The 72,089-nt window shown below is 42.2% G+C and overlaps 2 protein-coding genes and 1 long non-coding RNA gene across 6 annotated transcripts; 2 read left to right on the top strand and 1 right to left on the bottom strand.

Moving 5' to 3' along the window:
• The first annotated feature begins 22,175 nt into the window (after positions 1-22,175).
• Positions 22,176-70,186, top strand: LOC127527751 (gastrula zinc finger protein XlCGF9.1-like). The gene is made up of 2 exons (XM_051927561.1): positions 22,176-22,347; positions 69,503-70,186. The coding sequence occupies exon 2, from the start codon at positions 69,592-69,594 to the stop codon at positions 70,168-70,170; it is 579 nt and encodes a 192-aa protein (XP_051783521.1). The 5' UTR covers positions 22,176-22,347; positions 69,503-69,591; the 3' UTR covers positions 70,171-70,186.
• LOC114669322 (uncharacterized) lies at positions 49,463-52,103 on the top strand. 4 transcript variants are annotated; one of them, XR_007935047.1, is made up of 4 exons: positions 49,463-49,693; positions 50,443-50,591; positions 51,319-51,482; positions 51,682-51,855. It is a non-coding gene; the product is annotated as an uncharacterized LOC114669322 (long non-coding RNA). The 4 variants fall into 4 exon arrangements; XR_003719020.2 differs by lacking the exon at positions 51,682-51,855 and adding an exon at positions 51,928-52,103 and having other exon boundaries at positions 49,464-49,693; positions 51,313-51,471; XR_007935045.1 differs by lacking the exon at positions 51,682-51,855 and adding an exon at positions 51,928-52,103 and having other exon boundaries at positions 49,464-49,693; positions 51,313-51,482.
• LOC127527354 (gastrula zinc finger protein XlCGF57.1-like) lies at positions 55,082-62,520 on the bottom strand. The gene is made up of 3 exons (XM_051925911.1): positions 62,180-62,520; positions 58,286-58,815; positions 55,082-56,784 (listed from the first exon to the last, which is right to left on the bottom strand). Exons 2-3 carry the CDS (start codon positions 58,779-58,781, stop codon positions 55,634-55,636), a joined length of 1,647 nt encoding a protein of 548 aa, XP_051781871.1. The 5' UTR covers positions 58,782-58,815; positions 62,180-62,520; the 3' UTR covers positions 55,082-55,633.
• Positions 70,187-72,089: the final 1,903 nt, after the last annotated feature.

The following is a 72,089-nucleotide window of genomic DNA, read 5'->3' as shown; positions in this document are numbered from 1 at the left end:
TGTACTTCAAACGGGAGCTTGATGAATAATGATTCGAAGCATTAAGCAGACATGCACACTGGAATCATCAAGCTTGTGTAGAAGCACTGAGCAGACATGCGTACTGAGATTGCAGCATGACGGGGCTTCAATGCCTCGAACATGCGCACTGGGTTAACAGAGGCTTCGAAGCCTCGAGCAGATTCAAAGCCTCGGACATGCGTGGTACTGAGATTGCATCATGATGGGCTTCGAAGCCTCAGACATGCATAGTCCTGAGCTCATGACGGGGCTCCGAAGCCTCAGACATGCGTAGTCCTGAGTTCATGACAGGGCTCCGAAGCCTCAGACATGCGTAGTACTGAGATTGGATCATGATAAGGCTTCGAAGCCTCGACCAGACATGGTCACTGGTTACTGAATCTTTGTGAAGCCTCAGCACACTCAAAGGCATTGACCTCTATATTTTGAGAGTCTATCTGACACTTAACTCTCTAGTTATATTTTGTAATTCGTATTGACATTACACACTTCACTTAATATAGTTAAACTACAATTCAGGTAGTTCCTGAGAAGTAATTATTGTTCTTGTGGATTGCTGTGATTTCCTTTGTCTGATACATAGTGTGAAAGATATATTGTCATATATCAACTTTATGTATATATATAAAAATATTACCCCTCCTTTAACCGCCACCTTATCGTGGTGTAGGGGTTTGCGTGTCCCAATGATCCTAGGAGCTCTGTTGTCCGGGGCTTTATGCCCCTGGTAGGGCCACCCAAGGCAAACTGGTCCTAGGTGAGGGATGAGACAAAGAGCGGTTAAACAAACCTCCTATGAAGAAAAACAATTTTGGACGGCATTTTCCCTTGCCCGGACGCGGGTCACTGGGGCCCCACTCTGGAGCCAGGCCTGGAGGTGGGGCTCGATGGCGAGCGCCTGGTGGCCGGGCCTGCACCCATGGGGCTCAGCCGGGCACAGCCCGAAGAGGCAACGTGGGTCCCCCTTCCCATGGGCTCACCACCTATGGGAGGGGCCAAGGAGGTCGGGTGCAGTGTGAGTTGGGTGGTGGCCGAAGGCGGGGACCTTGGCGGTCCGATCCTCGGCTACAGAAACTGGCTCTTGGGACGTGGAATGTCACCTCTCTGAAGGGGAAGGAGCCTGAGCTAGTGCGCGAAGTTGAGAGGTTCCGGCTAGATATAGTCGGACTCACCTCGACGCACAGCTTGGACTCTGGAACCAATCTCCTTGAGAGGGGCTGGACTCTCTACCACTCTGGAGTTGCCCCCGGTGAGAGGTGCCGAGCAGGTGTGGGTATACTTATTGCCCCTCAACTTGGAGCCTGTACATTGGGGTTTACCCCGGTGGACGAAAGGGTAGCCTCCCTTCGCCTTCGGGTGGGGGGACGGGTCCTAACTATTGTTTGTGCGTATGCACCGAACAGCAGTTCGGAGTACCCACCCTTTTTGGAGTCCCTGGAGGGGGTGCTAGAGGGCATACCTTCTGGGGACTCCCTCGTTCTGCTGGGAGACTTCAATGCTCACGTGGGCAATGACAGTGAGACCTGGAAGGGCGTGATTGGGAGGAATGGCCCCCCTGATCTGAACCCGAGCGGTGTTTTGTTATTGGACTTCTGTGCTCATCACTGATTGTCCATAACGAACACCATGTTCAAGCATAGGGGTGTTGATATGTGCACTTGGCACAAGGACACCCTAGGCCTCAGTTCGATGATCGATTTTGTGGTCGTGTCATCGGACTTGCGGCCACATGTCTTGGACACTCGGGTGAAGAGAGGGGCGGAGCTGTCAACTGATCACCACCTGGTGGTGAGTTGGCTTCGATGGTGGGGGGAGGATGCCGGTCAGGCGTGGTAGGCCCAAACGTGTTGTGAGGGTCTGCTGGGAACGTCTGGCAGAGCCCCCTGTCAGAAGTAGCTTCAACTCCCACCTCCGGCAGAACTTCGACCACATCCCGAGGGAGGTGGGGGACATTGAGTCCGAATGGGCCATGTTCCGTGCCTCTATTGTTGAGGCAGCTGACCGGAGCTGTGGCCGTAAGGTAGTCGGTGCCTGTCGTGGCGGCAATCCCCGAACCCGCTGGTGGACACCGGCGGTGAAGGATGTCGTCAAGCTGAAGAAGGAGTCCTACAGGACCCTTTTGTCCTGTGGGACCCGGGAGGCAGCTGATAGGTACCGGCAGGCCAAGCGGAATGCGGCTTTGGTGGTTGCTGAGGCAAAAACTCGGGCGTGGGAGGAGTTTGGGGAGGCCATGGAGAATGATTTTCGGACGGCTTCGAGGAGATTCTGGTCCACCATCCGGCGTCTCAGGAAGGGGAAGCAGTGCAGTGTCAACACTGTATATGGTGGGGATGGTGCGCTGCTGACCTCGACTCGGGACGTTGTGGGTCGGTGGGAGGAATACTTCAAAGATCTCCTCAATCCCATTAACATGCCTTCCAATGAGGAAGCAGAGCCTGGGGACTCAGAGGTGGGCTCCCCCATCTCTGGGACTGAGGTCACCGAGGTGGTCAAAAAAACTCCTTGGTGGCAGGGCCCCGGGGGTGGATGAGATACGCCCGGAGTTCCTCAAGACTCTGGATGTTGTAGGACTGTCTTGGCTGACACGCCTCTGCAACATCGCATGGACATCAGGGACAGTGCCTCTGGATTGGCAGACCGGGGTGGTGGTCCCCCTCTTTAAGAAGGGGGATCGGAGGGTGTGTTCCAACTACAGAGGGATCACACTCCTCAGCCTCCCTGGAAAAGTCTATTCAGGGGTCCTGGAGAGGAGGGTCCGTCGGATAGTCGAGCCTCGGATTCAGGAGGAACAGTGTGGTTTTCGTCATGGTCGCGGAACAGTGGACCAGCTCTATACCCTTAGCAGGGTCCTGAAGGGTGCATGGGAGTTTGCCCAACCAGTCTACATGTGTTTTGTGGACTTAGAAAAGGCATTCGACCGTGTCCCTCGGGGAATCCTGTGGGGGGTACTCCGAGAGTATGGGGTACCGGCCCCCCTGATAAGGGCTGTTCAGTCCCTGTACGATCAGTGCCAGAGCTTGGTCCGCATTGCCGGCAGTAAGTCGAACCCGTTTCCAGTGAGAGTTGGACTCCGCCAGGGCTGCCCTTTGTCACCGATTCTGTTCATAACTTTTATGGACAGAATTTCTAGGCGCAGCCAGGGTGTTGAGGGGGTCCGGCTTGGTGGGCTCAGGATTGGGTCACTGCTTTTTGCAGATGATGTTGTCCTGTTTGCTTCATCAGGCCGTGATCTTCAGCTCTCTCTGGATCGGTTCGCAGCCGAGTGTGAAGCGGCTGGGATGAGAATCAGCACCTCCAAATCCGAGACCATGGTCCTCAGCCGGAAAAGGGTGGAGTGCCCTCTCAGGGTTGGTAGCGAGATCCTGCCCCAAGTGGATGAGTTCAAGTATCTCGGGGTCTTGTTCACGAGTGAGGGAAGAATGGAGTGTGAGATCGACAGGCGGATCGGTGTGGCATCCGCAGTAATGCGGGCGTTGCATCGGTCTGTCGTGGTGAAAAAGGAGCTGAGCCGCAAGGCGAAGCTCTCAATTTACCAGTCGGTCTATGTTCCTACCCTCACCTATGGTCATGAGCTATGGGTAGTGACCGAAAGAACGAGATCGCGAATACAAGCGGCTGAAATGAGTTTCCTCCGCAGGGTGTCTGGGCTTTCCCTTAAAGATAGGGTGAGAAGCTCAGTCATCCGGGAGGGGCTCAGAGTAGAGCCACTGCTCCTCCGCATCGAGAGGAGTCAGATGAGGTGGCTCGGGCATCTGATCAGGATGCCTCCTGGACGCCTCCCTGGTGAGGTGTTCCGGGCACGTCCAACCGGGAGGAGGCCCCGGGGAAGACCCAGGACACGCTGGAGGGACTATGTCTCTCGACTGGCCTGGGAACGCCTTGGGATTCTCCCGGAAGAGCTAGAAGAAGTGGCCGGGGAGAGGGAAGTCTGGGCATCTCTGCTCAAGCTGCTGCCCCCGCGACCCGACCTCGGATAAGCGGGAGACAATGGATGGATGGATGGATAAAAATATTAGGTAAATCGTGCAACCTTTTTATGAAACACTTAATTTTGTTCAAAACCGCACGTCATATAGTATACATCTATAAATATAATTTTTTCGTCTTCATTAGGAGAATACAACAATGATACTCTCGTGTCAATTAAACCAACTTAACGTGCATATGTCAAACAACATATTTCTACATCCGCCGGAGTAAGAACAGTAGTAGTAGTTCAGTTGTGCGGAGTTCGTTAATTATCCTGATTAGGTGGCTCAATGGTATTGCAACTGTCTCAGTAAAAACACCAGGGGTTCGCGTCGTCGATCCTCCTCTTGTGAAAGGTTTTTTTTTTTCAATTCCTCCATTTAACAATATTTTCAGCTTGGACGGATAGCAAGCGAATCGAGCTGTCGAGGGAAGGTTGGGCCGCTGTAGTTAATTGAACTAACTATAGCAGACTTGTCATCTTCTTAAATGACTTTATTGATTTGATATTGACAATTAATCATAAGGTCAAAAATGAAGGAGGATATGAGTTTGCATGGACTGTGCTGTTTCTTTTTCTTTGTGACATCGTGTCAGTATAGAGTGCGTGACGTTAACAATGCATTCTGTCCTAAATGACAGCGCACACGCTTTTTGATATTTCCTAAGGCCAATGTGTCTCAATTTGCTCATTAATATACTGTATTTTGACTGTGTATTTTAGTGAGAATGATTATAAACATATTACCCATGTTCATTTCCCATGTAGATATGTAACGTTTGGTGAGAATAAATAAAAAGTAACAACACATATAATTGTTATGTTGTATTGTTTATGATTAACAAAATTCATAGTTTATCTGAAATGTTCTACTTATAAAGTCGATTTATTCCACTTCTGAAGGTGTACATTGTCGGTATTCTCCTTTGCATTTGCCCCCGAGTGTAACGTGTGCCAGTGCAACTGAAGGGTGGCAGACGAGCTCACGTAATGGGTGACAAGGCACATTCTCACCCTGATGCCGAGGCTCTTGTCATGAATATTCCCATCTTGTGCTTTTTCTCGTTCCTGCCAGTTTACTATTATTATTGGACACGTATGTAGAGGGAATGTGTGTCTTTTTTTATGTCTATGAAAGGAAGGACGGTAAAGCCTTGAATGAAACTGAGTGTTGATGCTTTGGGTGACACAACAGATGAGGAGCAGAGAACGTTAAACGTGACAGTGACTGCGGGGGATTGTGGGACTGGAAGATGGTTTAAGAATACAGAAATGACAAAAGCTTAGTCTTTCAATAATTCTATTTACATCAATGATTTACTCTGTTGTGTTGCAGTTCGGAAGATTACTTATTTACCCCCCGGCGCAGTCTTTGATAAGATGCATTGAGAAGGAAAGGATGTTGCTGACAAAGTCAGGTGCTTTTTTGAAAGTTTGGCTCCAGATGTGCTTATCCAGCTGCTCCTTCTTGTCAGTACTTGAGTGATCTTTTTGTTCACCTCTGGATGAATTCGCAAAGTTTCTTTACAACTTTTTGTCTCAATAACGCAGAAATGCCGAGACTTTCCTAAAATTGCAGAAGACACGGGTTGATGGCGCTGATTCTGTTTTAAAGACAGTTGTGATTAGTTATGCAGCACACGCTTTTACTCACATTGCTTTTTGGAAATCAATAACACAAATCAGCCACAGATCTGGGAATCACTGAATAGTAAAAACGTTTAATGAGAGTGTCTTGCACATATACTGGTGTAATGACCACGTCGGCTTTAGTGAAGCGTTTCTTAGCCTCTCTGATATGATCGACATGGCGTAGAGTAGATTCTGGATTGTTGTAATGCGAGCTACCTTACACAAAATATGCTCATTAATTTGTTACAGATTCTAGGTGAACATGATTCCACACCAAGGAAAAAGGTGCCCCATGTAAATCATTCGTAATGTTTCCAAAATATATTTGTTAACTTTCAGACAAGTACTACTTAACTGTTTTATACAAAATCCTTATTTTAAAATATGCGAGCCCCAATTAGGATTTGAACTCGGGTTAGCGCACCTTATCGTTGTAGCAGGAACAGCTGCTTTTACGCTTTGAGCCAAAGCACTTTAGCAGACTAGTGAGTGACCAAATCAACTGCTGACTGCGCAGATATCAGTGACGTCAATATGCTAGCGTGACTCAACATCACGTGATCACGGCACATTTGAAACAAGCCTCGAAGCAGCACTTCGATCTCCAGTGCTTCGAAAGCTCGACACAGTGTCAAAACCTGAGGAGCGAGTGGCCCATCACTATTATTTTCCCACACGTGCACTCATCGTTGATCTGTGTGTTCATTTCGTTGTGAAGATTGCTGTGTCTTTGTAAGCTTGTAATATTTTTAGAGGCTATAGAAAACACTCACACACACGCACTAAGTCTTTATTTTGTCTCATCGTCCATTATGTTGTAGCCACTTTGCTACATTATGTAGTCCAGAAGACAAAGACCATGTCCGTCCTCTTCGTTTTCATGTACATTAAATGAGATGTCTGGCAAGAGTGGGGTTGACCTCGGTGTGATAAACCTCGAGTGAGGGGAATGAACAGGCGTTATCGGTTTTGCAGTCATCACAATGGGTCTGATCGTCGCAGGTGGGCTTTTTCTTAGTGCGTTAGCCTGGATATGTGATCATCTGGCGATCGGAGGAAGAGAAAACATCATATGGGGCCACATGGAAGTAGTGATGTAGTGCTGGTCTTTTGTGGGAAATCAAGATTTGAAACCGAAGACAAGTGTGTACTTGTTGCTTTGGTTTCAGCAAAAAGTGCCTGCCGCTGTATAAGGTCATTCACGTGAAGATTCGGAATGGGAGACTCTGTTTCCTGTTTGTCTGATGGCCCGTGAAGGCAGACGCATTAACGACTGATTGTTTCCGATCTCATCTCTTTCATGTACGCGCTGTTTCTCGTTTTAGCTTTGCATAAAGTTGTCTTGCTCGTCGATAATGTACATGCAGAGACGTTTACTTCCACATGTGCACTAATCATTTATCGGTGTTTTCATTTTGCTGTGAAGGTTGCTGTGTCTTCCGCTCTCTTGTGGGCCCACCACCTGCAAGAGAGGCCATAGGGGTCGGGTGCAATGTGATATGGGTGGTAGCCGAAAGCGGGAACTCTGGCGTTCCGACCCTCGTTTGCCGAAACTGGCTTTTGGGACATGGAATGTTACCTCTCTGGCGGGGAAGGAGCCTGAACTGGTGCGAGAGGTTGATAGGTACCGGCTAGATATAGTTGGGCTCACCTCTACACATGGTCTGGGCTCTGGAACCATTCCTCTTGAGAGATGCTGGACTTTGTTCCACTCTGGAGTTGCTGTGGGTGAGAGGCGTTGGGCAGGGGTGGGCTTGCTTATGGCCCCCCGGCTCGAGATCTGTACGTTGGGGTTCTCCCCATTGGATAAGAGGGTTGTTTCCCTACGCCTTCGAGTTGGGGGAAGGACTCTGACTGTTGGTTGCGCTTATGCGCTGAACAGCAGTTCAGAGTACCCAGCCTTCTTGGAGTCCCTGGAAGAGGCTCTGCGAGGTGCAGCTCCTGGGGACTCTATCGTCCTGCTGGGAGACTTAAACGCTCACGTCGGCAATGACAATGAAACCTGGAAAGGTGTGATTGGGAGGAACGGCCTCCCTGATCTAAACTCGAGTGGTGTTCAGTTGTTGGACTTCTGTGCTGGTCATGGCTTGTCCATAACGAACATCATGTTCGAGCATTGTTGTCCATAAGTGCACTTGGCGCCAGGATGCCCAAGGTCGCAGCTCGATGATCGACTTTATAATCGTGTCATCAGATCTGCGACCTTATGTCTTGGACACTTGGGTGAAGAGAGGGGCTGAGCTGTCAACTGATCACCACCTGGTGGTAAGTTGGATCTGATTGCGGGAGAGGCTGCCGGACAGACCAGGCAGACCCAAACGAATAATGAGGGTCTGCTGGGAACGTCTGGCGGAGGAACCGGTCAGAAAGATCTTTAACTGCCACCTCCGGCAGAACTTCAACCTCATTCCGAGGGAGGCGAAGAACATTGAGTCTGAATGGGCCATGTTCCAAGCCTCCATTGTCGAAGCAGCAGAACAGAGCTGTGGCCGCAAGGTTGTCAGTGCCTCTCGTGATGGCAATCCACGTACCCGGTGGTGGACACCTAAGGTTCAAGAGGATGTCAAGCTGAAGAAAGAGTCTTATCGGGTCTGGTTGATCAGTGGGACTCCAGAGGCAACTGAGGGGTACCGGCGGGCCAAGCGTATGGCGGCATCGGCTGTTGCAGAGGCAAAACTCGGGCATGGGAGGAGCTTGGGGAAGCCATGGAAAATGACTTTCGGTCAGCACCGAGAAGGTTCTGGCAAACCGTCAGGCGCCACAGAAGGGGAAAGCGGTGCTCCACCAAAACTGTGTACAGTGGATATGGGGCCCTGCTGACTTCAACTGTAGATGTTATTGACCGGTGGAAGGAATACTTTGAGGATCTTCTCAAACCCACCAGCATGTCTTCCTTGGAGGAAGCAGAGCTGGAGGACTCTGGGGGGGGGCCCCATCCATAACAGGGTCTGAGGTCGCCGAGGTAGTTAAAAAGCTCCGAGGTGGCAGGGTTCCTGGAGTGGATGAGATTCACCCTGGGTTTCTCAAGGCTCTGGATGTTGTGGGGCTGCCCTGGTTGACACGTGTCTGCAACATCGCATGGACATCGGGGGCAGTGCCTCTGGATTGGCAAACCGGGGTGGTGGTTCCCCGTTTTAAGAAGGGTGACCGGAGGATGTGCTTCAACTATAGGGGGATCACACTCCTCAGCCTCCCCGGTAAGGTCTATTCAGGGTTGCTGGAGAAGAGAGTTCGGTCGATGGTCGAATCTCGGATTCAAGAGGAACAATGCGGATTCCGTCTCGGCCGTGGAACACTGGACCAGCTCTACACCCTGGCCAGGATCCTGGAGGGGGCATGGGAGTTTGCCCAACCAGTCTACATGTGTTTTATGGATTTGGAGAAGGCATTCGACCGTGTCCCTCGAAGCATCCTGTGGGGTGTGCTCCAAGAGTACGGGGTACAAGGCTTGTTGTTACGAGCCATTCAGTCCCTGTACAGGAGGAGCAGGAGCTTGGTCCGCATTGCCGGTAATAAGTCAGACTCGTTTCCTGTTGAGGTTGGACTCCGCCAGGGCTGCCCTTTGTCACCAATTCTGTTCATAAGTTATATGGACAGAATTTCTAGGCACAGCCAAGGAGGGGAGGGGGTCTTGTTCGGTGACCTCAGAATCTCGTCTCTACTATTTGCGGATGACGTGGTTCGGTTGGCTTCATCGGACAGTGACCTCCAGCTCTCACTGGAGCAGTTCGTAGCTGAGTGTGAAGCAGCGGGGATGAGAGTTAGCACCTCTAAATCCGAGGCCATGGTTCTCAGCCGGAAAAGGGTGGAATGCTCTCTCTGGGTTGGGAGCACAGTACTGTCTCAAGTGGAGGAGTTCAAGTATCTCGGGTCTTGTTCATGAGTGAGGGAAGAATGGAGCGGGAGGTTGACAGACGGATCGGTGCGGCATCCGCAGTAATGCGAGCTCTGCAACGGTCTGTCGTGGTGAAGAGAGAGCTGAGCCAAAAGGTGAGGCTGTCGATTTACCAGTTGATCTATGTTCCTACCCTCACCTATGGCCACGAACTTTGGGTAGTGACCAAAAGAGCAAGATTGCGGATACAAGCAGCCAAAATTAGTTTCCTTCACAGGGTGGCTGGACTTTCCCTTAGAGAGAGGGTGAGGAATTCAGTTATCCGGGAGAGACTCGGAGTAGAGTCGCTGCTCCTCCGCATTGAGAGGAGTCAGTTGAGGTGGTTCGGGCTTCTGGTTAGGATGCCTCCTGTCTCTCTAGACGTGGTCCTTTTGTTCATTGACACTTACAGAGCAGGGCGTGTTATTCTGCTATAAACCTCAAACAATACCTTAATTGGATCTTTATTGTCACGTGCACAGTGAAAGTCGCATGCTAATCGACAAGGAATTTGTCAGCACTCTCCACCGCCATGAGCACTGATAGATAGGAAAGACGCTATAACAGGTTTATAGGGTTGCAGTGAAAGACACTTTTATATAATGTCTTTCACAAAACGGCTATATCAACTAGAAACCGAAGTTTGTGCTTTGCTGCACAGTGAACAGACCTTTTGAACTGTTTTTCTTAAAAAATCAATAAATGGATGGATCTGGACAATCTGGCCCAAAATATTTTTATACAAAAAGAATGAGATTTGAAGGGCGTTAGAGATCATCTTGAAGATACAGAGGAAGTTCTGAATCTGTGTCATCACTGCTGAACTGCTTTAATATCATTTTTAATTGCCTATATTTTACATATAATCTTTGTAATTTTGTATTTTATTTTTGTGATTTTACAAATACGCCAAACGTTTCTATTAAAACTGTGGTCTCAAAAGTTTGGGGCTCTATCACCTTAGGGGTTTCATTAAAGGTCTATGCTGGGTGAGGCATTTTAAATCCTAGTCTGACAATGGCCTGCGATGAGTAACGAAACCTGTTAGTCTCAACATCTGCTGCATAGAAAAAAAATCTGAAACTGCAAGGTAAACCTTTAGGGTCCTAAGGTCACCGCTACCTCCACATCTCTCGCCCCTTAGCCTGTGAAAGCCAAGTGGATGGCCTGGGTGCCCCTCCAGGCCTGACTCTACAGCACATTGGCTTCTTATTTCTTGTGTACAGCGTCCAGTGAAGTTCTTACTTGCATGTCCTAATCTCCACTCTCGAGGGCCATGTTTAATGAATCCAACTCCTGGACCTCAAAACTTCTCTCTGCTTTAACTGATAAACCTCAGAACTTAGTGTGACAAGTATGTTAATGAGGGCCATAAAGGGCACACTTATCATCAGATGGATAGGAAGGCGCTATATAATGGAGTTTGGTGAATGCAAGGTGTATAACCACTTAAAGTTGTTACTCCAGTGCAGTCCAGGCTAGGCTCGTGTCCGAGTAAAGCAGTTGTTTGACTTTATTTTTCTGGACCCTGACGCGCTTTGGGGTTCGTTTATGTATTCTTGTTCACGAATTGTAGAAAAGTGTGTTTTATCGAGGATTTTCGAGTTCAAGATAAGATTGTGCTTGGACTGCCACTAGAGGGCAGCAGAGCTTCCACATACAGTATCATTTATACTGAATTAGTACATTGCACTCCTCCGCAGACATTTAACATGGTGATGTAATTCTGGGTTGTGAATTGCAACAATTTTTAATTAACTTTATTTTTGTCATATGTAGCAAAAGACTGTGAACTATTATAAGTGACCTTTTTCATTGTTTATTGTCTAGTGACCTACAGAACAGTGACAGCAGTTCACATCCAGACGTCAACTTTCAAAAATGTTAATAATGGGGCTAGGAGACAACTCTTCAGGTGAAAAGTATGTCCTGGAGGATAGAGCTGCCCTACTGTGATCGGAGCGAGCAGCGAGGTGAAGAACACAGTCAGTATGCTCTTAAATATTGTTGAATTTAACAAAACTGTTTTCCGTTCTAGAATGAAATGAATATATACAGCAAGCTAAGCTCAGTTCTTATAGTGTGTGTGTGTGTGTGTGTGTATTAGTGGCAGACCGTGCATTTCACACCTAGGCCTTCGGTAGTGCTCCGTCTGAATCAAACAGCCCCTCAAAAACTAATTTATGGCTATAAAAACCATCTTAATATGCAGAAATACAGTATAAAGAACCATTGCATTGCAGATAGATAACTCCTGTAGCCACAATAAATGACTTTATTGAATAGACAAACCAGGGGTGAACAAGTTCCTTTCTACTGCAGCTACAGCCGCGACACACATAAAAAACATCAATAATAACTCAAACTTGCAATATTATTTAGGAAAATCGCAACATTTTACTCACCAAAAATTCGGATTATTTGTAAACAAAATCCATCCTCCTCTCTTTCCTCAAAAACAGTTCAATTACTAGCAGATTATCCGTGCGCTTCAGTTCCATTACGAAGTCCCTTTCTATCACCATCGAAGCTAATGCTGAAAGTCGAACCTGCCCTGTCGTATTTCTGGCATAAGTTTTAATTCGCTTTAGGGCTGAAAATGTCCGCTCGACAGAAGCAGTGGACATGGGAATGGTCACCGCCAAACATACCAATGTGTACAGCTGTCCCATGCTCTCATTCAGATTTTTCTGATGAAGGAAGTCAAGGAGATCAGTGGGAGATTTTCCTGCAGAATCATCCATGGCATACATTACAGTCAGTTCTGTTTTTAGCTGAGACAGTGTTGTGTTAAACTGGAGAAGGCTGCATGTGGGAAATTTTTCTTGTATACCCGAAACATCTCGGGGTCGAGGAGCGTGACAAACATCAGCTTTTCGTGGTCTTGAAATCTGGTCTGTGTCTGGCAAATAATATTGTCCAGAATCCTGCCATGGAGTTGGCGGTAGTGCGCGTGAGGATCTTGCGCTTAACCTCTTTGTGCGCTCGGAGTGCCTGTGGTGCGTTCAGTGGCCTCGTAGAGTTCCTCATATCGGCTTCTATCTCACTCAACGGTGTCACAGAACTCCTTTACCCTAGCCAGACAAAACTGCACATCCAGTTTTTTGTCTTGTAGTATTGAAGAGAGCACGCCTGAATACTCAAAAATGCCATTGAATGTGTGATGCAAAAAACAAAACTCAAAATCATCCAGACATGCTTTAAATCCATCAGCACAGCGCAGTGTGTCCTCATCATACTCGTCATGATGAAACAGTTCCTTTACAGCATCTCTCTTCTCAAAGACCGTATTGACCACTCTGGATGTGTACTGCCACCGTGTTGGTGCCACACGAGGGAGACGCCGCTGGCAGATTTCGTCTATTAGTTGCGTGCACCGAGGCGATCTAGAAAAAAATGCTGCAAGGCCATTGAGGTGGCCGAAAAAGATCTTGCATTCTTTAAGCTTTGAGGCCCCTTGAGTCAGTACTAAATTGAGCCAAAGTGCATAGCAGTGTATGAATAAAGCCAAAGGTGCTCTCTCTTTAACTTTAGCCTGCACCTCATTTAATCCAGAAGACATGACCGCTGCGCCGTCAAAACACTGTGCCACAACTTTACCCAAACATTCATTTTCCAACAAAAATGATAAGACCTGCAATGTCATCGGCTCGCTACCCACTAGTAACATCTTCAGATCTGACAAATCGCTCCTTGACACCTGTGCCCGTTACGTAACGCACGACCAGTGCTAGCTGCGCTGCGTTACTCGCATCTGTCGTCTCATCCACCATAATAGAGACGAACGGTGCTTTTTTAACGTCACTTCTTATCTCTTCTCCCATCACTTCAGCAATAGCAGTGATCAGGTCGTTCTGTATTTTACCCAACGTCCCACTAAACACTTTATTGGTGGACAGGTGGTAATGTAAATCCGTGTTGCTCTCGGCAATGAGAGAAAGAAGCTCCACATAGTTCCCTCTGTTATTGGATCCTGTTCCTGTTTGCCCAAAAAAATGACACAGTCTATCAGTCTTTTTAAGATTTCTCTGTTTTTCTTCACCTTTTTGTTGTGGAGCTCCGTTTCCCTGCACACTTGCTCATTCAGCTGTAGATCCACTCTGGTTTCCCCAAAAGTTTTGGAAAGCACCATTGCTTGTAAGTGTCTGGCAGTGCTTTGATGTCTCGTTGCTGCCTTGGATAGGCAAGTCAAATTTACAAACCCAGTGTGGCTCCAAACACCATGTCGACCAGTGGCAAATAACAAGCACTCCCAGCAATACAATTTGCAGTGTTCCTCAGACCCTGTGAGCCAGGGGTACCGCTCGTAGTTGGCAACCTGAAAGTGACGGACAAATCCTCCTCCTGGTTGTGACAGGCTAGCTAGCTTCGGAGTTGTCCGACCTTTCTTAACAATGTCCAGCTTTTCTTGAAAAGTCCGTCTTGAAAATGGCCTTGAAAGTAAATCTGCCACCAAATCTATTTCTTCTCCTCCTTCAGCCATGGGGTGACAAAATAGCTATTACACCATTCTTTCCAATCAATGGGTCTGAATACGGTGACGTTGCCATACGCCTGCTAGAGGGCCCTAGTAACACCAACTCAAAATCTGATTGGTTGAAGCAACAGTTTAATCGACATTTATTTTGTGTTAGAGGGCCTGCAGAACGGATTGTGAAGGCCTCCGGGCAGACTTCTTTGACTTTGACCCTGCCTGGCAACAAATGATGGCTGAAATGTGACTGGTTAAATGCTTTAATATGAAAATAAATGTCTGGAAGCAGCACAACCATCGGAAAAGCTATGAAAGGAAGTGGACAGACTATTTGGAATTATTTAATAAGTATTCATGGACAAAATATAATTAACATCAGTTTGTGAATTAGATATTTTTTTAGGCCAGCAGAGAAGGCCTTGCAGGCCCTGACGGTCCGCCACTGGTATGTATGTATGTGTATATGTGTATATATATAATATATAAATAAATAATATATATATATATATATATATATATATATATATATATATATTTTCTTCCGGTTTTCAATGATGTTCTCGATGCTATTTTCTATCCAGTAAGATCAATTTTTTTCCCAACCTGTTTTCCTACCCTTGCATTCTCCGTGTCTTCTCCATACCTTTGATCACGTGCACCCTCAATGTCTCAGATCTTCCTTGGAGTTTGAATTACAGGACCCTTTTAGTGGTTAATGTGTGTGCAGTGAAGAATTAAGTTGGTTCGGGGTTAAATTACAACCACTGCACACTTCTGGTCAGGGATGGATGAAGATGTCCAAATTCTATTTATTAATTTCTTCCAAACTTATACAAATGTGAAGGTATGGTCTAAATAAAATAATAAACATAAATTAGCTATCCCCGTTTCTTTCTCATAACTTTGTCAATGTTAACATGAGTCATTAACAGGTACTTTTATTTATCCAGTAGATGGCGAACTACACTCAAGATAACATCAATTTCAGGAAATTACTAGAACGTTGAACCATAAAGTATTTACTCAAATTAAATATGTAATTGTTTTTAACATATTATACATGAGGAAACCATACTACTGTAATTCTATAACAAACAATATGTGTAAAACTCCAAATAGCATCTGTTCAATTATACTTTAGCTTCCTGAAATGTCTATATTTAGAAACTGTACTAAAATAAATATATACATATATTTCCAAGTTACAAATTTAAACACACAAACAATATACTTTAACAACAAACAATTGAATTCCACTTACTTTATAAATAACTTGCTGAAATTCCCAGCATTTCCCTAGAAAAAAAGTGTTGGTTTTTTTTTTTGTTTTTTTTTATTATTTGAGAAAAATTATAATTGAAAAAACACCACTTTACAAATAACAAACAATGAAGACTGACTAATGTGTTTGTCTTGCAGTCTTGTAGGTATGTTATCATCCAATTGACGCTCGAAACCAGCTAACTTCCGAGATACTGAATTTGGGACTTTCATTAGTTGTCAGTTATAATCATCAACATTAAAAGAAATAAACATTTGAAATACATCAGTCTGTGTGTAATGAATGAATCCAATATACAAGTTTCACTTTTTGAATGGAATTACTGAAATAAATCAACTTTGTCATGATATTCTAATTTTATGACCAGCACCTGTATATTTAATTTCAAAAGGAGCAGGGGAGCAGTGGGTTCAAACGTAAAGAATGCTGGCAGTCACTTCCAGTTCGCCCTCTGGTGGTCATTCCGAGTGTCAGCTGGATGATAACGTGCATACAAGACCGCAAGATCACCCTGCACATTAACCAGAAGGGGGTGGGAATGGGTTGATTTGACCCTAGAGTATTTTTAGTTGACCAATGAGAAACATGTGTACCATGTGTCATGAAAATCGCTCCAGCCGTTTGGAAGTGATGCTGGAACATACATATATATATATATATATATATATATATATATATAATGTTATCCATATTACTAACCGAGAATGCTAAACCGGATGATGGACGCAGGCACATCCGGCCATGGGCCGTAGCTGCAAAAAGACGTACTGCGCCGGCGCAACAAACAGTCCGCGAGAGTCGGCTGAGGACCCGAGAAAGGCGGACAAAAGAGGGCGAGAGAGGCGGATGAGGGTCCGCGAGAGACGCAGGCGCAAAAAGAGTCCGACAAGAGCACAGAAAACAGGAGTGAGCACATACAGAAAGGAGTCACAAAAATGAGGCCCAACAAGCACCAAAATAAGGAAAAAAAACATTACAGAGTACTCAAACGAGGGGAAAGCACGAAACACATTGCACACGAAACTAAACACACCAAAAAAAAAAGAACAGACGAGCGCACAATAGCAAGGCACGACCATACCCCCGCCACCCTACAGGCACGGGACGGGACACACACCAAGAGGGGGATTCAACAAGCCCATGGAAGACCAAAAAAAAGAACACAAAACCACCCCACAGACCCTACAAGCAAGGGACGGGACACACACAAAGAGGGGGATTCAAACAAGACACAGGAACACAAAAAGAAACAAAACGCACGCGCAACAACGATCCCCCCCCACACATCCATAAGAAAAAATGTCTCGACTCCAAAAACGCAAAGCTCAACTAAAGCTTCTAACTAACGATGTACCTAAAAGTAAAAACTTTATGAACTGCATTAGATCCTACAATGGTTCATTTGCTTTTGCATATACCGGAGTAAATATCAGGCCACCAAAAGGCAATGGACCATACTGCTTTCGCATATGTGCACAAATACTGCATCGCATTGGAACAGTGCACCCTGAAACAAATCAACAACGCAAATATGCACAAATCTACATCCTAGATCCACATTACGCAATCTATCAATCAAAGTGTTGCATCGCAACAGGCACGGATTCAAAACGAAACACCTCCCGTCTCAGACATACGTTAATGGCAGCGAAGGCTACAACGGGCTTCTCACACAGCACAGGCAAATCGATTACAGCTCCAAAACACCACGTCCCAAATACTACACATGCAACAACGCGCCTCTCAAACGGCACAAGGAAAACATACACCAGTAAAATTCATTCGGATTAATGAATGCCATTTGCAATCATTGTCATTCAGTTCACTTCCCTGAAGAAACAACTGGCAATACAAGTTATACATTTACACGTTGTTGTCAAAAGGGTCAAATTAGACTGCCTTCTTTACATTCATATACTGAATATCTACAGAAGCTTATAACTGACGATGTACCTGAAAGTTAAATCTTTATCAACTGCATTAGATCCTACAAATCGGTATCCACTATGAACATTAACGGTGGCACTGCACGTGACATCCGTCTTGAAAAAATGTTGTTTATTGATGAATGTTCAATGGCATGAAGTCACTTACTCAACACCATTCATAAACTTCTACAAACGTTTATAAATAATAATATTCGATTTGGAGGAAAGGTACTTTTATGAGGAGGAGATTTTAGACAGTGATTAGCTATTCTTCCAGATGCCATGCACTCAGCTATTGTTCAGTGCACCTTAAAATACGCAGACAATTGGCATTACTTTCAAAAGATACAGTTAGTAAAAAAGATACGATGTCCAGAACCAGATCATAACAATTGCTTATTACAACTGAGAGATGGTACACTCACCAATACAGATGGACTTCAGCCACATATTATTACAATTCCTCAAGCCTTTATCTGCGACGACTTAGTTACAGAGACATTTCGAACAGCAATCTCATTAGACCAAATGCCCCTTTTAACACAACGCACTATATTATGTCCAAAAAATATTAATGTGGAAAACATAAATACCCAAGTCATTCCATTACTTCCTGGAGAGACACAACTCTTTCTAAGCTCTGACAAACTTGACTCTGATCACAACAATAACCATCTTAAATGACCTTACAAGTTCTGAGCTGGAATTACCTTTTACACTTAAACGGCGTGTACAAAGAAATTTTCAAATAAACCTTTACACTGTGCCACACACTTTATTGTTTGATTTCTATTTGCATCATCTACACCGTCACACTATTCTATATCTCATTCATTCTTTGTCATTCCCAACACCAGGGGTTGGCGAGCGAAGCCCACCCCACAGACCCTACAAGCAACGGACGGGACACACACAAAGAGGGGGATTCAAACAAGACACAGGAACACAAAAAGAAAGAAGACGCTCGCGCAACAACAATCCTCACCCCCCCCCCCCCACCCACACACACACACACACATCCATAAGAAGTGACACCCAAAGCCACATATTCTAAAGTGAACGTCAACACCTTCACACTAGACAGCATAGGTGTCAGCATAGGTGGATCTCCTTACAATAAAGCACTACTAACCGTTCAACTGCAGAAAAGGAAACATATTAACAGTGACTGCGATCCTCCGGAGTGGCAGCAAATCTGTTAATAAATGGTCGTACATGTCACTCAAAATTCAAAATACCGGTCCCAATCACAGAGACATCAGTATCCACTATGAACATTCACAGTAGCAATGCCCGAGACATCCGTCTTGCAAAACTGATAATTATTGATGAATGTACAATGGCATCCAGTCACTTACTCAACACCATTGATAAACTTCTACAAACGTTGATGAATAATAATATTCCCTTTGGAGGAAAAGTTCTTTTATTAGGAGGAGATTTTAGACAATGCTTAGCTATTGTTCCACATGCCATGCGCTCAGCTATTGTTCAGTCCACCTTAAAATACGCAGACAATTGGCATTGCTTTAAAACAATACAGTTGGTACAAAACATGCGATGTCCGGATCCAGAATATAACAGTTGGCTAATACAACTGGGAAATGGTACACTCACAAATACAGATGGACTTCACCCAGATATTATTTCCATTCCACAATCCTTTATCTCAGACGACTTAGTAAAAGAGATATTTGGAACAGCAATCACATTAGACCAAATAGCCCTGTTAACACAACGCACTATATTATGTCCAAAAAATATTAATGTTAATCACATTAATAACCAAGTCATTTCATTACTTCCTGGAGAGACACAGATCTTTCTAAGCTCAGACAAAGTTGACTCTGATGACGACAATGAACATATAAATTTCCCCTTAGAATATTTGAACACTATTAACCCTGCCGGATTACCACAACACAACCTTACCCTTAAAAACGGAACAATAATCATGCTATTAAGAAACCTTAACACAAAACAGGGTTTATGCAATGGCACACGGTTAGTCGTCAACACCATGACACGCAATGTTATTCAAGCAACAGTTCTTACAGGATCACATGCTAACAATACTGTTCTCATTCCTAGAACTGACCTTATGAGTTCTGACCTACAATTACCTTTTACATTAAAACGCCGACAGTTCCCCATTAAACCTGCATTTGCCATGACCATCAACAAATCACAAGGACAAACCATGGACAAGGTTGGCATCTACCTCTCTGAACCCGTTTTTGGACATGGACAACTTTATGTTGCCTTCTCACGTGTTCGCCGTTCATCTGACGTTAAAGTTAAAATTATAAATAATCCATGCCAAGGAAGACTCATTCAAGGACAAGACACCATCTTTACTGCTAATGTTGTATACAAAGAAATATTCCAATAAAACATTAATATATGACAAACACTCTATTTGTTATTTCTATGGGCATCATCCAAAGCTGCACACTATTCTATATCTAATTCATACATCTGACTCTTTCTCATGTCCCAACGCCAGGGGTTGGCGAGCGAAGCGAGCAGGGGGCGGAGCCCCCTAGTATATAGATATAATACAATTCTTTTCGCATTTGAAACGGAAATGATGTATGACCACGCGATATGGAAATTACGTAAAAGTGGTAAACAGAAACACGACGATCTATCCTATACAAGTGTGACTCCAGCGCTGACCCGTCCGCCGCCAGGCGCGTTCTCACAGAGAAAACTGCCACATTGTAACTTTTTTTTAATTGGCAGTACTTGATAGTAGAAGAGGTGAACAAAACAGCTTTGCGTCTTTCTACTTTTTAACTGCGCCGAGCTGTAAACAGTGTGAAGACGAGACCTCCGTCAGCGGCGAGGGGTCGTAAGAACAAAGTGGACGCTGGGAGGCGTGGGATGTCGGGCTTTTCCTCCGGGTCAACAGCTTCACAGTTTCGGGCAGCGTCCTCTCTTCTCGCACTGTTTCTCACACTTCAAGTGCCCTGTCGGCTCCTGGGATAGTGAAAATCTTTGCGAATAAGTGTAACTGGCACTATCGAAGTGGGACTCCCTTGGTAAATTACGGTGCACTGCTACTTACTGTCCCTTAAGATGAATTCGGGTCACTAAAACCCCGCAACATTCAAGGTTGCTTTTGCGATGAATTCTTTTAATAAGATGGAGGGTTTACATCTAAAAAGATGTATCGACCTCTTAATGTTAAGTATTGGACTTGGGAATTGTTTGGACCTTCTGCCCGTTAAGCACGGAAAGGCAGCGTCCACATTTCTCAGAATAATTTTTCTCTTAAATCACAGGCACGTAGTGCAAGGTTCTCAAGCAGTTAGTTTGCCCGAAACCACTGCAGTAGTACTCAATGTATCTTTACTTCTTAAATGTTAATGTTTGACCGTTTAATAATTTATATGCTTCTTATATCTTCAAATTCTTTTATCAAAATGTTTTACTACTTAATAATTAACATTTACTGTATATAATTTCTATGTTATTGTGAATGCTCTTTATTTGTTCAAAAATAACATTGGTAATTAAGAAACTTATTTTATAAATACTACAGTTTAGTTTTTTTCCCTTGCACTCAGTGAGCGAAGCCATTGGGTAATCGGCGTGTGTGTGTATGTGTATATATATAATATGTATAGAGAGAGAGATAGGTTACGCAAACTTTAATATTTAAATGAAGCTTCTACTCTACTGCTCAGATGCCACCAAACTAAATTATAAGGTTCAAATTGAAGCCCTGTGATTGGCCAAGTTCCAACTTGGCACAGGCTAATCACAATAACTAATAAATGAAGGTGGACGACAACTAATTAAAGGGATACAACACATAAGTAATATATTGCCTTTTCAACAGTGTGTGTAATAATGTTTGTGATGTAATATAAACAGTGCCTTAAACAGTACATCTCTTTGCTTTTAAGTAGTACTCTTGAAGATCATTAATTGCATCTATTAAATTTCTGTACAATATGACTCTGCACTTTGTCCAGGGACCGAGAATTGGAAATTCATGAATTTTATTTGGGTTTCTGTCTCATTGTTGAGTGTTTGATGTTGATTCTGAGAAATGTTAATCTTTTTGTGTTTGTACTGTACAACAAAAACTCTATGTTGATAGATTTTCTTTTTATGTATTTTGTAAGGCATTTTTGAACTAACATTTTCTCATTACTGGTAGCCTACACATTTTCAAGCATAGTGCCTTTCCCTCTCTTCCTCCTATTTATTGGAGACCCTCTTGTTCCCCAGCTGATGTTCAGGTCTTTCACACCACTGCCATCCATGTAACTCCATTGGTTTTTTCTTTGTTGTGTCCACTGCTTTAACACTCATTTCCATCGCATTCCCTCACTTAGGGTCAGAAGAGACCCCATCTGCAGTCACTTTCCAAAACTCAGATAGCAGATCCAAGTCATGATCCTTCCATCTTCTGATATTTCCTTTCTCTTACTGCCCAATTCTGACAATCTCTCTTACTCAGCATGACCAACCACTCCACCAATCAACTGTTTTCCCTGCCAAAGTGCCAGTGTTAAAGTGGGGTCTCATTGTAATGAACTGTGAGGAATGTCTGAATGATTTGCCTCCAATGTGTATGTTTAGTTTTGGAGAACTTTTCAGTTGTACTTTCCTCTGCCTACAGATCACAAGAAGGCTGCTATCCCCACTTGTCCCATATGGAGAAGGCAAACTCATCTGTTCAAGGATCTCAACATGTGAAATATAAATGTGAAGAGGGGGCCTCTGAAGTGTGTGGGGATGAGCAAGAAACCTATCTCAGAATGAACTGGGGCCTCCTTTTGATGCATGGTATAGAAGTTGATGAGGAGCACTGCAAATGGAGTTCTGGACATCTGGAACAGGAGAGCATCTGCATGAACAAGCAGGAGGATTGTCATACTGGACCTATGGACTTTACCGTGGACTCTGAGCTGTTGTCTAACATCAGTGATGTGCAGAAAAACAAAACTATCAGCAGCATAAAGGACGAAGACCTCAATTCTGAGTGTGACAGGCAGTGTTCTTATCCTGATGATGAGGCTCCTGGATTAGGATTGACCCCCAGTAGACATTACCCCCTACAGCAACATTCTGTCAATGTGAAGTTGGAATCTTTGGAATCTGACATTAAGAAGACAGTCAAAGCATCAGATTCAAGTCCTTCTGGAGAAGGTAGGTGCTAAAATACGAAAACTATCCCGAGGCCCTGGGCTTTTTAATTTGACTTGACATACACAGCATTTTCTTTATCACTGATCTCAGAATTTCAGGCTGGTTTTGGTTTGGGCATTTTGTGCCAACAAGTTAAATTATTTACTGTATATTTCCACATATAGAGGAATTAGACACCATTTCCGCATTATATAAAATCCTATTAGAGTCCCTACCTTTCAAAGATCCAAGAGGACATTGGGAAGAAGATCTCTTAATCAATATATCAGAAAAGGAGTGGAAGGTAGCAAAGCAGAGAATTCACTCGAGCTCCATATGCGCAAAGCATAGAATTATTCAACTAAAAATTATATATCGAGCTCATCTGTCTCGTTTAAAACTGTCCAAAATGTTTCCAGGGCAGGATCCAACCTGCGAACGCTGCAACCAAGCTCCTGCCTCACTGGGTCACATGTTCTGGGTCTGTACCAAATTAACATCATTTTGGACAAAAATTTTTAAGTGCCTTTCAGACAGCCTTGGGATCACAATCCCTCCTAACCCACTAACAGCTGTGTTCAGTGTTCTTCCAGACGGACTTGAAGTGGAGAAGGACAAGCACATGGTGATTGCATTCACTACACTTTTGGCACGCAGACTTATTCTGTTAAATTGGAAGAATCCTAACTCTCCTCTGATAAGTCAGTGGGAAACCGATGTTTTATATTATTTGAAATTGGAAAAAATCAAATTCTCAGTTAGAGGATCTGTACAAAATTTTTTCAAAACCTGGCAGGATCTGATCAATATTATTTTAGAATAAGAGAAATAACTATTACCGCATTTAATTCCCTTCTCCATCTCTTATTTACATATATATTTATTTCTCCCTTTCCTTTGCTTATTGTTGTCTTATTAAAAAGCTCAAAGCAATTCTCCTTTAGCTAAGCTCTCCTTCTCAGGGGTGGGGTTTGATTTGTCTTAAATTTGTTTGGTTATAAATTGATCTATTTTGTATGGAATGATTACAATAAAAATTAATAAAAAAAATATATATATATTTCCACATATAAGTCAGGTATTGAAACCCGAAAAATCGATCATAAAATCAGACCCCGACTTATGTGCCCGTTCAAAAATGTGACGCTTAAATTTAATTTTTTTTTTTTTTTTTTACATCTTCTTGCCTTGTCCAATCTCTAATCAGTTTGTCAGTCGCATCGAAGTTATTTGCAGCAGCACAATTACCAATTTCTTTCACAACTTCAACGACGTTTAATTTAAAACCAGCTTGATATCATAGATAAGGGATGCTCTTACGATAAAGGTGTATGAGGGTGTGAGATACAAAAAACACAAATCAGTGAAAACATCACTTTGGAATAGTTCAGGTATTACCGTGTGGTCAACTAGGCACGAGAGAGAGGTTAGGATTACACGCTGATACAGCGCATTGCCGCACCCCCATAGACAATAAAGACCGCGTGCTCCGTGGTTACTCTCTCAGGTGGGTGTTAAAATATCATAATCCCTTGTACCTATAGCGTGAGTTTTCCGCATTCGACTTAAACGACTGACATTATAAAATAACAGAAATTATACATTAAAATCAACTCCTGACTTATCCGCAAGTATATACGTTATTTCACATTTTATAATGAGCAAATTATTTTTATGCTTGAGAAATTATCACCTTTACTCTTTTTAAACACTTTCAAGTTTACTCGTTTCATTTTCCTGTGCTGCGCAATGCAGGTAGTTGGCAGAATATCAGTCAGATTCTACTTATGCTCCTCGAGAACATCAGCACAGAGTAGAAAAGTTCATTTGTCAAAAAGGTACTATACTGTGTTTTATGTGTTTAAAAAAAAAAAAAAAAAACTCCAAAATTCCTCGTTGGGCATGTTGCCATTTTTTCCCAAATGGAAAACTAATGTAGAAATTCCCTTTTACTGATTTTTTTTATTTTTATTTTTTTATTTTTATTTTTTTTTTTGAAGCTATAGAGCTACAACTTCCATTTTTATGTGTCTTTAGGATTTGTGAGTGTCATCATAATTGACAAAGCAGGCATCGCATTACTAGAACAATCAAAACACATATACAAAAATTCAACAAAACGTCTACATTTGTCAGGAAATGAGCTCTGTGCCCTTAGACGTACTTTCTTTATTTCGACAGAGATCTTTCAATAAAAACAAAATGATGGGCAAATATGTGACATTATTGTAAGGAAGTACAGTTAGAACCTTGGTTCACGAACGTCTCGGTACACATACAAATCGGTTTACGACCAAAAAGTTCGCCAAACGTTTGCCTCGGTTCACGACCACACACTCGGTATACGAACAAGCCAGATTCCCTTTCGGTTTGTACATGTTCAGTCTCTCCCGGTGCATTTCCTGTGCAGCAAGCAAAAGAGAGAACGAGAGAGCGCGACACACACACGCACACACACATAGGCAGCGCGAGAGAGAGAGCCGCGCGCGCACACAGCGCGAGAGAGAGCCGCGCGCGCACACAGCGCGAGAGAGAGAGCCGCGCGCGCACACAGCGCGAGAGAGAGAGCCGCGCGCGCACACAGCGCGAGAGAGAGAGCCGCGCGCGCACACAGCGCGAGAGAGAGAGCCGCGCGCGCACACAGCGCGAGAGAGAGAGCCGCGCGCGCACACAGCGCGCGAGAGAGAGAGCCGCGCGCACACACAGCACACACAGCGCGAGAGAGAGAGCCGCGCGCACACACAGCGTGAGAGAGAGAGAGCCGCGCGCACACACAGCACGAGCGCGAGAGAGAGAGAGAGAGAGCCGCGCGCACGCATACACACAGCGCGAGAGAAAGAGAGCCGCGCGCGCACACAGGCAGCGCGAGAGAGAGACAGACGCGCATACACACAGGAGTGCGCAAGAGAGACACACAGGCACTCCAGGCTTGCAAAAGAGAGACACATGCGCACACACACACAGCGCCAGAGAGAGAGAGAGAGAGAGAGAGAGCCGCGCACACACACAGGCAGCGCGAGAGAGACAGACGTGCACACACACAGGCGCTCCAGGCTTGCAAACGAGAGACACACGCGCACACACACAGGCCGCGCACACACACAGGCAGCGTGAGAGAGAGAGACAGACGCGCACACACACAGAAGCGTGCAAGAGAGAGGCGTGCACACACACAGGAGCGCGCTACAGAGACACACAGGCGCTCCAGGCTCGCAAAAGAGAGACGCACACACACGAGAGAGAGAGAAGCATAAAGTAGAGAAGGCTTGTTTTTGTTTTCAGTTCTGTTTACAGTGATGGCTTCGTAGCCTGCATTGTTGCAATGTTACTTTTCTTGGTGGTTTATTAAATTACGGATTTTTCAAATGTTCATTTTTTTCCCCTGTGCTTAAAACTCATTCAAAAAAAGTGTTTTTAGCGAGCGGTTCCTAGCACTATAGCGTGAACTATTGCAGTGTTAGTTTTCTCTGTTGTTCAAGGTTTTCTCAGTGTTATTCAATGTTTTTACATTTAGTTTACAACTACGCTGTGCATTCTGTGGTATAATTAACTATATTTGTACTTAAAAACAAAAAAAATATGTATATTTACATACAGTTTGTACGGTCTGGAACGGATTAATTGTATTTACATACAATCCTATGGGGGAAATTGCTTCGGTTCACAACCAACTCGGTTTACGACCAGAGTTTTGGAACGAATTATGGTTGTGAACAGAGGTTCCTCTGTACATCCAGACTGGAACTAAACATATTTCATTTTGTCAGTGGAATGAATTTAGCTGGAATCATTGTTGTTATGGGAAATTGAAGTGAAACTCAGTATTTCACATATCACTTACACCAGAGGTGGATTTGTTCTTTTGATTTTAAAGGGGTGTAATTAAGTCATAACAGTGGTTTTCTCTGGCCTTTCCCATTTAGATCCCACCAGTGCACTTGTTAGGCCCTCGCACAGGTAAAGCTCTCCAACTCCCCTGCCTCTACATTTTAACTACGCACACTCCTGTGTGTTCTCCTGATGACATTCGCTATTGCAAACACACTTTGGGTAATAGGATGGGGCAGTGATGGACAAGTATCTTTGGAACACTTAAACACAACATTGTCATAGTACTTTATTTGTACTCCAAGGGGGGAAATCAAGACTGTACAAAAAATACAAGAGCTTCTAACTTGACTAATAGTAAGAGAGCTGTTGCCTTCTGATCACAGGCTTAAAGGTGGGAATACAAAGATTAAGATTGTGGTCAGATCTGCCCAGTGGTGCCACAGGTTTACATTTAAAGGCATACTCTGACTGTAGGCCTTCCTTTCTTTCTCTTGGATGGGGGCTTGAACTGAAGTTAGTTTTGTAATGTTTGACTTAATCGCATGGAATGTAACATGCTTTTCAAAAATTAAGTGGAAAACAAATAATAAATATGAAGGTATTTTTGCTTTGCGCCCTCCCCCACCATAACCTATTGTCTGTGGGGGAAGAGTGAACACTTTAGAATCGTCAAAAATTTCAATCTCCGGTTTTCAAGAGATCCTGATGTTTTAGGGTCCCCTGATACCAAAAACATTGATATCTTGACGAATGGTGTGTCTGTCTGTGTGTGTCACAGTCTCTTGAAGACGTTCTAGAGCTTAAATGGCTTGACGGAAAAATACCAAACTCGAAACTTAAACCTGTTACAAGATGACAATGTAGTGATAAGTTTTTAAGGTAAATCATACAAGAGAAAGAGCCACTCTAGACGAACTTCAAATAACATGAATTCTTCTTCTCAATTGCTATTGTCGTGACCAACTTAATGATTAGAAAGTTTAGCATCAAAGGTTGTAAATCATCACTGAAATGTTATACAGGTGGTACCCCACAATTCGACCCTAATCCGTTGCTGGACTAGGGTCGAATTGTGAAACGGTCGAATTGCGAGACACCATTTCCCATACAAGTCTATGGGAATTCAATTAATTGGTTGCAGGGCCAAGAAAAAACCCCACTTAATTGTAGCAAAAAGATTCGAAGATTTTTGTGCAATGCACAGAGAGATAGAGGAGTTACATGAAAAGCTTCTATCTACTTTAAATAAGGAGGGAACGATTAAGAAACAGAAAAAGACATTCGCAGAAAAGTCTAAGAAATGGAATGAATTTGCTGTCGCTACTACGGCATGGCTGAAAGATGCAAATAGACTGCTAACACACACATCTGATGAGCAGCTAGTTAATCAATTAGAAGAGATGCAATTACAAGAACGAGATCGCTCACCAACCAACTCACCACCAACTCAAAACCATGAGTTGTAGACCTGCTTTTGTCCACAACTTTTTTTTGCTCCCACAGAAACCTTTGCACCCAGAATCTGTTCCCTGTTTTCCAAAAAGTTGACACAGTTGTCCTGGGAACACCATACTCCTTCGCAACATCAACGATTCTGGCACCTTTCTTAAGAGCAGCACAAAAACACTAGAAAAGTGGCTGAAGGGAGCAAAAACGCGAGTCGACTATCCCAGGACGGCGCGGACATGTTTTCTACATCGCATTTGACGTTTTGCGTCTCTCAACCTGCACGCTGCACAGAGCGCGTGCAGGTCAAATTGCAGGGCAGAGGTCGAATTGCGAGTCGACCTCCCAGCAAATTCGACCGTCGAATTACGGGACGGACGAATTGCGAGGTACCACCTGTAGAATTAGATTGGTTGCTTGGTTCCTTGGGCAGAAAGCCTACTGATATTGGCATCCGAATTTTTAATGTTTGAATACCGCAGATGCAGCTTGTGGCCACCAGTAGAACATGACATATACTTACAATTGTTTATTTTCCCTTCTTATCTTGCATGGTTTTTAAATTGAAAGCTGAAATTGTAATTAATTTTTATTCTTTAAAGAAAATAAACACATTATCTTCATGACACCCCTTAGTCCTCATTATGACTGTTGGTTTGTAAAGCTTCTTGACTCTGGAAGCTCTCTATTCACCTGTCGGCCTTGATGCAGTGCACTGGAGATGAGAGATATTTTAAATAACTGTACTATATGAGCAAACGTATATAGAGATCCTTACCATTAATAAGGACTTTAAATAGCTAATTCCACATTATGTTTCCTGACAAGTGGTTTATGAAAAGAAGGAACTGCAAGAAGAAGCTGAAGTATTTACAAAACAATGTATATCATCTCTTTATATCAAGTGTTTAAAGTGTACCACAGACTGTGCCACAGAGGTTTGGTGTGCGGCACTTGATGGGCAAATTCTTGCCTATTATTAGTGATAAGCCGATGATTTGAGGAAAACTGAATCCTCAATGAAACATTGAGTTTCACTTTGGAAAAAAAAAAAAAAACCAATAAGAGGAAGATCTTCTCTCTTGGCAGAGAGAGGGCCTGAAGCTTCGTCTCTTTGTGGCTGTCTAGCCACTGACTCACCAATGAAACCTCTCCAATACAATTGTGCCCCCACCCCATTATCCCCCAAAGATTTAATTGCTTTTTTCAGCATTTTCTTTAGTGTTAAAGGATGTAATGAAGTCATGAACTAGACTCTGGTCAATTATCTTCCCCCACACAGTTCACAGTTTCACATTTTCTTATCAGTAATCAAGGTTGTAAAACTGTTAGGGATATAAGTTGCAATAGGTTACTTTTAAGAAATCTGTTTCTTTCTTTTAAATATCTTAAATTATCTTTTTATATTTATTTCACAAAATCCTTAATATTACAAATACACAGAAATGTGAAACAATCGCAAAGGCACATTAGCAAAGCAATGTTTCAGTTAACAACTGTAATTTGTTGCAGTCCTTAAACTCGGCTTATTTCTCCTCTGCATATTTTTATTTCCAAGTACGTTTTTGTCCCCAGTAGATTTATTTTTCTTTGTTTCAGCTCTTTTCTAAAGATTGTGCAGGTCCAGAAAGAATGTACAGTGTTGCTATAACAAATGTTTTACCAACCTAATTCAATTGCTTAAGTTTCACTTAAATATAATAATCAGGGATAGCTAAAAACTAAAATAATTGATGTCCCTCCTCTTTACTACCCCTCTGGGACTCAATTTGTTACTTTTTTTTTCCATTTTTGTTTTCTGTTGTGGTCATGTTTGCAGACAAATCAGAATCTGTAAAATGAAGCCTGGGTAATACTGATAGGAAATGGTTATCTTTTGACTGATCTCTTTTGAAAGCTCACCTTTATTTCCATTATTTGTTTTTTTTCTGTAGCTTTACAAGCCAATGGCAGCCTCTTCTTATCCCCATTGGCTCAGACATCTCCTCAATGCAGATCTCAACAGACAGTGGGTGATAAGAATATGAAGAACCTGACATTAGCTTCAGAGAATGGGATACCCACCTCTATACAGGATGATTTTCAGCCGGTGATGGAACTAAACACAGTAGGTGTGATCTCCACTCAAACTCAGATACCCAATACGGACTTAACCACAGTCTACCAGAGACAGAGGGAACTGGTCAAAAGCAAATGTAAGTCCAGGAATGGTAATCTAAGAGAAACACAACAGGAGCCATATGGGTGTTCTAAATGTGGCAAGATGTTCCAAAAAAAGAGCCAACTAAAAAAACACAGAATAATTCACATTGGAAATAGGCCATTTTCCTGTCCTGAATGTGGAAAAGGATTTACCACCATTGGCTACCTTCGTAAACATGCATCAATTCACACAGCAGTGAAGCCCTATTGTTGTTTAGAATGTAAAAAGCAATTCCATACAATGAGCAATCTTCAGAAGCACAGAAAAATTCACAGTGGAGAGAAGCCATATTGTTGTTCAGAATGTAGAAAGCAATTCCGAACAATGAGCATTCTACGGACACACAGAAAAACTCACACAGGAGAGAAGCCATATTGTTGTTCTGACTGTGGTAAGCGATTCCAACAACAGCAAAGTCTAATGACCCACAAAAGAATTCACATAGGAGAGAAGCCCTTTTGTTGTTCAGAATGTAGAAAGCAATTCAGAACAATGAGCAATCTTCAGGAGCACAGAAGAATTCACACTGGAGAGAAGCCATATTGTTGTTCAGAATGTAGAAAGCAATTTCGAACAATGAGCCATCTTCAGCAGCACAGAAAAATTCACACTGGAGAGTAGCCATATTGTTGTTCTGACTGTGGTAAGCGTTCCCAACAACTGCACAGTCTAAAGATCCACAGAAAACATCACACAGGAGAGGAGCCATATTATTCTCCATAATGTGGCAGGGAATTTACCAGCATTGCCAACCTTCAGTAGCTGCAAAACATGTAAAATGTACACAGGAGAAAAGCCATATTCCTCTGATTGTGGAAAACATTTTGTCATAATGAATAACCTCCAGATCTACACAAGAACTCATAGTGGAGAGAAGGCTCAATAGGGATGATACAAGTACAGTCGACCCTTGATATACGACCGGCCTGACATGCGAACAACTTGATTTACAACCAAAATTTTTGTTTTGATTTACGACCAACATCTTGCGTTACGACTCGAATGTGGTCACGTGTATCTGCTTGCGCGATTGTAAACAAACAGCTGAGAGCGTTTGTAAGTGTCAGTCGGAGCCCAGATACATGTGTTTGTGGACGTAATTTCAGTCAGTGCAGTGATTTATATAATTTTTTTCGATAATTGCTAAGGAAGGAAGAGAAGGTAATGAAGGTAAAGAAAGCGATCACAATCGAAATGAAGAAGGAAATTGTGTGGAAATATGAGAGTGGTGTTTGTGTGACTGATCTCGCTAATATGTACAGCATGTCGAAATCCACCATCTCGACAATTTTACAAAGAAAAGATTTGTATAAGGAGGCTCCTTCCAAACAATAACCACCTTCCATTTCATTCTCCTCCTCCTCCCTTCCTGCAGCCCAAAGATGTCAAATTAAATGGTGAGTACAGTATGAAATTGTTGTTTCTGGTAGGCCAGGCACTTTTTATAACTTTTTGGTTAGTACATTAGAAAAATTATTGGTGTTTTGGTAAATTATGCACATTATACAACCCTTTTTTATTATGAAAAGGTTAAGTAAGTGTTGCTGTAGGAGGTTCGGAACGCATTATGGGTATTTCCATTATTTCTTATGGAAAAAATTGACTTACAACCAACTTGAGTTACAACCAGCCCTCGCGAACAAATTGAGTTCGTAAGTCAAGGGTCCGCTGTACTAAAAACATGGCCTGTAGCAGTGAAAAGATCACTTCATGATTCAAGAGTGAAGTTCACGTCTTTCATAAAAGTACACAAATGAATCCATTGCTGAGAATTTAACCTAGGTAGAAGCCTTAAAGTATTAAGCTGGAGGGTGAAGAATGAAGGAGCACAGGGAGGAGAGAAATGAAAGTCTCCATACTGTTTGAGGCTTGATGAATATCTTCATGTTGTGGGCTTTGTTTCACACCAAACCTCCTCAAGGTAAAACTATTTTTAAAAGGACCCTAAAAGTAATTCAAAGTGGCTGTCCATCTCCCTCAATGAAAGGTGCCCATCCCCTGTGTCAACAACATTGTAGATGATGGGTGTAGCGATAGTGCAACTTCTTCAGATGAATCGAAAACCTCCAAATGTGGTGGCAGTCCAAATGGACAGCCTTGCTGGTCCCACCACAGTGGACATGGTCAGGACACAAATGTGCAACGTGAGCAAGAAATGAAGGAAACTGCAGAGAGTCCAGTCGTCACCTGAAGACAACTCAGGGTGGGAAATTTCCAATAAGCCTTTCACAGTTTGCATTGCTTTTCACTTTTTCTCATTGTGTGCTTTGTTCAAGAATCCAAATAGATACTTTTTGTCCTCAGTTTGAATTTATTCTTATGGATTACGCCTTTGCTGGGTTTGCAGTCTGTGAGACAATTGATTTGAATTACTGTGAGCTTCACTGAATGAAACCTTTTTTTGATTGTCCAGCCTGTTGCCTGACATGGCGGTCAAGTTTTTGGGAAAGTTGCATTTTCTTTAATGTCCTGGATTGCTGTCTGCACTTATGTGCTTCAACAGAGAAATGACCTGATGCCTTCGGCTACCTGTAAATCTTTCCTGGTTGTGGTGGCCCAGCTAGCCAATTTGTTTTTTTTCTTTGTGTACTTCACTCCATGTTTCATGATGTTTTTGAATGGATTGTTGACTATTGTCATCAGCTTTACTGGGGGGCTTGCTACACTATGGGGATCACACCTGCTAACTGCCCGTTACTATGTACTGGGACCCCCAAGCTTTCCACTGAACTCTTGCTGTGTTGTTGTCACCTCTCACCTTCCCAGCTGTGCTGCTCTACTTTTAAGTCGGCTTGCTGTTTGACAGTTAAGTCCTGGATTTGCTGTATTCTGAAATACTCTCACGATAAATTTTTGTATATTAACAATTCGTTCAGAGCAAACGGTCAGATTGGAGTATTTTAAATGACTTTGGTATTGTGCAGCACTCAAAATATGCACACCGTGAATCTGTGTCAAGAAATATGACTAGAGCTTCTTACACTAACAGTAATACGTCTGTTTGATGAACACCTCACTGGTAGTGGGACGGCCAAGTCAGACATTTCATTTTGTTTAAAATTTTCATTATTTTTAGACATTCTGGTTTGTGTTCAGACATGTCTATTTAGGTGTTTATGTTTTTAAAGATATTCCCTAATAAGGTAAATTCCCCATGGAAAGAAATAAAGTTCTATTTGTCTTCTATTTTTTTATAATGAAAGTTGCTACATTAAATAAAGATCATTTATTAAGTGGTACATAATAGTGGAAGTAAAGAAAGAATGAAAGAAATTACAGTCATTAAGTGTTTATACTGAAAGGTGCTATATAAACAAAGGAAATAATAATCATTAAGTGGTGTATAATAATGAACAGTATGAAATTCTCTATATGATGTAAATTAAGAACAGTCATTGAGATGTGTAATATAATGTCCAGAAAGAAAGAAAACAGATGATAAGCAGAAGTGACTATTGAATCCTTGATGCCCTCTTGTGGTTGCAATGGAAATTGCAGGCAGCTTCATCTTATATTACACAAAATGAAATTCTCTCTAACCGCCTCGCTGTGCTTGCTTCGCGACAAGTGCTCTAAAACAGTGTGCAAATTATAAAGAAATTGTGAACACTGCATTAGTTATGCTTAAGGGAATTAAGATACAACATGAGACTCAAAGTCTACATTTGGAGTTTTCCCCTCTTAAAAGCTTGGAGCGGTGAGTGAAACGCAGGGTGAAAGATTTAATCAGGACACCAAGGGCATGGAAAGAAGGGACCAGAGACTTCGGGGTGTCGATATGTTGGTGGAACCAGTGGCGTAGCTCGAGTTCGCACCGATCGGGTCAGTTCTTCAATTTGCCGACCTCTTACATATCTGAATATGGTGTATAATAATGGACAATTTCAAATGTTCTGTTTGATGTAAAGTAAGAACAGTCGTTGAGCTGTGCAAATTAATGTCCAGAAAGAAAGAAAGAACGAGCGAACAGATAATAAGCATAAGTGAATATTGACTTCTTGCCGCCCTCTTGTGGTGTCAGTGTAAATTGCAGTTGGATTCATCCACTATTGCTTAAAAAACTCTCTGTAACAGCCTCGCTGTGCTTGCTTCGCTACACGTGCTATAAAACAGTGTGCATTGTGAAAGAACGAAATAGGACATCATTACATGTTGCTTATTCTGTGCAGAAAAAATACGACGTCAACTGAGAAAATGAACTAAAACTGCATACAGAGCTATGGTGGTTCATATAGATAGATACTTTATTAATCCCAAGGGGAAATTCACATTCTCCAGCAGCAGCATACTGATACAAAAAACAACATTAAATTAAAGATTGATAATAATGCAGGTAAAAACAGACAATAACTTTTTATAATGTTAACATTTACCTTGGGGGGGGGGGGGGGGGAGGGATTGATGAGTCACATAGCTTGGGGGAGGAACAATCTTCTCAGTCTGTCAGTGGAGCAAGACATTACATGTCCAATATGTGGGGACCTGAAAGTTGTATCGGTGTATCTTGCCAGGTCAGCAGTCATGGAAGGTTAAATTTGTTAGTGGGATAGTAGAGTCAAGAACTGACATTGGGTTCAGAAGGAATGGCCAGCTAGAAAAAAAGCTACAGCTTGGTGACAAAAATCATCACCAGACCTCGCTTGGTGGATCAAGATAAAGTGCCACTACCCCTGCATCATTTGATGTACAGTGGAACCTCTGTTCACGAACGCCTCGGTACATGTACAACTCGGTTTACGACCAAAAAGTTTGCCAAACTTTTGCCTCGGTTCACGACCACACACTCGGTATGCGAACAAGCCAGTTTCCCTTTCGGTTTGTGCGCGCTGATGATTTCCGCACGTGTTGCATTGTTCTCGGTCAGACGTGAACTGCTGAACTGCTGCAATATAAGAGGGAGAGAGAGAGAGCAGGCAGGCTTGTGTGCTAGAGAGAGAGAGAGAGAGAGCAGGCAGGCTCATGTGCTGATGAGAGAGAGAGAGAGAGAGCAGGCAGGCTCGTGTGCGAGAGAGAGAGAGAGAGAGAGCAGGCAGGCTCATGTGCTGATGAGAGAGAGAGAGAGAGAGCAGGCAGGCTCGTGTGCTGATGAGAGAGAGAGAGCAGGCAGGCTTGTGTGCTAGAGAGAGAGAGAGAGAGAGCAGGCAGGCTCGTGTGCTGATGAGAGAGAGAGAGCAGGCAGGCTCATGTGCTGATGAGAGAGAGAGAGAGAGAGCAGGCAGGCTTGTGTGCTAGAGAGAGAGAGAGAGAGAGCAGGCAGGCTCGTGTGCTGATGAGAGAGAGAGAGCAGGCAGGCTCATGTGCTGATGAGAGAGAGAGAGAGAGAGCAGGCAGGCTCGTGTGCTAGAGAGAGAGAGAGAGAGAGAGCAGAGAGCAGGCAGGCTCATGTGCTGATGAGATGAGAGAGAGAGAGAGAGAGAGAGCAGGCAGGCTCGTGTGCTGATGAGAGAGAGAGAGCAGGCAGGCTTGTGTGCTAGAGAGAGAGAGAGAGAGAGAGCAGGCAGGCTCGTGTGCTGAGAGAGAGAGAGAGCAGGCAGGCTCATGTGCTGATGAGAGAGAGAGAGAGAGAGCAGGCAGGCTCGTGTGCTGATGAGAGAGAGAGAGCAGGCAGGCTTGTGTGCTAGAGAGAGAGAGAGAGAGAGAGCAGGCAGGCTCATGTGCTGATGAGAGAGAGAGAGAGAGCAGGCAGGCTCATGTGCTGATGAGAGAGAGAGAGAGAGAGAGAGCAGGCAGGCTCGTGTGCTGATGAGAGAGAGAGAGCAGGCAGGCTTGTGTGCTAGAGAGAGAGAGAGAGAGAGCAGGCAGGCTCATGTGCTGATGAGAGAGAGAGAGAGAGAGCAGGCAGGCTCATGTGCTGATGAGAGAGAGAGAGAGAGAGAGCAGGCAGGCTCATGTGCTGATGAGAGAGAGAGAGAGAGAGCAGGCAGGCTCATGTGCTGATGAGAGAGAGAGAGCAGGCAGGCTCATGTGCTGATGAGAGAGAGAGAGAGAGAGCAGGCAGGCTTGTGTGCTAGAGAGAGAGAGCAGGCAGGCTCGTGTGCTGATGAGAGAGAGAGAGCAGGCAGGCTCATGTGCTGATGAGAGAGAGAGAGAGAGAGCAGGCAGGCTCGTGTGCTAGAGAGAGAGAGAGAGAGAGAGAGAGAGAGAGAGAGCAGGCAGGCTCATGTGCTGATGAGAGAGAGAGAGAGAGAGAGAGAGAGCAGGCAGGCTCGTGTGCTGATGAGAGAGAGAGAGCAGGCAGGCTCATGTGCTGATGAGAGAGAGAGAGAGAGAGCAGGCAGGCTCGTGTGCTAGAGAGAGAGAGAGAGAGAGAGAGAGAGCAGGCAGGCTCATGTGCTGATGAGAGAGAGAGAGAGAGAGAGAGAGAGCAGGCAGGCTCGTGTGCTGATGAGAGAGAGAGAGCAGGCAGGCTTGTGTGCTAGAGAGAGAGAGAGAGAGAGAGCAGGCAGGCTCGTGTGCTGATGAGAGAGAGAGAGCAGGCAGGCTCATGTGCTGATGAGAGAGAGAGAGAGAGAGAGCAGGCAGGCTCGTGTGCTGATGAGAGAGAGAGAGCAGGCAGGCTTGTGTGCTAGAGAGAGAGAGAGAGAGAGCAGGCAGGCTCATGTGCTGATGAGAGAGAGAGAGAGAGAGCAGGCAGGCTCATGTGCTGATGAGAGAGAGAGAGAGAGAGAGCAGGCAGGCTCGTGTGCTGATGAGAGAGAGAGAGCAGGCAGGCTTGTGTGCTAGAGAGAGAGAGAGAGAGAGCAGGCAGGCTCATGTGCTGATGAGAGAGAGAGAGAGAGAGCAGGCAGGCTCATGTGCTGATGAGAGAGAGAGAGAGAGAGAGCAGGCAGGCTCATGTGCTGATGAGAGAGAGAGAGAGAGAGCAGGCAGGCTCATGTGCTGATGAGAGAGAGAGAGAGAGAGAGAGAGAGCAGGCAGGCTCGTGTGCTGATGAGAGAGAGAGAGCAGGCAGGCTTGTGTGCTAGAGAGAGAGAGAGAGAGAGCAGGCAGGCTCATGTGCTGATGAGAGAGAGAGAGAGAGAGCAGGCAGGCTCGTGTGCTGATGAGAGAGAGAGAGCAGGCAGGCTTGTGTGCTAGAGAGAGAGAGAGAGAGAGAGAGCAGGCAGGCTCGTGTGCTGATGAGAGAGAGAGAGCAGGCAGGCTTGTGTGCTGATGAGAGAGAGAGCGTGCAGCTGAGAGCGAGCCTGTACGTGCAGCTGAGCAGGGAGCCTGGGTGTTTGTCAGTGTTATTCAATGTTTTTACATTAGTTTACTATTACACTGTGCATTCTATGGTGTAATAACTATATTTGTGCATAAAAATATTTTAAAAAATATATTTATGTACAGTTCGTACGGTCTGGAACGGATTAATTGTATTTACATACAATCCTATGGGGGAAATTGCTTCGGTTCACGACCAATTCGGTTTACGACCAGAGGTTTGGAACGAATTATGGTCGTGAACCGAGGCTCCACTGTACTTTGTCCTGTCACAAGATGGAGACTGTTTGATATATTTCTGCCAAAACTCTGTGTTTGTCTGCGCCTAAACTGAAAACTGTTTTCTAATGCAGAATTTAATGGTGCAATGAACAACATGAAGCGACAGGCTTCACTAAATCTATAGTTTTTAGGTAAAGGTTCAAATTATAAAGAAATTGTGAACAATGCGTTATTTATGTTTACATTTACATTTACAACATTTAGCAGACGCTCTGTAGTGCTTAGTAGTCTACAACTGTTCTTCAGTCTTTAAGGCTAGGATTAAATCTACTGTCATTAAACAAGTTACCGCTGACCAAGTTGTACACAAAAAAGTGGTGAGTGAAGAGTGGGGTGTAAGATTTAATCAGGACGCCAAGGGAATGGAAAAAAGGTATCAAGGAGTTTGGGATGTCAGTTTGATGGCGGACTACTGCTGGATGATGAAATAGTGGACAAAGGACAAGCCAGCAAACAAAAAACTAAGAAGTGGCAACAACTAGAAAAGTTATATGGGTACCAATGATTTTTAAAGTTAAATTATTTTTAAACAATATGTATGCTTCAATAAATTGTATCATGATGGACACCATCTATTTTTTATTGTATTCATGAATGCAAATAAAAATACCTATTTACCATTAAATAGTTTTTTGTGAGTTTAATTTTTCACACTTTTGGATTAAATAACCAGAACATCTAATGCAGAATGAAACTCGGCATTGATGAAAATGTTAACATGGGTATAACTAACTGCCTTTTAACATATTAAAATACTTGGTATATTCTAGTGCAAACTTATTAAACTTAGTTATGTAATTTCTACACTGACCAAAACATATTTCCCAATTTGTAACAGCTTGATTAATTAGGTTTCGATTCCAATTGAAAGAACAGCTCATGCGGAACACAAACCTACAGCCAGACGGCGTCCACGAGGTTGGATCGGAGAGGCGCTGATCCTCTAAATCTGAAACTATCGCCCTCCTCTGTCATCCTAACAGTTCTCTGCTAATTTAAGGATACAATCCGTCCTGCCAGCTAAAGTCGACCTTCAAGACGGTGCACGTGAACCAAGTAGAGCCAACGCGCGGGCTCGTAAGTGGCGGTGGCAAGTTTGACGTCATCAAAAGGCGACGAATAAAAAGAGGTGCACAAGCGTCTCAAGTCTTGCGAGCGACAAATATGGCAAACCGTTTTAACCTTTAACTCCTTTTTCTTGCTATGTGCTTTCAAAACGTTGAACTCATTGTGGTATAGCGGGTCCGCGGCTTCAAAAAAAAGGGGCCAGGTTTTAAACCCATAAAGCCGTGTCACTCTCCTTGGGCGCGATTGCACGACCGCGGGGAGTTAATGAAATAGTTGAGGCGAGTCGTACCTGCACGTTTGGCTGCAATCGTTCTCAATTGCTTCATTGGCTTCCTGCGGCGTGTGATTAAGGCGCTGCGCTCACAGAGACATGGGTGTGTATTGTGAGCTAGGGGGGCTGATCGCACCCCTACAGGTTAAAAAAATAAGAGGTTTGAATAAAGCTCCTGTCTGTACAACCTCCTGTGTTTCTGTGCAAATCTGTGACCCAAGCGTGACCAGTGGTACCAGGAGCGGTTGTTTCAGATAGCTCAAAATGTCCTGCTTCCTTCCAACCCGGAGGATGATCTGGTTCCTGGTCCTGCTCCTGCAATATGGAACGATTCTGTACTTCTTGTCCTGGTTGTCAAATCGTCTCTGCTTATAAACCCCCTCGGGCTCCCCTTTCTCCGATGCCTATTTTGAAAATCCCTTTCCAATGGGTGGGATTAGATATAGTAGGCCCTCTACCTAAGACTAAAAATGGTTATCGATATATGCTGGTGTTCGTTGACTATGCAACACGATATCCGGAAGTGGCTGCTTTGGAAAAAAAAGCCAGTTCCTCCACTGTAGCCAAAGCTCTGTGTGAGATTTTTACTCATATTGGCATCCCTAGAGAAATTTTAACTGATCAGGGCACACCTTTTACTTCTCGCATGATGAAACAATTGTGTGACAGTTTTGCTATTAAGAAATTGAGTACCACTGTTTACCAGCTACAGACAAATGGTTTGACTGAACGATTTAGCAAAACTTTGAAAGAGATGATCAGGCGAGTTGCTCATGATGATCCGACGTCTTGGGACTCTGTCCTGCCTTTTATTATGTTTGCGGTACGGGAATCGCCGCAGGCCTCCGCTGGCTTGAGTCCATTCGAGTTGTTGTTTGGCAGGCATCCGCAAGGTGTCTTGGATGTTGTACGAGAGGAATGGAATGGACAGTTTTACAGTGAGGCATCGACCCGGCTCTGAACATGTTAATGCTGATGTCCTGTCACACTTGTTTGAGCCTGGTTTGGAATATCGCTTTATTCACGAAAATGTGAATAAAGCTGAGAGAGGGGGTGTGAGCTGGGGGGCTGATCGCATCCCTACAGGTTAAAAAAAAAAAAAAGACGCTGAAAGACTACCTTCACATTGCTCCCTTGCTTGCTGGGCTTACTTGTGGCTGATCTATCACGCGGTACTTCGCAGACATAAAAGTCCAAACAGCACTTGTCAGTTTTTGATTTGATTGTTTGCTTTTCTCTCTTTCTCTCTCTCAAACCTTCCCTTCTCCTGACGCGCACTCCTTTAAAGAGTACGATATGTTTGCATGCTTTTAAATTGTGAGACGGAACTGTCATCTCTGTCTTGTCAAGGAGTCCGTTTAAATATTTTAAAAAAAGAGGCATATGTTTGTTTGCAGTGTTTGAATAAAGCTCCTGTCTCTACAACCTCCTGTGTTTCTGTGAAAATCTGTGACCCAAGCGTGACAATATATATTCGAGTTGGCACAAGGAAAGGGGAGGAATCATAGAAATGTAAAGAAAGAGGTTAAAGGATGATCTGGCCAGTTAGGAGGAGGAGACAGTGCGAGCTGTGGCCCCGTGAAGGAGCATTGGCTGTGGCGCTCTAGAGGCTAGCTCGCCCCACTGAATATTCGGGTGGATTGTGGCGAGCAAGGTTGGTGCCCTCCCTAGACTTCCGAGGTGCGACCAAGTGAGCGCGAAAGGAAGAAGGGAGGAGAGCTGACCTCAGACAGTCTGGCTGCAGTGACCGCAAAATCGGTAACGCATGTCCATTCCCTTCAGTCGAGGTTTATCACGCCGAGGTCAGCACCACTCTTGCCAGACGTCTCATTTAAAATACATGGTCAGCGCCACCCCAATCTGGAAAGTCTTAAAGAAAACAACGAGGATGGACATGGTCTTTGTCTTCTGGACAACAAAATGTAGCAAAGTGACTACAACATAATGGGCGATGAGACAAAATAAAGACTTAGTGTGTGTTCTATAGCCTCTAAAATATTACAAGCTCACAAAGCCACAACAACCTTCACAACCTAATGAACACACAGATAAACGATAAGTGCATGTGAGGAATAGTACTAACCACTATCCCCTCACATCTCCTTCAGGGCACCTCCTCCTCACTCATTCCTGTAATTACACACATCATCAGCACCTCCCACAGCTCAGGCACATTTTCTACCATCTTCAAATATGCTGTGAAAACCTCATTTCTTATAAAACCACCACTCAATCCATCCCAAGTAAACAATTACAGGCCTGTCTCTCTCCTTTCCAAAACACTTCAATGTGCCGTTTCTAACCAGGTCTCTTCCTTCCTTGTACAGAATGGATACCGAAAAGTCCGGTTCCTGTCTTGCTATATGCTTGTGAGACATGGATGCTATCCTGTGACCTGAGATGAAGACTGGACTTCTTTGGTACCGTGTCTCTTCAGAGAATCCTTGGGTACTGCTTGTTTTACTTTGTGTCGAATGGGCAGTTGCTCACAAAGTCCCAAATGAGGCATATGCCCTGCATAGTGTGGTAGCGTCAGTTACAGCACTACTGCCATGTGACGCGATTCACAGAGGGTGATCCACCTTGCAAGATCCTCATTGTTGAGTGGCTGGACCAGGCCAAAGGGACGCCCATGTAACACTGGCTGCGTTAGATAAATGGTAATTTCCAGAGGGTCACTATTTAATTGAAGAAAATTTGAAGAAAACCAGGATTTGATTTCTGCTATGCAATCAATAAGCGAGGAAGATGGAAAGGAAACAGTAGGTTTGCTAGTGAGATAGAGCTGGGTGTCATCAGCATAACAGTGGAAGCTAATGTTATATTTACCAAAGATATTTCCAAGGGGAAGGAGGTAAATAATGAAAAGGAGGGGCCCCAGGACAGAGCCCACCTGAAGTAACAGCGGTGGGTTGGGTTGTGAAAGCTTTAAGATGACCAAACTGAGTGTGGCTTGAGAGGTAGGATCTGAACCAATCAAAGATAATCTGTTGAGAAGAGTCGTGTGACAAATAGTGTCAAAGGCTGCACTCAGATCAAGGAGGATGAGAATAGTAATTAAAACAGAATCATCTGCCATAAGGAGGTCATTAGTAATTTTTATCAGTGTTGTTTCTGTATTGTGGAGGGTACGAGAACCAGACTGGAACTGTTCATACAGATTTTTTTGAAATAAATGAGAATGAACAAAAGCCGGGCAGATATTATGTGCTACAGATGTGGTCAGAAAGGAAATGCAGCCACAGGGGATCCACAAACCAGTGTGCTTCTTCAGGCCAGTCCCAAGCCTGGATAAATGGGGAAGGTTACATCAGGAAGGGCATCCCGTGTAAAATTTTGCCAAATCAATATACGGACAACAATACAAATTTCCATACCAGATTGGTCGAGCCCCGGGTTAACAGCGACCGCCACCAGTACTGTTAGCCAACAGGGTGGTGGCAGAAATTGGGCTACTGTTGGCCGAAGAAGAAGAAGGTGAACAAAAGGGGGGAGATACGTCCGGAGGCAGGAGGAGAGGAGGAAAGTAAAGAGAATGGAACTGAGGGTAGGAACTTTGAATGTTGGCAGTATAACTGGTAAGGGGAGAGAGTTCGCACATATGATGGAGAGAAGGAAGGTTGATATATTGTGCATGCAAGAGACTAAATGGAAGAGTAAGGCCAGGTGGATTGGAGGAGGATTCAAATTGTTCTATCATGGTGTAGATGGGAGGAGAAATGGGGTAGGAGTTATTCTGAAGGAACAGTTTTGGCGGTGAAATGAGTGTCAGGCAGAGTAATGATTATGAAGCTGGAAATTGAAGGTGTGTTGATGAATGTTGTTAGTGCATATGACCCACAAGTTGGGTGTGCGATGGACAAGAAAGAAGATTTTTGGAGTGAGTTGGATGAAGTGATGAACAGTGTACCCAAGGGACATAAAGTGCTGATTGGGGCAGATTTCAATGGGCATGTTGGTGAAGGGAACAGTGGAGACGAGGAAGTGATGGGTAAGTATGGTGTCAAGGAGAGAAAAGAAGAAGGTCAGAGGATAGTGGATTTTGCCAAAAGGATGAACATGGCTGTGGTGAATACGTATTTTAAGAAGAGGGAGGAACATAGGGTTACGTACAAGAGTGGAGGAAGATACACACAGGTAGATTACATCCTATGCAGAAGAGTTGATCTGAAGGAGACTGAAGACTGCAAAGTGGTGGCAGGGGAAAGTGTAGTTAAGCAGCATAGGATGGTGGTCTGTAGGATGACGTTGGAGATCAAGAAGAGGAAGAGAGTGAGGGCAGAGCTAAGGATTAAATGGTGGAAGTTGAAAAAGGAAGACTGCAAGGTTGAGTTTAGGGAGGAGGTGAGACAGGCACTTGGTGGCAGTGAAGAGTTACCAGACAGCTGGGAAACTACAGCAGATGTAGTAAGGGTGACAGCAAGAAGGGTGCTTGAGGTGACATCTGGAAAGAGGAAGGAGGAAAAGGAAACTTGGTGGTGGAATGAGGAAATACAGGAGAGTATACAGAGGAAGAGGATGGCAAAGAAGAAGTGGGATAGTCAGAGAGGTACAGAAAGTAGACAAGAGTACAAGGAGATAAGGCACAAGGTGATAGGAGAGGTGGCAAAGGCTAAAGAAAATGTGTATCATGCGTTGTATGAGAGGTTGGACACTAAGGAGGTAGAAAAGGACCGGTGGGCTAGACAGAGGGTCTAAACTGGGAATAATGTGCAGCAGGTTAGGGTGATAAAGGATAAAGATGGAAACATACAAGCGAGGAGAGTATGTTGAGCAGATGGAAAGAGCACTTTGAGAGGCTGATGAATGAAGAGAACAAGAGAGAGAAGAGCTTGGATGATGTGGAGATAGTGAATCAGGAAGTGCAACTGATTAGCAAGGAGGAAGGAAGGACAGCTATGAAGAGGATGAAAAATGGAAAGGTCGTTGGTCCAGATGACATACCTATGGAAGCATCGAGGTGTTTAGGAGAGATGGCAGTGGAGTTTTTAACCAGATTGTTTAATAGAATCTTGGAAAGTGAGAGGATGCCTGAGGAGTGAAGAAGAAGTGTACTGGTGCCGATATTTAAGAATAAGGGGGATGTGCAGAACTGCAGTAACTACAGGGGGATAAAATTGATGAGCCACAGCATGAAGTTATGGGAAAGAGTAGTGGAAGCTCGGTTAAGAAGTGAGGTGATGATTAGTGAGTGGCAGTATGATTTCATGCCAAGAAACGACACCACAGATGCAATGCTTGCTCTGAGGATGTTGATGGAGAAGTTTAGAGAAGGCCAGAAGGAGCTGCATTGCGTCTTTGTGGACCTGGAGAAAGCATATGACAGGGTGCCTTGAGAGGAGCTGTGGTATTGTATGAGGAAGTCGGGAGTGGGTGAGAAGTACGTAAGAGTGGTACAGGATATGTACGAGGGAAGTTTGACAGTGGTGGGGTCTGCAGTAGGAGTGACGGAGGTGGGATTACATCAGGGATTGGCTCTGAGCCCTTTCTTTTTTGCAATGGTGATGGACAGTTTGACAGACAAGATTAGACAGGAGTCCCCATGGACTATGATGTTTGCTGATGACACTGTGATCTGTAGCGATAGTAGGGAGCAGGTTGAGGAGACCCTGGAGAGGTGAAGATTTGCTCTAGAGAGGAGAGGAATGAAGGTCAGTAGGAATAAGACAGAATACATGTATGTAAATGATAGGGAGGTCAGTGGAATTGTGAGGATGCAGGGAGTAGAGTTGGCAAAGGTGGAGGAGTTTAAATACTTGGGATCAACAGTACAGAGTAATGGGGATTGTGGAAGAGAAGTGAAAAAGAGAGTGCAGGCAGGGTGGAATGGGTGAAGAAGAGTGTCAGAAGTGATTTCTGACAGACTGATATCAGCAAGAGTGAAAGGGAAAGTCTACAGGACGGTAGTGAGACCAGCTATGTTACATGAGTTGGAGACGGTGGCACTGACCATAAAGCAGGAGACAGAGCTGGAGGTGGCAGAGTTAAAGATGCTAAGATTTGCATTGGGTGTGACAAGGATGTATAGGATTACAAATGAGGACATTAGAGGGTCATCTCAAGTTGGATGTTTGGGAGACAAAGTCAGAGAGGCGAGATTGCGTTGGTTTGGACATGTGCAGAGGAGAGATGCTGGGTATAGGATGCTGGGAGAAGGATGCTAAGGATAGAGTTGCCAGGGAAGAGGATAAGAGAAAGGCCTAAACGAAGGTTTATGGATGTGGTGAGAGAGGACATGCAGGTGATGGGTGTAACAGAACAAGATGCAGAGGACAAAAAGATATGGAAGAAGATGATCCGCTGTGGCAACCACTAACGGGAGCAGCTGAAAGATGAAGAAGAAGATGTGGTCAGGAAGGACATATAGCCAGAGCATGTCTGAAAAAGTGTTCTGGACAGACCCAGTGGTGCAGCAATTGCAAAAGTAAGACACAGAGATGCAATGTGCCGAAGGAGATGGCAGGATAAAGACAATGCAAAGCAAATGGCTGAGTAGGACACTGAACACACTTATGCTTTCAAGACAAGTGAAAACATGAACAGCTGAAAGGCTTGATGGTCGAAACAGGAGTGACATCACATATCATTACAGACATCAAAAGGTTTAAGACATTTGATGACAAGTTCCAGCCAGAGAGGCACACCATGGAGCTGGCTGATGGAACCAAAACCGGAGGAATCGCGCAATGGTGGAGCTGATTGACAGCAGAGGACGACAGTGCACAGCGACACTCAGAGGCGCGCTATTCATTCCCTCGTACCCACAGGACATTTTCTCAGTGAAAGCAGCGACAGCCAGTGTGATCTTCCAGCAAGACAGTGATATAATTCAGCTCAAAGACAAAAATTCATTTGACATCAAAGAGTATAACAGTCTGTACTTCTTGAACACAGTATGTGATGGAAACGATGATAGCTGTAAAAGTTGTCAGCATGTGCAAATTCTTGTCCATTGTAATTATGATAACATACTGAAGCTATAGCATGTTGTTGACTTGCTAAAAATCAAGTCACTCCTGTGAAGTTTGCATTCAGGGAAAATTTAAACAAAAGAGCCATAGAGGTGCTTGAATTAGTTCACACAGATTTCGCAGGTCCAATTGACCCAGTATCAAAGGGGGGATATTAATATGTGATGGTATTCACTGATGACTTTTCCAGTGTAATACTTATGTATTATTTGAAGAATAAAAGTGGCACCGTGGTAGCTTTGGAGTTTATTGCCGACATTGCCCCTTAAAATCAAGCATGTGCGGTCAGTCAATGGTACAGAATGTATGTGTGAAGGCTTTAAATCACTGCTGATCAAAAAATGGTATCAGGCATGAGACTTCTGCACCATACTCACCTCACCAGAATGGTACTGCTGAATGACAGTGAAGAACACTGTTTGACATGGCCAGGTGCAAACTCACTGAGAGTAACCTCCCCAAAGAGCTATGGGTGTATGTGGTAGAAACAGCACTGGCAATCAGGAACAGGTGCTACTGCAGTCGCACCAAACTCTCTTGAAAGGGAAGAAGCCTAATATTTCTGGGAAGCACAAGTTTGGGTCAGTGTGCTATGCATACAAACAAGACAAAAAGAAGTTAGACAGTAGGTGCGAGAAAGGTATTTTTTGTTGGCTAGGACAAATATAGCCCAGCCTACATAATCTACTATCCAGATACTGGCAGGGTCCTAAAGCACATGACTAGTGAAATTTACCCAGAAGGGTAGGATAGAGCAGAGCACACAGACGACCAGAAAAGAGATTGATGACAGTGATGATTATGACCTGAGGAAGGGTAACACTGGGCAGATTAGCAGAATTATTGGTAGTTCTGCCATTACTGATGTAAAGCCAATACAGGTTCATGGAAACCAAACTGGAGCAGATGACCAAGACAATCCTGGTACAAACTATCCCAGCAGAGAGCATAGGAAGCAGATGTTTACGTATTTGATATACATAACAATGACCAAACAATAGTTAAAATTGATTATTGTTACAATATTATGAGTAATGTCCCACAAACATTTACAGAAGCCGTGAAATACAATCGATCCAGAGAGTGGAAGAAATGAAGTCATTGAAAGAAAACAAGACTTTCACATAAACCACTGTACCTGAAGGTAAAAATTCAGTTGGGGTCGACGGGTGTATGCCATTAAGAACAATCCTGATGGTTCTGAGGCGTACAAAGCGAGGTATGTAGCTAAAAGGTACAATCAGGTGGTGGGAGTAGATTATAAAATTACTTTTTCTCCATCCACAAATATGACAAGCATAAGAGTTTTGATCCAAATAACTGCACAGAATGGTATGTTGTTACACCAGATGGATGTAAAAACTGCATACTTGCGTGTGCCGATAGACTGTGAAGTGTATATGGAACAGCAGGAAGGATCTGAGGTTGATTCTGAGAAAGGAGAAAAATTGGAATGCAAATTGGAGAAATCATGGAGTAGGTTAAAACAGTCAGGCAGGTATTGGTACAAAATGTTACATGATCACTTGGGTAAAAATGGATTCATACAAAATCCGGCTAACCATTGTGTGTTTACCAAAGAAACTGGATCTGACAAAGTAACAACCATTACTTGGGTTGACGTTTTGATACGAGCTGCAAATGATGAAGAGGTGATGAAAAAATGTCAAAGAAATGCTAACAGAAGTTTAAAATGAAAGACCTGGGAAAACTGAAACATTTCTTAGGAATAAACTTTGAGCAAGGAGAAGATTTTGTAAAAATGGACCAAGAGGGGTATATTAAGAAAATTTTGGAAAGCTTTGACTTGACAAAATGTAAAATAAGAGCAACACCATGAGAGCAGAAGCTGGATTATAACCAGAAGTATGAGAAGACAGTTGAGGTTTAGAGAACTAGTTGGCAGTTTCATCTACAGTGTGTAATGACATGCACCAGGCCAGACTTACGTTTTGTCATCAGTAAGTTATCACAGTACTTGTCCAAACCATGTGCCCAACAGTTTGTGACAGGAAAACATATGTTACAATATTTGAAAGCAACAGCTGACTATGGTATATGTTATAGAAAATGTGACGATCAATTAAAACTACAGGCCTATAGTGATGCAGATTGTGCAACAGATGCAGATGATAGACGCACGCAGCATGACTAAATACTGTTACAGTCTAAGTAAAATGGGGGGGGTAATTTAATGGAAAACAAAGAAGCAATCCACTGTGACATCATCTACATGTGAAGCTGAGTATATGGCACTTAAAACCACATTATATAGTAGGAGAGTATGTATCTCATGCAGCTCTCAAAAGGAACAGATGGTGAAATTCATCATGAACCAATGGAAATTTAGGAGGATAACCAGGGTGCAATTACTCTAGCAAAGAATCCTGCAAGCAGACAGATGTGTAAACATGTGGACATTAGGAACCACTTTGTAAGAGCAATGTTAAATGATGGAAAAATTACTCTGAAGTACTGTCTAACAGAAGAAATGGTTGCTGACATTATGACAAAACCTGTAACAAAGAGGAAGTTGCAAAGGTTCAATGGATTTATATTTGGTATGCAGATAGAGAAGTCTGTTTTGCTTTTATGGAAGTTAAGAATGCATAGCAATGTGAGAGCAACAGGGGATGTTAACATATGAATGTAAAATGCTCACAATTGCAAGATGTGTTCCTTTGTTAAGTGCTCATGTGATTTTGGTGCCCGGTGATGCGCATGTAAAGAAAAATTATAATAAAAGGAGAATGCAAGACCGGTGTTTTTCGTGGTCGAGAAGTTTCAGAGAGTGCTGTTATTTTTCCTCCGTCAGTATATTACCCAAGTGTACACTGTTATTAGTTTTCTTACCTTTGCACGGACATTTTGTCTACGTGTCAACGGTGTTCTGTACCCTTTCGAAAAATATTACAAGCTTTCAAAGACACAGCAACCTTCACAACGAAATTAAAACATCGATAAGAGATGAGTGCACGTCTGAAAGAGTAAGTGTGTGCGCATGCACACTACCGACGGGCATGGCGACTTTAGGCAAAATCAAAACACAAAACGTCACGCACAGGTAAAAGATGAGATAGGAAACAAACACTCGTTAGTTCGCCTGTGTTTACAGGCCATCAATTAGACAGGAAACAGTCTTAAATGACATTCATATTGGCAGTCACCATTTGCTGAAACCAAACCTACAGGTACGTACAGTACCTGTCCTCTGTTTCAAATCTTGTCTTCCATTCGAGAGACCGGAACTACATCAGCATTTCCATGTGGCCCCGATGAAGTTTTCTCTTCCTTCGATCACCTGATGCTCACATATCCAGGCTAATGGATGTAAACAGTGGAGCAGCTCAAAGCTGCTCTCCAAGTCATTCACAATCTCTGACTGACACATCTCCTGCACGAGAGCCACGCCCCTTCTTGCTGTCAGACTCCTCCCCTTCACACACATGTGTCAGTTGAACTCAACAACCAGTAGCTTCACTAGGGCTGGTATCACCCAGTGAGGTGACGAAGGGCCGATTGAGACCCCCAAACACCACACAAACGCGTCCCTTGGTGACTTAAAGACCCAACAGGCACCGCGACATTGCATGTCAGGGGACAACGGTGGAGTACTGACCTTTCTTTCTTTGTTCCTTCAGGAAAAACAAAGCAATGTCGCTACCCGATCTGCGGTGCCTACCTGATTTGCGCGCGCATACGCACGCATGTGCAGAGCTTTACTATTACGACCCTACCCGATCTACGTTTGTTTACTTTGCGATGCGAGTCCCCATCCAATTTGTCTCGCGCACGCGCTCTCTGCTTAATTAAAATTCATTTCATGACGCTGCCTGATTTGTTCTGCGCATGTCTAATGTTTTACGACACACGTCATTCATCAGGTTTGACTTGCATTTGCGAGTCATTTTTGTGTTGTCGTTTATCTCTTTATGTAAATGGACTTGTTACTGGAAAAGATGGCAACTTTTGAATTTTATAACGTCTTGAAAGATGTGTCGCCTGAAAAATTTAACTCTAGTCGAATGAAGAGGGAGTAAATGAAATGCGACGTGTGTCTGTGAACTTTATAATGGACATGTACAGCTTTTTGTAAGTAAATCATTTTTAGTTAAACCACTTCGTAATCTCGTGGTTTAATCGTAAAAATCACAGCATTTTTCGTGTTTGGCTTAATGGATTAATAGATGTATTTCATTTATTTCGTAACACCCTATTAGCATTTGGTGGTGTGTTTCTTTTAACATTTATCCACATTTTTTATCATAAAGAGCGAACGGCATGCTAATAATTAAGCAAAACAATGTAATCGAGGTGTCGAATTAGGAATAGAATTAGGAGAGCACGTCTGACACTTGACCGGTGTAAAGTGTGCCCTCCAAAGCCATCGGTATTTTTTTATTATGTTGATATCAGATTACATCAATGCAATAGTTTTTCCACAATAAAGTTAACAAAATATAATGATAAAGGCTATATTACATACAAGAGTAGCAACAACTAAGTTATTACAAGAAAGCAGGATGCAGATGATAGCGTTACAAATTGTTAATGGATTTCTTTAACCTTATTTAGTGGAAAAAAATTCCATGGCTGAAAACAGGCAATTTTAAAATTTATTTCCAATGCCATCAGAGAAGTGTGGTGTGCGTCTGATGTGGCACAGTGACAGGCTGGGCACCTGCTGTTGTCACGTGTTATAAGCTTATAGAAGTTCACATACATACATTTAACTGAATATAACGGAGAAGGCTTGCTCCTTAGAAATAACTTATTTCTTATTGCTGCAGTTAAAAAAACAATGCCTCTTTATTGTATTTTTTTTGTTCTTGACCCTACAGGATGCCCGGTGGTAACCAGCCTTCCATGTGGCTGAACAGATGCCAGTGTACCCAAATTCTGAGACACAATTGGATGTTCTTTTCTTCTGCTTTTAAGATTCCCAATTTGAGATGATGTGCAGTTCATATTAGATTTGCTATTTCTACAGGTAAGACTACTGAGGCTTCCAGTTTCAGAAGTAATTTGTGCACAATTCCTGCAAAGCCTCCCCATATTTATTATTTGATCTGTAATATTTTGCTGCCTTGAATACTGACCTCTTTGTTTGCTCACTCTGTCCAGTAACTAACAAGGCTTTTTAATTTTAGACAGAAAGCCTCAGAGTGTGAATCTTCACAAACACAGAGACTGAGGCACATCAGTACCAGCAGTCACTAAATAGGGATGTTGTTCCGTTTTGCAAAATAACATTTATTTTCTTAAGTTACTGTACTTTGTTGTTGGATTTTGAAAGAACCAAGACTTAATTTTAAATTAAAACAAAACTAAGGCAGGAGTGAAAAACGAAGATATTTTCATGTAAGTAATGACACCAGAGCATAACTCATTAGAAGTTCAGATATACAGAGATTATAACACAATGTCTACTGTATGTGTAATGTAAAAGGAAACAAATGATGCTACACATAAAGACAATTAATTTGGGGTTCTGTCAAAATCCAACAAAAAAACACAATAATTAAGAATAATATTATTAGTTAGATTTTAGTCTAAGCAGGCCTTAATCTATTGTGATGGTTTACTTTGGTAATAATTGATCTACAGGTGAACCAAGAAAGGAGGCAGAACAAGAAGTAAGAGTACACTTTATTAATGTTTGAACTCTGTGAGTGAACATCGTGTATCTACTGTTTTTATGTTTTTAACAGTTACAGTGAAGTCGAAGAGTCCGGTCGTGTTATGGGGCAGCAGTTAAAGAAGAAGGATAGAGAGATGTGTGCCCTGTTGAAGTAGTGGCTGACCCTCCTGCCCGCTCTTCTAGAATCCTCCAGCTCAATCTCTGGTCTGATCTGCTGTGCCTTTGCCAAGTGATCACGAGGTATTGGACAATTTTGTTTTGCTTTTCTTCTGAAAACTGTCTCAGTCTCATTACACTGGCCGCCTGTCTCACACAGAATTTATTTCAAGGTTCTATTAAATAATTAGAAGGCTTTGAGTATTTTAGACCCTGCCTCTACTTTGGAGTGTCTGCTTTCAATATTTCTTTTCTCAAACGTTACTTTGCTTTTTATTCCAAGATCAACCATAAAAACCAGCAGCTTTCTGTACTCGTGCAACAAAATCTGGAATGCTTTGCCAATAGAGAAGTGCCAGGCTACAAATGTCAAGCATTTCGAAAAACTTCAACAAGCCCACTTTTCTGATTTGGCTTTTTCTTAATTACTTGCATTGGTTGTAATGGATTAGAAAAGGTACTGTGTACAGTTTGTCAAATCTGCACTGGACACTAACTTATGCTGTTTTTCTCTGTTGTTTTTTTCAAGTTTATTGCAGCGGTGCCCCCCTGTGTCTCCACTGTCTGTTACATCAACTCCAACTGCCTGTGACAGAAGAAAAGTTCACAAGATGTCCTGAAATGGAATTGTGATTGCAGTGAGACGGCCACAGTTATGTATGCTGGGATGTGCAGAGGAGCTCTGTGTGGTCTTTGGTTTGGGACCTCCAGTATCCTTGAAGGCTGCAAGTTTATCTTTGTCCCCAGCCATTTGACCAGGCAGTGTATTTATCACAAAGGACAAGGACCCCTCCATTTGCTTCTTATTTACTTTTATAATGCCTTCAATTTTCTTTTTAACTGTATATTTTTGTAGAGCAATTTGAGCTACACTTGTATGCAAAGGTGATATAAAAATATTATTAGTGAACAAATGTTAATGGACAGATCAGGAAAAATATCAGTTTAAATAGAACACATTTTTTATGGAATATTGCTGGATAACAACTGTTTGACCCTGAGTAGTATCTTGTTCATAAAGCTGTAGCGGTCAGGGGCCGCTAAGATTCACACCATCCAGGCTGACAGTGATTTATTTATTTTAATATAAGAGATCGCAGGAACGTCCCCAGCCTTGGGTCGACCCACACACACTCACAACAGAGACCAATAAGGCAAACTGGGAACGGAAAACAATTAACAGTATAATGAAACACAATTAACTAAATGAAAACAGTAATACCACCCCTGACCCCTTCGGCGATATTACATTTAACATATATACACACACAAACACCACACAGCAAAGTCCATGAAAACCAATCCGGATGAAAAATGGGAAGTGACGAAATTAAGCCCAGCGATCTGTAGGTTGAAAGGGTGAAGGAAAAACACAGTCCTACCGGTAGTTACTGAAATCAGATGGATGGTTCAGGAGCGCTCCTCTCTTCCGGAAAACCAAAGAATCCAACACTGTCCTCAGTGCACAGGTAGACAGACGATCCAGACCCCAACAAACGAACACAGTCCAGGACACAATGATTAATTAAAGTTCCAATAAACAGCAGGCAGCACGACAGATGAATGCAATACACAACGCACCAAACAAAACAAAAAACTTTTTTCCTTTTGCCCTCTGCCCTCTTTTAAACCTCCTTTGACCCTTTGAGATGCAGTTCTTAGAAAGTAGCACTGCTACAAAGCTAAAATAGCATTTTTCCTTTTTTGACAAATTTAATGATTCACTTTTATTGTGTTCAAAACCTTGGCTAACATTGTTTTTTAAATACCAAGGTAAAAATCTGTAAATATATTTGTGTTCTCCTTCCCTAATAGTTTTTAACACCTCCCCTAGTTGGCCATTTTCATTGTAGTTGTGTTCTAGTTAAATGCATTTACCATTTATACATCTTTATGATTACTGAATTTTCTACTCATAATATATATATATACATATAAATATGGGTGTGTGTATAATTTTTTTTTTGAGAAAAATTGTTCACAGATCTTTCACTTTTATTTTTAAATGTACCATTTATTTCTTCAAAAAAAAAATGTATGAATAAGTGTATTGTATTTCCTTTTTTTAAGTTATAAAAATGAACTGGCTCTGTATCAGTATGGGTGAATAAAACCATTGACATGAGACGAGTGTGCACACAAACAGCGGTGTGTTATGTTGATTAAACTTGTAAGAAAGAATATCACTGCCCTCTGTCCACATGGTGTTCTTCATAAACTGAACTATTTCATGCTGTTTAAATTCTGCTCAGTTAGTGAAGAATATTTTATTTTACAGCTGTTAAATTCATTTCAGTTTTATTATATTAATAGGAAAGTTGGTTTCTCAGTGGGTTTTACAGAGACACCTTGAAATAACATTAAAAACACATCACTAAGAACAAATGTATCTAATTTGTGGCAGGAGACCTATCTATGTCTGGATTTAAAACACAATTGTAGTCCACACCCATTATATCAAGTAGAGAATTTCGTACTGTTTATTATTATACACCACTTAATGATGATTATTTCTTTTATTCATATAGCACCTTTCAGTATAAACAGTCAAACACTTAATGACTAGGATTTCTTTCTCTTTCTTTCTTTCTTTCTCTTTCTTTCTTTCTATTATTATGTACCACATAATAAAATATCATCCTTTCTTTAAATGTAGCAACTTTCATTTTAAACGCTACAAGCCAGAAAGAACTTTATTTCTCCCCAGGGGAAAAAATTACCTTGTAAGGGAAGATCTTTAAAAAAAACACAAATTGACAAACACACACCAGAATGACAAAAAAGAAAGAAAATTTAACACAAAAGTAAGTGTCTGACTTGGCCGTCCCAGTACCAGTGAGGTGTTCATGATACACTACATATTGCTGTTAATGTAAGAAGGCCCAATCGTGTTTCTTCACACGGACCCACGGTGTGCATATTTTGGGTGCCACACAATACCAAAGTCTGACCATTTGCTCTGAACAAATTGTTTAATATTTATCGTGAGAGTATTTCAGCATAGAGCAAAGCCAGGACTTTACTGTCAAATGGCAAACTGACTTAAAAGCAAAGCAGCACAGTGGGGAAGGTGAGAGGTGACAACAACACAGAAAGAGTCCAGAAGAAAGCTTGGGGGTCCCATCTTACAGTAACAGGCAGTCAGCAGGTGTGATCCCCTTAGTGTCACAAACCCCCAAATAAAGCTGATAACAAATAGTCAACAATCCATTCAAAAACATCATGAAACGCAGAGTGAAGTACACAAAAAATAACAAAAAAAACAAATTGGCCAGCCGGGCCACCACAACCAGAAAGACTTACAAGTGGGCATAGGCATCGGGTCATTTCTCTGTTGAAGCACATAAGGAAAGTGCTGAGAGCAATCCAGTACATCAAAGAAAATTGAACTTTCCCAAAAACTACGCCTCCACATCAGATAGCAGGTAGGCAATTGAAAAAAAAAGTTTCATTCAGTGAAGCACACGGAAATTCTAATCAATTGCCTCACAGACCACAAACCCAGCAAAGGCATAATCTGTAAAAATAAATCCAAACTGAGGACAAAAAGTTTCTATTTGGATCCTTGAGCAAAACACACAGTGAGAAAAAGTGAAAAGCAATGCAAACTGTGCAAGGCTCATTGGAAACAATCAACAAAGTGTTATTCCCAGAGAGGAGCTGCTGCAACAAGCGTACACCTGTGTTCCCTCCCTGCTTTGTCTTCAGGTGACCACTGCACTCTCTGAAGTTTCCTTCATTTCTTGCTCGTGTATCACATTTGTGTCCTGGCCATGTCCACTGTAGTGGGACCAGAAATAATGTCCATTTGGACTGACACCACATTTGGAGGTCTTCTGTTCATCTGAAGATGTTGCACTGTCACTACAACCATCACCTTCAATGTTGCCGACACAGTGGGTGGGCACCTTTCATTGAGGGAGATGGGCAGCCACCTTGAATTATTTTTTGGTTTCCTTTTTAAAATAGTTTAACCTTCAGAAGGTTTGGTGTGCAACAAAGCCCACAACATGAAGATACTCATCAAGCCTCAAACAGTATGGTGTCTCACATTTCTCTCCTCCCTGTGCTCCTTCATTCTTCACCCTCCAGCTTTCTGCTTTAGGGCTTCTATCGAGGTTAAATTCTCAGCAATGGTTTGGCTTGAGTATTTTCAAGACTGACATGAACTTCACACTTGAATCATGAAGTGATCTTTTCACTGTTACAGGCCTTTTTTAGTACTTGTATCATCCCTATTGAGCCTTCTCTCTAGTATGAGTTCTTGAGTGGATCTTGAGACTGCATGGTCGTTTGAATTGCTTACCACAATCAGAACAACAATATGGCTTCTCTCCAGTGTGAATTCTTCTGTGCACATGAAGATGGCCATTTTGTCGGAATCGCTTTCCACATTCAGAACAACAATATGGCTTCTCTCCAGTATGAATTTTTATGTGGCTCTGAAGGCTGCCAGCACAGGTAAATCCTCTACCACATTCTGGACAGCAATATGGCTTTTCTCCTGTGTGAATTCTTCTATGGTTCTTTAGACTGTGAGGTTCTGTGAATCGCTTACCACAATCAGAACAACAATATGGCTTTTGTCCTGTGTGAATTCTTTTGTGAGCCTTTAGATTGCGCAATACTTTGAATTGCTTACCACAATTAGAACAACAATGTGGCTTCTCTACACCATGAATTCTTCTGTGTTGTAGAAGATAGCCAATTTGTCGGAATTGCTTTCCACATTCAGAACAACTATATGGCTTCTCTCCAGTATGAGTTCTTGTGTGGTCCAGAAGGCTACTCTTGTAGGTAAATTGTTTTCCACATTCAAAACAACAATATGGCTTCTCTCCTGTGTGAATTCTTCTGTGGTTCTTTAGACTGTGAGGTTGTGTGAATCGCTTACCACAATCAGAACAACAATATGGCTTTTCTCCTGTGTGAATTTTTACATGTCTGCGAAGGCTGCCAGTGGTGGTATATGCTTTTCCACATTCTGGACAGGAAAATGGCTTCTCTCCAGTCTGAAGTATTCTATGTTTTTTTAGATGACTCATTTGTCGGAACATCTTGAAACAATCAGAACACCCACATGGCTCCTGTTGTGTTTGACAGAGATTACTATCTCTGGACTTACATTTGCTTTCAATCTTTTCCCTCGATGTCTGGTGGACTGTGGTTAGTTCCGTATTGGCTATCTGAGTTTGAGTGGTGATCACACCTACTGTGTTTAGTTTCTTCACCGGCTGAGAATCATCCTGCAAAGAGCCGGGTATCCCATTCTCTGATGCTAATGTCAGGTTCTTCATATTCTTATCTTCCATTTTCAGTTGAGGTCTGTACTGAGGAGATGTCTGAGCCAAAGGGGATAAGAAGAAGCTGCCATTGGCTGGTAAAGCTGTAGAAATAAAACAAATATGGAGATAAAGGTGAGCTTTCGAAAGAAGCGACAGTCATTTCCTGTCAGTATTAACCCAGCTGGATTTTACTGATTCTGATTTGACTGCAAACAGGACCACGAATTTTTTTTTAAAAAAAGAAGAAAAAAAAAAAAAAGTACACAATTGAGTCACAGAACAGTAAGAAACAGAATTCAAATCAGTTCTTTTCATTTTTAGGCCATCCCACCATTATTATATTTGTGTGAAACTTTAGCAATTTCAGTTTGGTAATGCATTTTTTATAGCAATACTGTCCATGCATTTTGGACCAGTGCAGTTCTCAGAAAACAACTGAAACAAAGATAATAGATTTATTGGGGACAAAACTATACTCGTAAATAAAAAAAAATAATAAAAGTAAATCGCAGGGTACAGGGCTCATTTCCTGACACATGTAGACATTTTGTTGAACTATTGGATGTGTGTTTTGATTGTTCTAATAATAAGATGCCTGCTTTACCAATTATGATGACACTCACAATCCTAAAAATGCAGAGAACACCAAAATGAAACTCAAAACTCTGCAGCACAAAAATCAGCAAAGGGAATTGCTATGTGAGTTATCCATTTGAGGAAAGATGGAAATATGCCCAACGAGGCATTTTGGAATTTTTGTGCATAAAAAACGCAGCATATTACCATTTAAAAAAAACGCCAAAGGCAATTCGACCACAATAATGACATTTCTGGCTGAGCAGGTCAGATTTTTATTTTAAACCAATTGATTAAGGTGAAAAGTCAGGAGAATTCAGGAAGCTTTGTTTTCTTCTAATTGGCTGACTTGTAGCTCTGAGTTTGTATGGCGTTCATGAGGAAAGTCCAAATCAACATCTGTCTGATAGCACATGAACACAGCATGAGGCTTTAGAAAGCAACATTTCTTCATTTTAAAGAAGAGAAAAAAAACAACCTTTGAACCCCCTCACAAACCTTGATTTAGTGAGTAGTGAGTGTCATGTTGCACATTTGAGAAATCACCTGTAAAACACATTTCAGTTTTAATTCGACAAAGCGGTGTGTGAATTGAATCTTTCCCACTTTGTTAGCCATAATGATATCCCACTAAAACATAATTTACTCTGCAGCAATATGCCCCCCATGTCAAACATATTTGATGACCCCTTATTTAAACTGTTGTGAATTACACAAATTCATTGCCAGCAAATGCAATTAGAAGGCAGGAGTGTCTTACTTTGTACCAAATTTGCTTTAACAAGCATTTCCAACACTAACAGTAATGTTAGTGAATAAGAGAAGTAAAAGTGATGAAGTCTCATGGATAAAAATGATTTATTAGTTATAAAATGTGAAATTAATGATTTTACTTGTTGGCACAAAATACACAAACCAAAACCAGCCTGACATTCTGAGAGATCAATGATAACGAAAATGCTGTGCATGTCAAGCCAAACCCATAAGCCCAGGGCCTCAGGATAATTCTTGCATTTTAGCACCTACCTTCTTCAGAAGGACTTGAATCGGATGCTTTGGCCTTCCACTTAATGTCAGATTCCAAAGATTCCCTCTTCACATGGACAGAATGTTGCTGAAGGGGGCAGTGCCTACTGGGGGTCAAACCTAGTCCAGGACCCTCTTCTTCTGGATCAGAACACTGCCAGTCAGACTCACAATTGAGGTCTTCTTCCTTTATGCTGTTGACACTTTTGTTTTTCTGCACATCAGTGATGGAAGGCAACAGCTCAGAGTCCACTGTAAAGTCCATAGGTCCATCACAATCCTCCTGCTTGTTCATGCAGATGTTCTCATGTTCCAGATGTCCAGAACTCCATTTACATCGCTCTTTATCAACCTCTATACCATGGATCAAAAGGAGGCCCCCATGCATTTTGTAATATGTTTCTTGCTCATCCTCACACACTTCTTCAGAGACCCTCTCTTCACATTTATATTTCACATGTTGAGGACCTTCAACAGCAGAGTACGCCTTCTCCATGTCAGACCAGTGGAAATAACAGCCTCTTTGTGATCTGTAAACAGAGAAGAGTAGAAATGAGAAGTTCTCCAAAAATAAACATGCATATTAGATGTGACTCATTCAGTAATCCCTCACAGCTCATTACAATCAGACCCCTCTTAAACACTGGCACTTTTGGCAATGAAATTGGTGATGGAGGGTCACACAGAATATAAAAGACACTGTCAGAAGTGGCAGTGAGAGAAAGGCACTGTCAGAAGAGGGAAAGATCCTTGGTTGGATCTGCCGACTGACTGTTGGAAAGTGAGTACAGATGGAGTCTCTTCTGACCCTCAGTGAGGGAATGTGATGGAAATGAATGTGAAAGCAGTGGACACAGAAAAGCAAAGACCATTGGAATTGCTTGGAAGGTAGTGGTGTGAAAGACCTGAGCATCAGCTGGGGAACAAGAGCTCCAATAAATAGGAGGAAGACAAGGAAAGATACTGTGCTTGAAAATGGATTGGGCTACCAGTACCAGGAATGAAAAAAGTCAGGGGAATAATGACAGTAAAAAATTAAAAATACATCAAATGAAGATCTATCAACAGAGAGTATTTGGTTATACAGAACAAACACCAAAGCACAGGATTAACAGATATCTCAGCATCAACATCAAACACTCAACAACGAGGTAGAAGCCCAAATTAAAATTCATGAACTTCCTATTCTCAGTCCCTGGAAAAAGTGCTGCGTCACATTGTACAGAAATTTAATAGACATGATTAATGATCTTCAGGACTACTACTTCAAAACAATGAGTTGTACTGTTTAAGGCACTCTTTATATTACATCACAAACATTATCACACACACTCACATTAACCAATAAAGTGTCTTATAATTCAAATTCAATGCAGATCTGAGTCATTGAGGCTGCACCTGATCAAAAGTATGGAGGAGACACCGAGAATGCAAGGGTTGGAAAACAGGTGGGGAAAGAAAGATTTTACTGGATAGGAAATAGCATTGAGTACATCACTGAGAACCAGTAAAAAAAACTTATGAGAACAAAGCTGAACTTGCTGTACATATTCATGTCATTTTAGGAAGGAAAACACATTTTGTGAAATTCAAACATTTTTAAGATCATACTGGCTGTGTGCTCCACCTCGCTGCTCGTCCCCCACCACAGCAGGGCTATTCTTTCCTCCAGCACATACTTTTCACCTGAAGAGTCGTCTCTAAGCCCCATTATTGAAAGTTGACGCCTGGATGTAAACTGTTGTCACTGTTCTATAGGCCACTACACAATAAACATTGAAAACGGTCACTTATGATTACTCACAGTCTTTTACTACATTTTACAAAATAATCTGAAGTTAATTAAAAACTGTTATGAATCATAACTCAGAATTACGTCGCCATGTTAAATGTATGTCGATGAAGCAGTGAAATGCACTAATTCAGTAGGAATGATGCTATAAGTGGAAGCGCTGCTGCCCTCTAGTGGCATTGCAAGCACAGACCAATCTGGAACTCAGAAAACCTCGATAAAACACGTTCTTCTACAACTCGTGAGCAACATGACCTAAATGAACTCCAAACTGCCTCAGGGTCCAGAAAAATAAAGTCAAACAACTGCTTCACTAGGTCATGAGTCCAGCCTGGACCACACTGGAGTAAAGCCTCACGTGGTAATACACCTTGTATTAATCAAACTCCAGTATTTAGTGCCTTCCTATCCATCTGTTGCTTATAGCGTGCCCTTTGTTCCTCTCCTTAAAACATCTGTCACAATAAACCTCCTTGAGAGTGGAGATTAGCACATGCAAGTAAGAACTTCACAAGAATTAAGGGGCCAATATACAGTCTAGAGGCGGGCCTGGGTGGTGCGCCCAGGTGATCGGTGATCCATTTGGCTTTCACAGGCTAAGGAGCGAGAGAGGTGGAGACAGTAGTGACTTTAGGGTTCACCCTGCAGTTCAGATCTCTCATCCTAGTAGCAGGTGTGGAGACTTTTAACAGGTTTGGTTATTCATTGCAGGCCGTTGTCTCACAGACCAGGATTTAAAATGCCTGACCAGCTTAGCCCTTCGATGAAACCCCTAAGGTGACATGCCACTCCCCCTCCCCGAAAACTTTTAAGACCAAAATAATAATATAAACGTATAGCATATTTATAAAAGCACAACAATGAAATACAAAGTTAAAGACTAAATTAAAATAAGCAATTAAAAATGCTATTATTAAAGCAGTTCAGCAGTGATGACACACATTCGGAGCTTCCTCTCTGTCTTCAAGACGATCTCTAACTCCATTCGAATCTCATTCTGTTTTTATAAAAAATATTTTGTGTCCCAGTGTCCAAATCCTTCCGTTTACTGATATTTTAAAAACAAAAACAGTTCAAAATGTCAGTTATTGTGCAGTACTGCACAAACTCTGGTTTCTAGTTGACAGCCTCTATGTGGTTTATAGCAAAACAACACACTTTGCTCTGCTAGTGTTAAAGAACAAAAGGAGCACGTCTAGAAAGACACTGCAGGAGTCGACTCGTTTTATTGCTTTGTCTGTCTGCCTACTAAATGTCTTCCTACATTCCTTGTATATCACGTGGTGTTTTATTATCGTTTTAATACAAGCCATCCCCATACTCCCACCCCCCAGCCCACCACACCACTTGGTCAATGTCCCTGTGATCCACACTTTAAAGGAAAACTTTCTAATTAAATCAGTTCTTCACTTTCCATAGGTGCCCCTTATTTTCTTTTTTTTTTTAAGAATTTCTTTTAAAGTAATGGCTGGGGTCCATTGCACTAATTCACGCGCTCAGGAAAAGACCACGCAGGACGAACAGACCCATAATTGACACCCCAAAACCGCGAACGCCTGTCCATTCCCCGCAGTCGAGGTTTATCACGCCGAGATCAGTCCCACTCTTGCCAGACATCTCATTTAAATAACACAGTCACCGCGACGCCAATCTTTAGTGTCTTAAAGAAAATGACGAGGACGGACATGGCCTTTGTCTTCTGGACTACAGAAAGTAGCAAAGTGGCTAGAAAATAATGGACGATGAGAATAAAATAAACCCTTTGTGTGTACCATACCCTTTAAAAAAATATTACAGGCTTTTAAATACACAGCAACCATCACAACGAAATGAACACATCGATAAGCGATGACGGCAAGTGTGGAAGAGTAAGCGTCTGCGCATGTACACTACCGAGTGGCAGGACGAGTTTAGGCAAAATCAAAACGCAAAACGGCGCGCACAGGTAAGAAATGAGATATGAAACAATCACTCGTTACTGCGCCTGCGTTAACGGACGTCAGACAGACAGGAAACAAAGCGTCTCCCATTCCGAATCTTCACGTGAAGTTCCTTTACAGCGGCGGTCACTATTTGCTGAAACCAAAGCTATAAGTACGCACCTGTCCTTTGTTTCAAATCTTGTCTTCTCCTCGAGAGACCGGCACTATACCTGCATTTCCATGTGACCCTGATTAAGTTTTCTCTTCCTTCTATCGCAAAATGCTCACATATCCAGGCTAATGGATGTAAACAGCAGAGCAGCTCGAATCAGTGCTACTCTGCAATTCATTCACGATCTCTGACTGACACACCCCCTGCACGGTATTTCAGGATAACCCCGCCCCTTCAAACAGAGTCTCGCTCTCAGACTCCTTCCTTTTCAGAAGCCGTGCGTCAATTCAATTCAACAACTAGTAGTGTCGCTAGGTCTGGTGTCACCCAGTGCGGTGACCATGGGCCGATTAAGACTCCCCATTCGTCTTTAAATGAACTTTAAACAATGAAGTGCGCGGACACCCAGCCGTTGATTACTGCGAGGCAATTTTTACAAAGCGCCAACTTCTGGTAGGAACCACAAGGACGGTGACTCGAAGCGGGCAGTTAAGTGAACACTTGGGTATTCTGAAACCTCAAACAATAAAGACAGAAAAAAAAGAAACATCATGTGTTACTTTGCTAAACTCATATACTATTGATAAAAAAGATGTAGGTAATTTTAAATTTAACACACACAAATATTGTCTTATTTTCTTAAAATGCCCAACATATTATTTATCTTTTTTTTTTTAAATCACAATAGTCGAATTAATAATATACACATCTATTGATGCATCTAAACACATATATATAGCGCCCAGACTCTGGAATGACCTACCAAAATTAATCAGGTCAGTTGACTCCATGAATTCTTTTAAAAAACAACTCAAAACTCATCTGTTCAGGAAGGCTTTTAGCTCTACTTGACTTTATTACCTTTCTCTCAGTTTACTTCTCTGTCAAGATGCTCATGTAACCTGTATGTGTGTGCGAGACCATCAATTATGTTGTCTGTTTTTTTTCTCAGAATTTACTGTCTTAATCTTCTTTGTTTATTTATCTGGTTTGTACAATGCTATATACTGTATATTCTGCCGTTCTTTATTTATTCTGTAAGTGCCTTGAGCATGGGAAAGGCGCTATATAAATAAAATGTATTATTATTATTATTATATGCTCGTATATTAGATTAGATTCAGCTTTGTTGTCCTAGAGTGTTGCCGTGTAGACTAAATGCCCCTGCAATGGTGGCGCAGTGGTAGTTCTGCTGCTTTGCAGTAAGGACACTGTGGAAGATTGTGGGTTCGCTTCCCGGTTCCTCCCTGTGTGGATAGCGCTTTGAGTACTAAGAAAAGCGCTATATAAATGTAATTCATTATTATTAAAATTGTTAACAGTATACGCTTGGGTGATACACTGGCGCAGGAAGAATAACTCAGCGCTCTCTGAAGCTTCTCTTTTTTTACTTTTCTTTTCGTGTACATGCGCACCACCGGGCATCAAAATCACGTGAGTATTAAACGAGGGAACACATTTTGCAATTGAGAGCATTTCACATTGATATGTTAACACCCCAATTGCTCTTACATTGCTATGCATTCTTGACAACAGCCTTCCAGACTTTTCCATAAAAACAAAATAGACTTCTCTGTTTACATACCAAATGTAAGCCCTTTGAACTTTTGCAGCTTCCTCTTTGTTACAGGTTTTGTCATAATCTCAGCAACCATTTCTTCTGTTAGACAGTACTTCAGAGTAATTTTTCCATCATTTGACATTTCTCTAACAAAGTGGTACCCAATGTCCACCATGCTTACAGGGCTCTTTGCTAGAGCAATTGCACCCTGGTTATCCTCATGAATTTCCACTGGTTCATGGTGAATTTCACCATCTTTTCCTTTTAAGAGCTGGATGAGATACATACTCTCCAGGCAGCCCCCCTGGGCTGCATCGGGGCCAATACCTTGGAACGCCAGAGCTCATCCCTGTTGGGCTCCGAGACCACCACCAGGGGGAGCTGCAAAGCTTCCTGAGCCCGAGTGGGTGGCAACGCAGCCACACCCAGAAGTGCAGCATAATCTAGTTTAATTGCCACCTGGAGCACTTCCGGGTGAACTATAATGTCAATGTCAATTTATTTATATAGCACATTTAAACAAACATAGTAATGCTGTGGCCAAAGTGCTTTACAAAAATAGAAAAAATTAACATAAAATATAAATAGAAATAAAATATATGAACATAAAATAAAATACATAATAGAAGTAATGTTATATACATAAAAAATAGAAGTAATGTAATATAATCACAAAGAGGAAGCCATCAGTATTACTGAAGATCACTGAATGCAAGTGAGTAGAAATGAGTCTTTAGTCTTGATTTAAACAGTTCAGTTGTAGACGACTCCTTTATATGATGAGGTAAAGAGTTCCACAGGAGAGGTGCGACAGCTGCAAAAGCCCTGTCTGTCCCCCTTGGTTTTACACTTGGTACGAGGGACAACCAGAGACAGCTGACCAGAAGATCTAAGCACTCTAGATGGCTGATGTAAAACACACAGTTCAGATAAATAGGCAGGAGCAAGCCAATGTAAAGATTTAAAAACTAGCAGCAGGATTTTAAAATCAATTCGAAAACTGACAGGCAGCCAGTGTAAAGAAGCCAAAGTAGGAGAGACAGAGTCATACTTTCTTGCCCCAACCAGAAAGCGAGCGGCAGCATTTTGGACCAACTGTAACCTGTGTATCAAGGATTTGTTAATCCCAGAATACAGCGAGTTGCAGTAATCGAGGCGAGAAAAAATAAATGCATGAGTAGCTATCTCAAGATCCCTAGAAGATAAAAAAGGCTTGATCTTACCCAATAGACAAAGTTGGAAAAAGCAACTCTTGACTACAGAATTTATTTGTTTCTCAAAAGAGAGGTTACTGTCAAAGGTAACACCAAGATTGCGGACTTGAGGTTTGGAAAAGACAGAGAAAGAGCCGAGAAGACCAAGACCAATTTGGGCTTTAGCTGATGGACCCACTATAAGCACCTCCGTTTTATTTTGATTTAGATCAAGAAAATTATTAGCCATCCAGGATCTTAATTCAGACATACAGTTGTGGAGTTGATTTGTTGTAGAGTTGCAGACAGGAATATAAACCTGAGTATCATCAGCATAGCAGTGAAAAGAAATGTTAAATTTCCTAAAAATTGCTCCAATAGGGTGAAGGTATATGGAGAATAAAATAGGACCCAAAATGGATCCCTGAGGAACACCATATTTAAGAGGAGCAGTAGATGAAGAGGAATTAAAAGTCACTGAAAAGTGTCTACCAGTTAAATATGACCTGAACCAGTTAAGAGCAGCCCCTTTAAGCCCAACAAGATGTTCAAGCCGCATCAGCAATATCTCATGGTCAATGGTGTCAAAGGCAGCGGACAGGTCAAGGAGGAGAAGGACTGCCGCATCACCTGAGTCAGTAATAAGAGAGATGTCGTTGAACACTTTCAGGAGTGCCGTTTCAACACCATGATAACGCCTAAAGCCAGATTGGTAGATCTCAAATAAATTATTGGAGTTAAGGTGATCGACCAATTGATTATACTGTAAATAATTCTTTCTAGAATTTTAGCCAGAAATGGCAGTTGGGAAATTGGACGAAAATTAGCTAAAACTCCAGGGTCTAATTCTGTCTTTTTAAGACAGGGGAGGACTGCAGCATGTTTAAAAAATGAGGGCTCAACACCCGAACTAATAGAATCATTGATGATGGCTAGTAAGGATGGGCCCAACACATCAAAGGCTTCCACTAAGAGACGTGGTGGTACAATATCCAGAGGACTGGGGGCTGGTTTAAGGGTGTCAATAGTTCTTTTTAGCTGTGAGAGTGAGACTAGATCAAAGGATTCTAAGACAATGTCATGATTAACAGTAGAAAGTTCATAGCCCGTTTGAACAATGCCACGGCAGATAGAAACGGCTCACATGAATGAACAATGCTATTTGATCCCATCGCAGAGAGGGGGTGAATGGCCACATTAATTGAACTAAATAAGACCCTAGGATTCTTTGAATGACGGGAAACTAAATCGGCAAAGAAATTTTGTTTCGTTTTCTTAACTTCAGCCTGGAAATTGAAAAGAGAAGTCCTAAAAATCTGTTTAGAGACAATCAATCCATCTTTTTTCCAACGCCGTTCAGCAGTTCGACAGGCACAGCGCAGTGATTGTGTATTTTCATTAAGCCAGGGAGCAGGTCTACCCTACACCTGAATACCAGCAAAACCAAGGAGCTGGTAGTGGATTTTAGGAGGCCCAGACCCCTCATAGACCCAGTGATCATCAAAGGTGACTGTGTGCAGAGGTATCCGTCAATAAGGGCGCGCACATAAATAAAAGCGATCTTCAAAGGGGCGACCTCAATTGAGCGCCGAATAAAGGCGCGTGTAAATAAAGGCGAGCTTCAAAAGTATGACCTCAATTGAGCGCCGAATAACTGCGCGCATAAATAAAGGAGCGCTTCAAAAGGGTGACGTCAATTGGGCGCAGCGAATAAAGGCAAACGCAACAAAATTACAGAAAATTTATTAGATAAAGGCAATGATTGAACGTATAAAAAGGGGAAAGCAAGAATATTAAAACATCCAATTAATTAATGCATGAACTTCTAACGAACTACTTCTAACGAACTATTTCTAAAGCTCTCTATATTTCCTTGTTTTCAAAATTACAGGAAATTAGATTAAGGCAATGACTGAATGTATAAAAAGGTGAAAGCAAGTTACACTTGAAGCTGTAGATTATGTGCAATGCCACGTAGATATTCGAGATGCGGTCTATTAGCATAATCAAGGACAATTAATTTAATTCGCTCCGAAGGTCATCCTTTTGAAGCGCTCCTTTATTTGCGCGCACATTTATTCGGCGCTCAATTGAGGTCGCCCCTTTGAAGATCGCTTTTATTTATGTGCGCTTTTATTCTCCGCGCCCAATTGAGGTCGCCCTTTTGAAGGTCGCCTTTTTGTGCGCGACCTTATTGAATAGAACCGTGTGCAGATGGTGCAGACCTATAAATATCTGGGAGTGCAGCTGGATGATAAATTAGACTGGACTGCCAATACTGATGCTCTGTGCAAGAAAGGACAGAGCCGGTTATACTACCTTAGAAGGCTGGCGTCCTTCAACATCTGCAATAAGATGCTGCAGATGTTCTATCAGACAGTTGTGGCGAGCGCCCTCTTCTATGCAGTGGTGTGCTGGGGAGGCAGCATTAAGAGGAAAGACGCCTCACGCCTGGACAAACTGGTGAGGAAGGCAGGCTCTATTGTTGGCATGGAGCTGGACAGTTTAACATCTGTGGCAGAGCGAAGGGCGCTCAGCAGGCTCCTATCAATTATGGAGAATCCACTGCATCCACTAAATAGTATCATCTCCAGACAGAAGAGCAGCTTCAGCGACAGACTGCTGTCACTGTCCTGCTCCACTGACAGACTGAGGAGATCGTTCCTCCCCCAAACTATACGACTCTTTAATTCCACCCGGGGGGGTAAACGTTAATATTTAACATTATACATAGTTATTGTCTGTTTTTTCACCTGCATTATTATCATTCTTTAATTTAATATTATTTATTGTATCAGTATGCTGCTGCTGAAGAATGTGAATTTCCCATTGGGATTAATAAAGTATCTATCTATCTATCTATCTATCTATCTATCTATCTATCTATCTATCTATCTATCTATCTATCTATCTATCTATCTATCTATCTATCTATCTATCTATCTACCTTATTACAGCGTATCTTGGGCGGATCAATTTTGTCTAAAATCGTTTTAAAGGAGAAATTAAATTTTACGACAGAATCATCGATATCATTATGTTGGTCATGCACATAAAGACTAGAGAAAATGGTTTTAAAATCAGGTATAATAGAAGAATTTAAAAAGCGCAAGCAGCGTGGGGGACAGCTATTAGTAGGGACATCGACAGTAATATTCAGATCTATCATTATAGAAAAATGATCAGCAATAGAAACATCAAATAAATCAATATTATTCACTGAAATATCACGAGTAAGAACGATATCGAGGGTGTGACTGAGAGAGTGGGTTGGTGTATTAATATGCTGTATAAAATCAAATGAGTTCAAAAGTGATAAAAAGTCATTGACCAAAGGTTTCGATTGACAACAAACGTGAATGTTGAAATCACCAACAATAAGAACTTTGTCATGAGAGAGGGTGATATCAGATAGATAGATAGATAGATAGATAGATAGATAGATAGATAGATAGATAGATAGATAGATAGATAGATAGATAGATAGATAGATAGATAGATAGATAGATAGATAGATAGATAGATAGATAGATAGATAGATAGATAGATAGATAGATAGATAGATAGATAGATAGATAGATAGATAGATAGATAGATACTTTATTAATCCCAATGGGAAATTCACAGCCAAGAGATCAGAGAATTCAGAAATGAAAGTATCATTAATTACAGGAGGTCTATAAACTACGGCAAACAGTAGAGAAGGGGAGCTGCACACTTCGAAAAGTTTTAAGAAAAACAAACCAATAAGAGGAAGATCTTCTCTCTTGGCAGTGATAGGGCCTGAGGCCTCCTCTCATTGTGGCTGTGTATCCCCTGACTCACTAATGAAACCTCTCCAATACAATTGTGCCCCCACCCCATTAGACCCAAAGGTTTAACTGCTTTTCTCAGCATTTTGTTAAGCTTCAAAGGATGTAATGAAGTCATGAACTGGACTCTGGTCAATTATCTTCCCTCACACATTTTACAGTTGGCCATAGCATTTTCTGATCAGTAATCAAGGGTGTAAAACTGTTGGGGATAGAAGTTGCAATAGCTTACTTTAAGAAATCTACTTCTTTCTTTTAAATATCTTAAATGAGCTTTTTAATATACATTTCACAAAATGCTTAATATTACAAATACACAGAAATGTGAAACAATCGCAAAAGCACATTGGTAAAGCAATGTTTCAGAAAACAACTGTAATTTGTTGCAGTCCTTAACCTCTGCTTATTTCTCCTCTGCATATTTTTATTTCCAAGTATATTTTTCTCCCCAGAAGATTTATTTATCTTTGTTTCAACTCTCTTCTTAAGATTGTACAGGTCCAGAAAGCATGTAAAGCATTGCTATAACAATTAAATACTAAAATAATTGATGTCAATTCTCTTTATTACCCCTTTGGGACTCCATTTTTAACTTTTTTTTTTTTTTTTTTACTTTTCAACTTTTTTTTTCTGTTGTGGTCATGTTTGCAGTCAAATCAGAATCAGTAAAATGAAGCTGGGTTAAAACTGATAGGAAGTGGTTGTCTCTTCACAGATCTCTTTTGAAAGCTCACCTATTTCTCCATATTTGTTTTTTTTCTGTAGCTTTACAAGCCAATGGCAGCCTCATCTTATCCCCATTGGCTCAGACATCTCCTCAGTGCAGATCTCAACAGACAGTGGGTGATAAGAATATGAAGAACCTGACATTAGCATCAGAGAATGGGATACCCACCTCTTTGCAGGATGATTCTCAGCCGGTGATGAAACTAAACACAGCAGGTGTGATCACCACTCCAACTCAGATACCCAATACGGACTTAACTACAGTCTACCAGACACCGAGGGAATTGGTTAAAAGCAAATGTAAGTCCAGGAATGGTAATCTGTGTCAGACACAAAAGAAGCCATATGAGTGTTCTGAATGTGGCAAGATATTCCAAAAAATGAGCCATCTAAAAGAACACAGAATAGTTCACACTGGAGATAAGCCATTTTCCTGTTCAGAATGTGGAAAACAATTTACTACCGTTGGCAGCCTTCGTAAACATGTAACAATTCACACAGGAGAGAAGCCCTATTGTTGTTCAGAATGTAGGAAGAAATTCCGAACAATGGGCAATCTTCAGCAGCACACAATAATTCACACTGGAGAGAAGCCATTTTCCTGTATAGAATGTGGCAAAAGATTTACCACCATTGGCAACCTTCAAAGACATGTAAAAATTCACACAGGAGAGAAGCACTACTGTTGTTCAGAATGTAGAAAGTAATTCCGAACAATGAGCAATCTTCACGAGCACAAAAGAATTCACACTGGAGAGAAGCCATATTGTTGTTCAGAATGTAGGAAGCAATTCCGAACAATGAGCAATCTTCACAAGCACAAAATAATTCACACTGGAGAGAAGCCATATTGTTGTTCAGAATGTAGGAAGCAATTCCAAACACTGGAGAGAAGCCATATTGTTGTTCTGATTGTGGTAAGCAATTCAGATATTTGTGCAGTCTGAAGATCCACAGAAGACATCACACAGGAGAGAAGCTATATTATTTTCCATAATGTGGTAGGGGATTTACCAACCATTGTCAACCTTCAGAACCTGCAAAAACTTGTAAAAATGCTCAAGGGAGCAAAGCCATATTGTTCTGATTTTGGAAAATAATTTGCCATAAAGAATAATCTCCAGATCTACACAAGAACTCATAGTGTAAAGAAGGCTGAATAGTGATGATACAAGTACTAAACCAAGGCCTGTGGCAGTGAAAAGATCACATCATGATTCCAGAGTCAGGTTCATGTCTGTCTTTAAAGTAGTCAAACGAAACCATTGCTGAGAATTTAACCTCGATAGAAGCCTTAAAGTAGTAAGCTGGAGGATGAGGAATGAAGGAGCACAGGGAGGAGAGAAATGTGAGTCTCCATACTGTTTGAGGCTTGATGAATATCTTCATATTGTGGTCTTTGTTGCACACCAAACTTCCTCAAGGTAAATGTATTTTAAAAAAGAACCTAAAAGTAATTGAAGATGGCCATCCATCTCCCTCACTGAAAGGTGCCCACCCCCTGTCCCAGCAACATGGTAGATGATGGTTGTAGCGATCGTGCAACATCTTCAGATGAATAGAAGACCTCCAAATGTGGTGGCAGTCCACATGGACAGTATTGCTGGTCCCACCAAAGTGGACATGGTCAGGACACAAACGTGCAACATGAGCAAGAAATGAAGGAATCTGCAGATAATCCAGTGGTCACCTGAAGACAAAGAAGGGAGGGATCACAGGTGTATGCACTCCTCTCTGGGAATAACACTTTTTGTTGAAATTTGAAATGAGCTTTTCACAGTTTGCATTGCTTTTCACCTTTTCTTACTGTGTGTTTTTTTTCAAGGCTCCAAATAGATACTTTTTGTCCTCAATTTGGATTTATTTTTAAGGATTATGCCTTTGCTGGGTTTGCGGCCTGTGAGACAACTGATTTGAATTTCCGTGTGCTTCGCTGAATGAAACTTTTTTTCGATTCCCAGCCTGTTGCCTGACGTGGATGGTCTAATTTTTGGGAACTTTCCATTTTCATTGATGTACTGGATTGCTGTCACTGCTTTCTTTATGTACTTCAACAGAGAAATGACCCGATGCCTGGGCCCACCTTTAAGTCTTTCCTAGTTGTGGTGGCCCTGCTGGCCAATTTCTTTTTTTATTTTTTGTTTTTTTTTTGTGTACTTCAGTCAGTCAACAATCCATACAAAAACATGAAGAAACACTATTTGTCATCAGCTTTACTTGGGGACTTGTAAGACTAGGGGTATCACACCTGCTGACTGACCGTTACTGTGTACTGGGACCCCCAAGCTTTCTTATGGACTCTTGCTGTGTTGTTGTCACCTCTCACCTTCTCTGCTGCACTTCTCAGCTTTTAAGTCAGCTTGCTGTTTGACAGTTAAGTCCTGGCTTTACGCTATGGTGAAATACTCTCGTGGTTATTTTCTGTATGTTAAACAATTTGTTCAGAGCATGTGGTCACACAAAGCTACAGTTTGATGACAAAAAAGCATCAGCAGACCTTGCTTGGTGGATCAAGGTAAAGTGCTGCTTTAATGATATAATTTGTCCTGTCACAAGATGGAACCTGTTTGATTTGTTTGTGTCAATAGTCTCAGTGTTTGTGTGCGGCTAAACTGAAAGAGGACAT

The sequence above is a fragment of the Erpetoichthys calabaricus genome, chromosome 1 (assembly GCF_900747795.2).
Source record: "Erpetoichthys calabaricus chromosome 1, fErpCal1.3, whole genome shotgun sequence".
NCBI lineage: Eukaryota > Metazoa > Chordata > Cladistia > Polypteriformes > Polypteridae > Erpetoichthys > Erpetoichthys calabaricus.
Note: the sequence above shows the minus strand (reverse complement) of the source record. Positions and strands in the feature narration are given on the sequence as shown.

Excerpts from the sequence above, each read along its gene's own strand:
- LOC127527354 (XM_051925911.1), bottom strand. The coding sequence starts at position 58,781 with ATGGAGAAGGCGTACTCTGCTGTTGAAGGTCCTCAACATGTGAAATAT. Across the intron at positions 56,785-58,285 it reads TTCAAGTCCTTCTGAAGAAG|CTTTACCAGCCAATGGCAGC; the intron begins GTAGGTGCTAAA and ends TTATTTCTACAG.
- LOC127527751 (XM_051927561.1), top strand. The coding sequence starts at position 69,592 with ATGAAGAACCTGACATTAGCATCAGAGAATGGGATACCCACCTCTTTG.